Source organism: Panicum hallii, chromosome 8 (genome assembly GCF_002211085.1).
Source record: "Panicum hallii strain FIL2 chromosome 8, PHallii_v3.1, whole genome shotgun sequence".
Classification (NCBI taxonomy): Eukaryota; Viridiplantae; Streptophyta; class Magnoliopsida; order Poales; family Poaceae; genus Panicum; species Panicum hallii.
The window spans coordinates 41,688,744-41,748,712 of NC_038049.1; the positions used below are offsets into that span (position 1 = coordinate 41,688,744).

General features: G+C 47.7%; 2 protein-coding genes, 2 long non-coding RNA genes and 2 pseudogenes across 4 annotated transcripts; 3 read left to right on the forward strand and 3 right to left on the reverse strand.

Annotated features, from left to right (window-relative positions):
* Window positions 1-500: 500 nt before the first annotated feature.
* On the forward strand, window positions 501-1,476 carry LOC112872332 (annotated as a pseudogene).
* Window positions 1,477-2,749: 1,273 nt separating this feature from the next.
* Window positions 2,750-9,143, forward strand: LOC112872333 (annotated as a pseudogene).
* Window positions 9,144-16,135: 6,992 nt separating this feature from the next.
* On the reverse strand, window positions 16,136-16,604 carry LOC112902437. Its single transcript, XR_003230579.1, has 3 exons — window positions 16,501-16,604; window positions 16,302-16,384; window positions 16,136-16,227 (listed from the first exon to the last, which is right to left on the reverse strand). It is a non-coding gene; the product is annotated as an uncharacterized LOC112902437 (long non-coding RNA).
* Window positions 16,605-32,461: 15,857 nt separating this feature from the next.
* Window positions 32,462-39,803, reverse strand: LOC112902434 (disease resistance protein RPP13-like). Its single transcript, XM_025971514.1, has 3 exons — window positions 39,280-39,803; window positions 37,627-38,070; window positions 32,462-34,977 (listed from the first exon to the last, which is right to left on the reverse strand). The coding sequence occupies exons 1-3, from the start codon at window positions 39,690-39,692 to the stop codon at window positions 32,745-32,747; spliced, it is 3,090 nt and encodes a 1,029-aa protein (XP_025827299.1). The 5' UTR covers window positions 39,693-39,803; the 3' UTR covers window positions 32,462-32,744.
* Window positions 39,804-40,808: 1,005 nt separating this feature from the next.
* LOC112872334 lies at window positions 40,809-45,557 on the forward strand. Its single transcript, XM_025935433.1, has 4 exons — window positions 40,809-40,988; window positions 42,791-44,094; window positions 44,191-45,125; window positions 45,212-45,557. The coding sequence occupies exons 1-3, from the start codon at window positions 40,809-40,811 to the stop codon at window positions 45,077-45,079; spliced, it is 2,373 nt and encodes a 790-aa protein (XP_025791218.1). The 3' UTR covers window positions 45,080-45,125; window positions 45,212-45,557.
* Window positions 45,558-45,866: 309 nt separating this feature from the next.
* Window positions 45,867-46,802, reverse strand: LOC112902438. Its single transcript, XR_003230580.1, has 2 exons — window positions 46,735-46,802; window positions 45,867-45,943 (listed from the first exon to the last, which is right to left on the reverse strand). It is a non-coding gene; the product is annotated as an uncharacterized LOC112902438 (long non-coding RNA).
* Window positions 46,803-59,969: the final 13,167 nt, after the last annotated feature.

Sequence of the window (59,969 nt, forward strand, 5' to 3'; positions counted from 1 at the left end):
TTTATTTTTTTTTCTAAGCAATAAAAGTAAAGGTCTTTTATTTTGTTGCGATGACCAGTTTGGCTTATATTACTATCAAGGTCCAATTTGTAAAAGCACAATGTGATTTGTAAAGCAAATAAGCTCGGTGACAACTCACAAGATGAAACCGACAAGATTGAGCTCTGCACCAAAACGGTAAGCATATTTAGAACTTAGCGCCATCAGGGGTGGATGTAGGTTCAAATTAGGGGGTGATCATGCACCCACAAAATTTTGGAAAAATAGTGATTAGGTCAATTTTTTTATCATATATGCATCCCAGCTCAACTCTATGCACCCACAAAGCAGGCGCGCTCCCTTCAATTTAGTCTAGTTTCACCACTGAGCGCCATCGTGTCATTGATTTTCTAAATCAAAATACGATACGTTGAACACAAGGTCATGTGGCCGCATCACTGTGGTAGTCAACTACTCGCAGATTATTGGAGATTGCTAGGAGAAGTTCCTCATTGGCAATCTCTGATGGCGTTCTATCTCCCCATGAAGATCACCGTGCAGTCATCGAAGGCTGTCAAGCCCGGCTACGGCGACGGCGGCGGCGCTCCATCTGTGCCCACCGACATCATCACCCTCACCGTGCTTGACACGGTGAACTTCGACCAGTGTATCTCCAACCTATACTTCATTCGACCACCGGCGGCGGCCCCGCCGTCGTCCAACGCCGTCCTCGAGCAGGGGCTCGCCAAGGCACTGGCCGCGCACCGCCAGTGGGCCGTCCGGTTCGACGTGGACGCCGACGGCGGCCGCGCCATCCTGCTCAACGACGCGGGGTCCAGTTCGTGGAGGCCACGGCCGACGTCGCGCTCAGCAACATGGTGCCGGTGGTGCCGGCGCCTGAGCTGCTGCGCCTACACCCCGACGGCGACGGCGCCGAGGAGCTGATGCTGGTCCAGGTCGCCGGGTTCGCGTGCGGCTCCTTCGTCGTCGGCACCACCACGCACCACCTCGTTGCCGACGCCTACGGCAGGTGCGGCTTCATGACCGCGTGGGGCGAGGCCACGCGCGGCGCCGTCTTCGTGCCACGGAACCCGCCCTGGATCGAGTTCGAGCACTGGGACGTGCAACATGTAGACACCGGCGACGAGGCGGCGGTAGTTCACAGGGTGCACTTCAGCGCCGAAACTATCTCTGAGCTGAGGTCACAGGCGTCGGCCGGCGGCGCTCCCCGGCCATGCAGCACGGTGAAGTGCGTCGCGGCGCACCTGTGGCGGCGCGCCACGACGGCGCGCGGGCTCGCCGGGGGCACGCCCACCGCGCTGAAGCTCGCCGTGAACGGGCGCCGGTGGGGTACGCCGGCAACGTCGTGCTCTGGGCGCACCCAAGCACCACCGCGGGGGAGCTCGTCGCCAGGCCGCTGGGTGCCTGGGTCACGCAGTGGAGCTCGTATCCGAGGGGGTGGCGCGGGTCGACGACGGCTACTTAGTACTAGCTTAGGCGTGCTATCGTCTGTACTAAAATGCTAAAGTTTTCCTCGATTTCAGGATTATATTGATCTGACTTTGTTCAGATATTTTCATTCAGAATCTTGATCCTACTTAGTAGTCGGCGGCCTCGGCCGACTGAAAAGTGAGAACCACCGTTGTTTCAGGCTATAGTTTCCTGCCGCAGGATGCCACGATCTACATCCAACAGAAAGCAGCCGCATCAATGTTCATCTTCTCCCCCATGTCTTCTACAACCAGAACACGCATTCCCCACCTATCGAGCCCGATTCCGTCGACCTCTAGCTTGTCTCTGATGGCGCATTGTTGGACGTGGCCCGTCAGTAGGAGTACCGCGGAGGAACCGGTTCCGCATTGTTAGGTTGCACTTACATTCTAAGAAGATGTAGAATAATAATACTAGTTCCCAAAAATATCGAAACTGCAACAAAGTCCAATGAAGATGTGGAAGGCTGTTTAGGGAACACTAAAAATTAGAAAGATGTTGTTTTTCAGGTACCTGAATTTTTGCCTTTTTTCTATACAACAAACAGCATGGCATCCGTTGGATTATTATCCAACCATCCATGTCAAAATGCTATTTATCTTCTTCCTCTTGTCTCCTCCGTTCTAACTCCTGGATGCACTTAACTCCGATGCCATCCCCCACCCCCTATACCCACCTACCACCATCTCCGCTGAGGCGCGCGCTGATGTTGCCACCGCCGGGTCCGGCGCCGCCATCCTCCATTTTAAATCTTGGAACAGACCACCAACGGCAACCCACCACCACCCCTAACCCTAGCAGCCCCCAAACCCTAATGATCCGAGCTGCAGCAGCTCGTCGCCTAGGTCGTCACCAAACTAAAACCAAGCGAGCTAGTGTAAAATAGGAAATTGTGTAAAAATTATATCCCAGTTCGTTCCTAGCTCATGGTTTCTCGCATGCCAAATTGCTAATCTTCTGGAAATTAAAAGATAAAAGGAAATAACCAGCGAGAATTCTTAAATTTCTAAGAGTTATGAGTTCCATTGCGACATTACCGTAACTAGCTAAGTCACCATTTTGTCTGCAGGCCGAGTTGTATTTGATGTTACTAGTAAATCATAAGAAGTCAAAATCTACTTTCTGAACCTCGAAAAAAAACTTCGTTTTGAGGCTCTCTCTCCTACTAGACGACTGAAAGGCGCAGTCACCATATACCGCGGGGCCCAGCTGAACAAAAGTTATCCTATTTCTCAGTATGGAAGAAAAGTAATAATGGTAAGGTAAAGCGTAATTTGAAGACAAACATGAAACATTATTGGAGGCTAATTACATGCATTGACACATGCAAACACTAGCAGCACTGCACCCACTCCACTTTGAGAGAAGCAAGCAAGCATATACGTACGTATACCCATGAGTTCATGGGTTCAGCACACCTGCTACCGCTTCCCAAAAAACACACTGCGTTTGGCGCGGAATCAGAGAATGAGAGGATAAGGCAGGCATCACCCCACCTCGATTTACTATTCGATGACAGCAATGATCTGCACCTACTCTTCAGCTTCAGTAGCTTCTCAGATGACGTGGTCGAGTTCTTCTGATCAGCTCCGATCCTCACCATGTGACGACCTTAGGCATCGTACGTCTCCACGTTCATCCTCACCATGTGTTTGTAATCCACGTGGCGGCCGAGTCAAAAGGTCTTACCCGAAAAGGAAAGCTCTGTCGTCCACGACCAGCTCGGTGCCACCATCCGATCCATTTCGCCGCGCCTCACCTAACCTAACCTAACCTGTCATGGCATCCAGCATCCAGTAGAAATAGGGCTTCCCGTCGCCACCGCACCGCACGTTTACCGATCGGAGCGAGGATGAAGATCACCGTGCACTCTTCCAAGCCCGTCAAGCCTGCCTACGGCCCTGCCGAAGCTCCGGCGCCCGCCGCCGGCGCCGTCCTTCCGCTCACCGTGTTCGACGAGGTGAACCACGACGAGTACGTCCCGGGCGTGTTCGCGTTCCACCCGCCGGCGCCGCCCGCCGCCGCGCTCGAGGCCGGACTGGCCAGGATGCTGGCCGAGTACCGCGAGTGGGCCGGCCGGCTCGTCACCCTAGACGCCGCCTCCGGCAGGCGCGCGATCGCGCTGAACGACGCCGGCGCGCGGCTCGTGGAGGCGGCGGCGGACGTCCCGCTCGCCGCCGCCGTCATGCCGCTGCGGGTGGGGCCCGAGGCGGTGAGGCTGCACCCGAGCTGCGAGGACGGCGGCGGCGCGGCAGTGGAGGAGCTGATGCTGCTCCAGGTCACGCGGTTCCCCTGCGGCTCCTTCGCCGTGGGGTACACCATGCACCACTCTGTCGCCGACGGCTACGCCACCTGCAGCTGCCTGCTCGCGTGGGGCCAGGCCGTCCGCGGCGCCGCCTTCGACCCCGTCCCGGTGCACGACCGGGCGTCCTTGTTTGTGCCGCGGGACCCGCCGCTGGTCGAGTTCGAGCACCGCGGCGCGGAGTTCAAGCCGCGTGCGGAGAAGAAAGAAGCTTTAGACGTCGATGACGACGAAGTGGTGGTGCAGACCGTGCACTTCAGCCGGGAGTTCATCGCCCGGCTGAAGTCCGAGGCATCGCCGCCGGCGGGGGAGCGGCACCGGCCGTACAGCGCGGCGCAGTGCGTGGTGGCGCACCTGTGGCGGTGCGTCACGGTGGCGCGCGGGCTCGGCCCGCACGAGGTCACCAGGCTGCACATCGCCGTGAACGGGCGCGGCCGGATGCCGGTGCCGGAGGGGTACACCGGCAACGCCGTGCTCTGGGCGCGGCCGGCGGCCACCGCGCGCGAGCTGCTGGGCGCGCCGCTGCGGCGCGCGGCGGGGCTCGTCTCCCGTGCGGTGGCTCGCGTCGACGGCCGCTACTTCCGGTCCTTCGTCGACTTCGCGAGCTCCGGCGCCGTGGAGCGGGAAGGGCTGGTGCGGACGGCCGTCTCGCCGGAGCTGGTGGCGCGGACCAACCTCGAGGTGGACAGCGTGCTGGGCATCCCGTTCTACGACCTGGACTTCGGCACCGGCAGGCCGTTCGTCTTCGCGCCCACGTACAGCACCCCGCAGCCGGTGGAGGGCGCCGCCTTCCTCGTGCCGGCGCCCCCCGGCCGCGGCGGCGTGGTCGCGCACGTGCCGCTCTTCCGCCGCAACGTCGACGCCTTCACCAGCTGTTGCCACTCGCTGGCGCCGCCGGTGCCCGGCGCTCGGCTTTGATCTTTGACGTGCAAATCAATCACAGAAATACATTGCCACTTCGACACCGGTTTATTATAGTGTTTCCTTTCTCATTCTTTTTCATTTTCATTTGTTTTTTTAGTTGACCAACAATGCATGTACATGTACACTAGCTCGACCTGCCGCGTCACCTATCCAATAAACATTGCACTTATCAAGATCATTGCCGGCAAGTGATAGTGTTTGGCAAGGCCAACTTTGACCCGTACGTCTCCGACATTAGTAGTTATTCCAACTTGTGAACAAGATAGCGATACCTCACCAAACCATGGCCAGAACTAGAAACTTCAAAGCTGTGAACCAGGACATCCAGTCCTCCGCTCCTCAAGGTGCAGTTGCACCAATAAGCTACAGTCATGTTTCTGAACATTAGTGGAAAATATAGGTTATAGCACGGCGCTATGACTTTTGGCTCCGTGCTGTTATAGCACGGCGCCGTGACCTTTAGCGCCGTGTTGATGGTCCTCGCCACTTAGGCATCCACATGGAAAGACATGACGCCAAATGGCACGATTCCGTGCTGCTTATACAATGGCGTCATGACCTTTAGCACCGTGCACTGTACGGAGGGTTCATTTCCGTAAATCTCTCCATTGGAGGTTCAAATGTAAAAACTTTCAGAAAAGGATTAAATTGCAAAAAAACGTCCCCCACCCCGACCCCACCCCAGGCTGGAGATCAGCAGGAAGCAGTGACGGTGGCGGGAAACTTCAGAACCTTCTTTGGCCACTCCTCCATGGTGCTGGGCAGGCTGTTGCCGCGCATGGAAGGTCATGCTTCGCTGCAGGGTTGATTGATGGCTGCTGCTACTACTACTACATATTATTCTCTGCATGGCTTTTTTCTAGAAACGAAAAATGATCTCGTCTACAGATATTATCTGTTATAGAAACATACAGATCACAAATTATAGTGTTATTTTCACTTATAGTATCCAATATTTCCCTGTTACCCAAACCTTGCACTCTATTTTCCTTTTAAAACACGAATTTAGCTGTTTAGTAATCTTACTCCGCATGGACTCGTTATATTATTCTAACCCATTAGATCATCACAAAATCTAGTAATATACATTCTTTTCTTCTTCTTTTTTTCAAGTAACATCCGGATCCTGACGAACATGGTAGCCTGTTTTAACACTCACATATATTACGATAATAGATGGATTCAATCAAAAAATCCTTGATCTCGTCGAAACATGGTAGCCTGTTTTCAGTGGTGAAGTTATATAGCACACATATGAGTTGTTGCAAGATATATTCTTTCAAATAAACCAGCAAAAGAGATGCATGTTATATTGATGAAGAAAAAGGTAGACCTGAGCTGGGTAGGACAAATCCAACAAAAGCAAAAGGACGACAAAACTACTTACACGACGACACGACTTACCTACCAACAACAAAGTCTAAAGAAAAGGCGAAGAAGATCCCTCCAAAAAGTCCTAGAAGGAACAATCTTTTTTTTTTTCGAGAATTTGCCCAAGTATTTCATTAAGAAAAAAAAGAGTTTTACATATTTTGATGTGCATGGTTGTCGCTTGCTTGGCGCTATTAATGTCCAAATTTGTCCAGTGTAATTACACAGTTTGACCAGCTCATGATATCATGGCACCAACCATGCATAGTCCACATTTTAACCAACACATCCAAGAACGCGTGCACACACAGTCGTCGCCACATGAAGATCACGGTGCAGTCGTCCAAGGCCATCAAGCCCGCCTATGGTGGCGGCGGCGCTTCGTCCACGGCCGCAGACGCCGCCATCCCGCTCACGGTGTTCGACAAGGTCAACTACGACCTGTACATCTCGGGCATCAACTTCTTCCGCCCGCCGGCGCCGCCGAACGCCACGCTCGCGGCGGGGCTCGCCCGGGCGCTCGCCGAGTACCGGGAGTGGGCGGGGCGGCTCGGTGCCGACGCCGTCGGCAGCCGCGCGATCCTGCTCACCGACGCCGGCGCGCGGTTCGTCGAGGCGACGGCCGACGTCGCGCTCTGCGCCGTCATGCCACTGGAGCCGACACCCGAGGTGCTGCGCCTGCACCCGGACGGGGACGGCGCCGAGGAGCTGCTGCTGGTCCAGCTCACCCGGTTCGCGTGCGGCTCCCTCGCCGTCGGCCACACCATGCACCACGCCGTCGCCGACGGGCGCGCCGCCTGCAACTTCCTCCTCGCGTGGGGCCAGGCCACCCGCGGCGCCGCGCTCGACCCCGTCCCGGCGCACGGCAGGGCGTCCCTCTTCGCGCCCCGGGACCCGCCGCGCGTCGCGTTCGAGCACCGCGGCGTCGAGTTCAAGCAGCCGCCTGCTCGCGGGGAGAAGCCCGGCGGCAGGCGCGACCTCGCCGGCAGCGGCGGCGAGGTGGTGGTGCGGAGGGTGCGCTTCGGCCGGGAGTTCGTCGCGGAGCTGAGGTCGCGCGCGTCGGCGGGGGCGCCGCGGCCGTGCAGCACGCTGCAGTGCGTCGCGGCGCACCTGTGGCGGTGCATCACGGCGGCGCGCGGGCTGGACGCGCACGTGGTGACCAGGCTGTGCGTCGCCGTGGACGGGCGCGCGCGCATGCGCCGCCCGCGGGTGCCGGACGGGTACACCGGCAACGTGGTGCTGTGGGCGCGGCCGGCCGCCACCGCGGGGGACCTCGTGTCGAGGCCGCTCCGGTTCGCCGCGGAGCTCATCTCCCAGGAGGTGGCGCGCGTCGACGACGGCTACTTCAGGTCCTTCATCGACTTCGCGAGGTCCGGCGCGGTGGAGGAGGAGGGGCTGGTGCCCGCGGCCGACGCGGCGGAGACCGCGTACAGCCCTGACGTGGAGGTGGACAGCCTGCTGCACGCGCCGTTCCACGACATGGACTTCGGCGGCGGCCCGCCGTTCCTCTTCATGCCCAGCTACCTGCCCGTGGAGGGCTCCGTCTTCGTCGTGCGGTCCTTCTCCGGCGACAGGAGCGTGGACGCCTACGTGCCCCTCTTCAGCCGCGCCATGGATGCCTTTGACAAGTGCTGCTACTCGCTGGAAATGGCGAACGCACGCCTTTAGGGCAGGAAAATCTGGTGCCATTCTGCTAGCTCTTTGCATTCATAGCCGATCGATCGAATTGATGTTGTAAAAATATGTTGCTATGTTATAGTCTCTAAATCATCAAATTTGCTAAACGTCGTGCAAGTAAGATTATTACCCGGGGTGGGTAGGTTTCAATTTGTCCAATCTGCCCTCTAATAATATTTATCTTTTTTATTTCCTCACTTATAAGTGGAATTTGAACTTTAAATTTTGCAATGTAGATGCCCTATGCTAGAAAAATATATTATAATTTTTTATGAATATTTTTCATGCGGAATTGTATTTTTATGATAAATTTCATGTTAAATATTTTCAAATTATGAAAATAACCATGAAAAATTCTTAATGTATTTTGTAACATATGACATCATATTCTCTATCCACTCACAAAATTTGAAATTAAAATTCAATGCATACACGGAGAAACAAAAAGAAAAATATCATCAGAGGGTAGATTGGATGGAATTGTTGAGAGAGTAAATTAAGCCTAAATTTTATTAGGGGTTAAGCGGATAAAGTGAATTATTGAAGAGAGTAAAATAGACTTTTTATTTTTTTAAAAAAATTTAACCAGCTTTTAATTTGTCATGTAAAAAAGTTGACTCATGCTATGGTGCTAGCACCATAGCCGATCGATCGAATTGATATGATGTTGTAAAAATATGTTGTGTTTTTAATATATAATAAATCGTCGAATTTGATATACATCATGCCAGCAAGACTTTACCCAGGAGGGCTGAGTACAATGTTGGCTCAATAAATCTAAAAAATATTGAATCAACATTTCTTGCGAAAATTGTTGAGACAATAGTTTTTTTTAAAAAAAATGTTTAACCAACTTTTGTATTATAAGAAGGTTGACTTTGTAACGCCTCTAAGCTCTTGGGCTCTTGGCAGAGAACGGAAGTCAAGAAGTACGACAACTTCATAGTCTACGTCGCGGGCCATATGACGGTACGTGCAGCAAGCAAGCAAAATGGAAGCATTGTCACCTACTAGATTTGACTAGATATAAGTCTTAGAATACTGTTACTAGATAACAAAATTTACTCAGTACGGTAGATGTAAGTGTCGTCTTAACATAAACAATTCATAACTCGGAGCAATTAGTAACAGCTACCGATTGTGACCAACGACTACTTCTCAAGGTCGAATATAGAACACACATGGTCGGCTAGAAAACAAGGTTATCTGTTTGCTTTGAACTGGCCTGATGATGCTACCTACCAAAGGCGACTTCGTATCCATAGTTAAACGAACTCCTAGGTCGTAGGTCTGTTTTTTCTCATTTGTGGTTCTGCAATACTTGTTTAACTCTCTTGGTCAGAGGTCGGGTGCGTGTGCGTGTATTGTTATTAATAAACTCTTTCTTAATAAAATGCTTGTCCAGGCAAATTTTTTTTAAAAAACGAACTGTCGAAGTAGTACGTGTGAATCACCCGTATTTTCCTAACAGTTTAAACTTTTCGATAAAACTGGTCAGTCATCGGATATCCGATTAGAAAAACTATTTATTAGTTCTAATAGTTCCAAAACCCGAAGGCCGAAGTCTCATACTCATCAGTTAGCGAGGGAGCCAAGCGTTTGGCGTAGATCGAATCCAACGGCTATGAGAGTCACCGTATAGGGCTATTGTTGGTTTTCCTTCCCATTTGCAAATGCATTAACATTCAACTAGTAAAATAAAACAACAAAATAATGCTGCTATCTACGAGTGCTCATCTTTTTGGAAAAAAAAACATGCAATTGAGAAAGAAAATGTAAAGATGATTAGTTCTTGCGCCTATATGTATGTGTGTGTATATTTATGAAAGGTATAGGGCGTATCTCATGATATAGGGCGTATCTGACCCTTTTTTATGTACGAGATATATCATACTAGACCATCTGTGATGGTATATACGTTAGGTATATGACCATACATAGAGTATGTGGACATACTCAATTTTATATTCTAGTATTAAGGTATTATAATATATATTTAAAAAATAGAGATGCTTTTGAAATTTTTCGTATATATCCCTTTGAAATATCTTAGAATAAGTATATAAATATACTCAAAGTGATAAATGAGTACGTGAACGTACGCACGATGGTATACTGATGGTGAGAGTAGCTACACGCGAGTGTGTATATATATATATGCTCAACTGGACTGTAACAACTTAAGAAACAATGCTTCCCGTTCCTTTTTCTTTAGGGAAAAAAACACTGAAAACTGAAGCGTGAGCATTGATTTATCCCGTTGCAAACAGCGCGATGCATTTAAATAGTTCATAGCTTGAGTTTCCATCAACAAAAATACATAGGATACCTGCTCATAGTGACAGATATAATGAGATAAATTTAGTTTCGAGTCACGTACCATAGTTACCATAGTTATATCCGTTCAGAGCTGAGCTTCCCTATTGCAGCAACCTTCTCACTCCTTCAGAAAGCCTACGGGTCTTCTCCACGGATACTGCAAAAGCTAGCAGAGCTCTCTGGTACCCACGTGTTTACAGGTTCGGATATCGTAGAAACAAATCTGTGCCCATAAATCCAACGGGTAGGACTTTGTGCCGCTGAGTACATGGATCAGAGCGGCCGGTGCAGGAGCTGGATTAACTTGTCTAAACAAGGAATAGCGCAAATGTGGATTGATGCCCGGGAGTGGACGGCCCTGCTCTCGGCTCGCCTCTCCATAGAATTTCCACTAGTAGTAGCCTAGTCATCCAACCATATTCCACTAGTGAAAACAAGCACCAGAAAAATATCCATCATTATCTTTTGAGAACTTTTTATGACTTGAGTTTCTAAGTCTTGGTCATAGTCGATTAATTTATTTTTGCAAACACTGCTCTAGAGATCGACCTCTACCTGACAGTGTGCCGGGACTCTAGAAGGGAAAGACTCCAATTAAAAGAAATTGCAAAATAGTGTTGGTTCCGTGGATCAGATACCCACGTCAACAAGCAACTGGCGAATTCCTAGCAGTACATACTCAGTTTGTAGTGTTCATTAGCAGAATTATTTTCAGACATGTAATTTTTTTTATTGACAAAGAACAGGCATGTAATGTTACAGCAAGCCAAACCAAACCAGTCCGATCCAGTTGGTGATCCTCCTGTCCAAGCGACCCACACACGAACCAGTTGATCCTCCCTTTGGTGGCCATAAATCAGCAGCGCCAACTCCCCTGTCTCTGCAGACACCAACGACAAATCACATGCCACAGAATCCACCACGCATCCAGGGAAGGTTCCAGAAGGAATAGAGAGGGTCGTCCGCATTGCACCTAACCTGGATGGTGGGCGAGGGGCGATGTCCACGAGTTATCCGTGGCCGGCCGCCTGCGGGTCAAGGAGGAAACGGAGGAGGCAAGCGTCGGATCTTTCTGGTGTCTTTCTCAACAACAAAAAAGAGTTTGCCAAGTGCAGAATGGGAAGTATCATAATGTTCAGTAATCCATATATCCACATATCACGGCCACCGTACTCTGCTTCGATCTGAGGACCAGCGCCTGAATCTTCGCCGTCGACCTCGACGTGGCCCTTGGTCCCCGGCTCCCTGCCCTGCACACCCATTCCTGCAGCTCCTCCGTCTCGCAGAACGCCCTGGCCAGGCGCTTTGCTGGCCCATAGCAGAACGCCCCCTTGCTTTCTGTCATAAGCGTCCGTCATCGCTATGGGCCTGCAGAGTCGTGTAGCACCAAGGCTGGCACCAGGAAAGGTAGAATTTGTTTCTATTTGTTACAAAATAGATGATAAAGAACAACGAAGAAGAACCGATTACTCTAGAGGATACGAGGATTTAACGTGGAAAATCCTTCCAAAGTAGAAAGGAAAAACCACGGGCGCCAGCCAGCAGAACTTCACTATCGAGTGCGGTTACAAACGCCGGGGATTTACAATGATCTTTCTCTATCCCGATCAGCGGCTTACAAAAGGTATATATGGAAACCCCGCTCCGGCCCGAGCCTCCAGCGACAGGCCTCCGTTTCACTACGTCCGAAGTCGGCCTTTATACGTGTATAGATGAATTTGGATCACAACCTAACAAACTCCACCTTGAGACAAATTCCTTCTTGTAGCATAAATCAACCTTTCACCCAAAACATAACAAAGAAAATACCTTCGGCGCTAAATAACCTCTTGGGCTAAACAATTATACCAACTAAGTTTGAGCTCAAACTTAGCAACAGGAATTGACTTTCTCATCATATCAGCAGGATTATCATGAGTGCTTATCTTGCATACCTTTAGCTTACCTTGTGCAATCACATCACGAACATAATGGTACTTGATGTCAATGTGCATACCTTTGGTGAGATATATAGCACTTTGACTGTCACAGAACAGGTTAATGCAAGAATTATCTCCACGAAACTCAGCATACAATCCTTTCAACCAAACTGACTCCTTACATGCTTCAGCAATAGCCATGTATTCCGTTTCAGTAGTAGACAAGACGACAACATGCTGCAATGTTGCCTTCCAACTCACGGCACAATTACCAACAGTGAACACATAACTCGTGAGTGATCTTCACTTATCCAAATCAGCAGCATAATCAGAATCCACATAACAAGTAATTCCCTTATCAGTCCTGCCAAATTTCAAACAAGCATCTGATGTGCCTCGGAGGCACCTGAAAATCCACTGAACAGTCTTCCAGTGTTCTTTACCAGGATTAGCCATGTATCTACTAACCAAGCTCATAGCATAAGATAAATCAGGACGTGAGCAAACCATGGCGTACATCAAAGAACCAACAGCACTAGAATATGGAACTGTTGACATGTATTCAACATCCTCATCAGTACTAGCACACTGTGTAGCTGATAATTTAAAATGAGGTGCAATAGGAGAACCGGTAGGCTTCGCATCATGCATGTTGAAACGCTGAATAACCTTCTTAATGTAACTTTGCTGACTAAGAAATAATAAACCAGAATTTCGGTCTCTAGTTATCTCCATACCTAAAATTTTCTTAGCAGCACCAAGATCCTTCATGTTGAACTCACTACTCAACAATTCCTTCAAAGTAGTGGTTTCTTCACTGCTCTTGGCAGCAATCAGCATGTCATCAACATATAACAGTAAGTATATAGGTGATCCATTAACAAGCTTAATGTATGCACAGCTATCATAATCAGATCTCTTAAAGCCATGTGCCAATGTAAATGAATCAAACCTTTTATACCATTGACGAGGAGACTGTTTCAAACCATATAAGGACCTTTTTAATTTGCAAACAAGATCCTCCTTACCAGGTACTATGAACCCTTCTGGCTGGTCCATGTATATCTCCTCCTCAAACTCTCCATGTAAGAATGCAGTCTTCACATCTAACTGCTGAAGCTCAAGATCATGCATAGCAACAATGCTGAAGAATGTACGGATCGAACTATGCTTTACAACTAGAGAGAACACATCATTGTAATCAACACCAGGAATCTGACTGAAACCTTTTGCAACTAACCTTGCCTTATACCTTGGAGGCTCACTAGGAGATAGACCCTCCTTTCTCTTGAAGATCCATTTGCAGCGGACAGTCTTCTTCTGTTTAGGCAAGCTCACAATCTCTCATGTGCCATTCTTCTCGAGAGACTACATCTCCTCCTGCATGGCTGAGATCCACTTCTCGCGATCACCTCAACCAACAACTTCAGAGTATGTAGCCGGCTCATGATTGTTCTCCACCTGTTCTGCATAACTCAAAGCATAATAACCATATTACATTCTTCAATATAACGAGCTGGAGGTCCACAATTCCTCTTTGTTCTGCGATGCGCAATAGGTAAATCTTGTTGCTGCAAAACAGGAGGTGAGTGTTGAGCAATATCAGGAACATCATTATCAATAATTTCAGTTTGCTGATCATCCACGAGCTCCACCTCCCTGCTGATCTGTTGTTGTTCCTCATCAGATTCATCTGAATTAGCATCAGTGAGCAAGCTGTCATCAAACATCATAGATTCATTAAGAATAACACTCCTGCTCATGAAGGTCCTTTCAGTTTCGGGATTCCACAGTTTATATCCTTTTACTCCCGAACCATAACCAAGAAACAGACACTTAATAGATCTAGGCTCCAATTTTCCATTATCAACATGTGCATAAGCAGTGCAGCCAAAAACTCTCAACTGTGAATAATCAGCAGGTGTGCCGGACCGTACCTCAATAGGAGTTTTCTTGTTCAGTGGAATAGAAGGCGACCTGTTGATCAAGTAACATGGAGTGTTGGCGGCCTCTGCCCAGAAATGCTTGTTCATACGTGCGTTGGACAACATACAATGAGCCTTCGAGATGATGGTTCTGTTCATGCGCTCGGCCATACCATTCTGCTGTGGAGTGTACGGGATGGTGTGATGCCTAACAATGCCTTCCTTCCTACAATAATCATCAAAGACATGCGAACAGAATTCTCCACCATTATCAGTACGAAGCAGTTTTACCTTCCTCTCAGTTTGCCTTTCTATCATAACTTTCCACTCTTTAAAAGCAGCAAAAGTATCATCTTTGTTTTTCAGAAAATAAGGCCATACCCTTCTAGAGTAATCATCAATAATGGTAAGCATGTAACGAGCACCACCATAAGAAGGTTTCCGAGAAGGACCCCATAAACCAGCATGTACATAATCAAGTATACCTTTGGTGCGATGAACCACAGTATTAAATTTTACCCTTTTGTGCTTCCCAAAAACACAGTGCTCACAGAACATCATGTTACTCTGAGTGCAGCCATCATGTAGGTTCCTCTTTATTAATTCTGCCATACCAAGTTCACTCATATGTCTAAGACGCATATGCCACAGGTTAGTCATACTAGGTTCATCATTAGTAACAACAGCAGCGGTAACAGAACCATGTATTGTATATCCTCTAAGCACATATAACTTTGCAGAATTTAGATCACCAATCATATAAGCAAAAGAACCTTTTGATACCTTCAGAACTTCACCTGAACCGGAGTATTTGTATCCTTCCGAGTCAAGTGTGCTAAGTGAGATGAGATTACGAGCCATCCCTGGTATGTGTCTCACATCTTTCAGCATACATGTCATGCCATCATGCATCTTGATCTGAATGGAACCGGTGCCCATGATCTCACGCTGGTTATCATCTCCCATACGCACAACATCTCCACTCTGCACAGACTTATAGGAACTGAACCAATCTCTGTTAATGCAGATATGAAACAAACATGCGGAATCAAGTATCCATTCATCATGAGCGATGACACAACCAGCAAAAACGACAAGGCAATCTACTGAATCTGAGTTCCCAACACTAGAGACAACAGAAGCCTTACCATTGGATTTATGTTTCATACCATTCCATTTCTCCTTGTTCTGCAGCTTCCAACATTCTTCAATGAAGTGAGATTTCTTCTTACAGTACTTGCAGAACTTCTTGGGTCTGGACTTTGAACGACCTCTACCATCTAGGCTCTTCTCACGATCGTTGCTATCATTGTAGGTCTTCTGCTCAATTCTGCCTCTGACATGCAACGCTTCGCCCTTGGAAGATGACCCGTCAGACTGTACCATGCCTTTCATCTTCTCCCTGGACTGGAGTGCCTCATAAACTTCCGAGAGGGTTAGTTCATCACAGCTTAAAAGTATGGTGTCACAGAAATTCACATACGAACTAGGCAGTGAACATAATAAGAGAAGACCTAAATCCTCATCATCAAACTGCACCTCCATCGACACTAGGTCGGCAACGATCTCTTTGAAGACCGATATGTGATTCAACACCGAACCACCCTCTTGCAACTTGTGCGAGAATAACTTCATCTTCATGTGCATCTTACTGGTTAGATCTTTGGACATGCAGATCGATTCCAGTTTGAGCCAAAGTTTTGCAGCACTTTTTTCCTGCAGCACTTCTTGCAAGATATCATTAGATAGATGAAGTTGAATTAGCGAGAGAGCCTTACTATCCTTCCGCTTTTCCTCAGCGGTCCACTCATCCTTCTTCCTCTTCCCGAAGCAATCCAGCGCCTCATCAAATCCTGGAATTGCGCCAGAACTGCCCGCATCTTCACTTGACACAGGGAGAACCTCGTCTTGTAGTCCAACATCGGTAGATCATACTTCGTCGATGCCATCGCGGAGCCCTAATCTGAAACCAGCTCTGGTACCACTTGTTACAAAATAGATGACAAAGAACAACGAAGAAGAACCGATCATCCCGAGAACACGAGGATTTAACGTGCAAAACCCTTCCAAAGTAGAAGGGAGAAACCACGGGCGCCAGCCAGCAGAATTTCACTATATCGAGTGCGGTTACAAACGCCGGGGTTTTACAATGATCTTTCTGTATCCCGATCGCTACGTCCGAAGTCGGCCTTTATACGTGTATAGATGAATTTGGATCACAACTTAACAGTATTTTCCTCTCTTTTTTGGTACGGTGATATGCATGATTCCATTATATTGGTGGTATTTTCATATTTCTTTCCCAGACAATATGTCTCAACTGATGACAAAAATAATTAAACAATATCAGGCAACAACTGAAACCATGCACGGGAGCTAGCAAGCATGTCCAACCTGATCCACGGAAGCGCCAGCTAGCCACGGCCTGTTACTTCAATACCTTGCCAGAGGAAGTTAACGAGCTGCAGCAGCTAGCCCTGCATAGATTAGTGACGAGAGTACTAATTTATTAGAAAACACATATCTATATATAATAGTATAGTTATGTGAAAAATAAATCAAATAATCTATATTTGTAGCACAATAAACTAACCTGTCTTCTTATCCATCCAGCATATCCTTATAAACAATATCCTTGGAATTCTAGAAGGAATAGGAGTATATGTTCTTGAACAACCCATAGAAAATAGAGAAAATTTCTTATTTGATATCAGAAGCTGACTCAACTTCTTCCTTGATCCTGAAAATTTTTTGCTAGCTTATATGACTCCGAGTTTCATTTTTATTCCTCCTATGACACCGCCGTCAATTTCATCTCACATTTTCGGTTAGATGCTCCTGCCCCATGTCAGAATCAACAAAAAGGAGAAAATTTCCCTTAGCACACTTCTGCATTGACCTAATCGAAATTACCCGTCCCCGTTCGACTGTTCCCCTCCTGTCTCCCCCGTTCCCAATCCCTCTCTCACTGGTCCCTCCTATCGGGCACAAGCCGGCGGCACGGAGGCTGTGGGGAGCCCTGGCCGGCAGCGCGGAGGCCACTCGAGCCGATGGTGCAGAGGCTACGAGCTCCCAGGGTGGTGGCACGGAGGTCGTGGGTGCCCTGACCGGTGGCATGGAGGTCGCGGGCATCGAGGCCGCTCAAGACAGCGGCGCGGAGGCTGCGGGCACCCAAGCCATCGACGCGGAGGCTGCAGGTGCTCGGGACTACGGCGTGGAGGCCGCGGCCGCCCCAGCTGGCGGACGGGGGGCGCCCGGGCTGGAAGCCGACGGTGCGGAGGACAGAGGGCTCCCCAACCGAAGGCACGTAGGCCACGGCCGCCCCAGCTGGCGGATGGGGGGCGCCCGGACCGGAAGCCGGCGGTGCGGAGGACGGAGGGCTCCCCAGCCGACAGCATGTAGGCCGCGGACCCCATGGCCGAGGGCAAATATATCTATAATAGAATTCAGCAAACAATTTTAAAATTTACCTATACAAGAATAAAATAAAAAACAATAAATTCGATAACTAAGTGACCAATTTCAAACATGATAAGTAAATGTTATGCATAAAAGAAAGTTGCACACCTACAATAGTTCAAACATAATATGCTAGCATGATTGATGATTAATTCATAAAGAATACAAATAAAGAGCACTGACAATTCACGAATCAAGTTGGCATAATGCCCTAATCGATGATTAGATTAGTTTGGGTGTCCCAATGGCAAACTATGATCATATCATTGGGATCTCTCTGGAGCAGTCCTGGCTGGATATATTACAATGGAACTGACTGAGAGTTACGTCTATGGCCGGAGTTTAAAAAAATTTCACGCACCATTCATGCAAGTGGACTGAAAAACTGCTTAGACACTTACATCTTTGGCCGGAGGGTGGATCGCCAGAGCCGTGGAGGCCACAGATGGCCCAGGCCACAGGCGGTGGCACCACGGCAAGGAAGTCAACGACTGACGAGGTGAGGCCACGAACGCAATCCTCGATCTAGCGAAGTCGAAGCGTCAGCCGTTTGAGGTAAAACAACACGTTGTCGGTGGTGGGTTGGTAGGGAGAATCAGAAGGTGAGGTTTTCTTTATGTGTTGGGCTGGGCTGGGCTGGGCTGGACCATAAGGTATGCCATGGCCACCCAGCATACCCCGTGGCTCCACCCCTGGCGGCAAGCGGCAGTAGGCCCGGCGTGCCGGACCTTGTTCGTCGGCGCTTGGCATGTGACGCCTGTCGTCTCCTGTGCGGGATGCGTGATAGCGACGGCGCTCATGGATAGCAATGCTTGTTTCTGCTTGCAGTCTATGGCCTCCTGTTTGGACATGTAAGAGGTAGGTTGTGGAAATGCCGCTGAAAGCCACGACAGCAACGCCCTTCGTCATCGTTCCCCTCCTTGCAAGCGTTGTCACAGCGTTTTCCTGACATCCTCCAGGGGTGAAGCGTCCCCCCCCATCAGGGAAGACTTAAAAGTGATGCTTTATCAGTCCCAGGAGGCTGATAACACTTTTATTACATCAGATGGTACATCACCGTACAGCTCTACGCGGTAATGGGCAGTGAAGCGCCACTATCGCGAGGATTACAACTAAAACCCACACTACTACACTAGCTACAAAAAGAGGGTCATCAGAGTCTTGCGCCATGCGGAGTTCCAGCGGTGGTCTTAACCACAGGCAAGACTGGGTGCAGGACGAAACCCTACTCGATGTCTTCGGGGATGTAGTCTGGATCTTCCACTGTAAAAGTAAGAATGGGGTGAGTACAAACATACTCAGCAAGTCCAATCACACCCACGGAGGGGGTATAACAGAAATCAATGCACAGGACAATCCAAGGATGAGGTTATGGTTCATTTGCGGAAAACTTGGTTGTATGCAAAGGTCTGTTTAAAAACATTTCCAAAACAAGTTTTCTAGTACGAAGGAGCACACGATGTTGATCCACACAGGAGCCAAGTTTTAAACTGCTACCGGACTCCCCGTCCGTCGTAGCACGCGGCACAGCTGCTGGACACTTTCCAAACAACTCACACCAGCCCAACCATTCCCGGAGAGAAACACTAGTTATGTGACCACACCATAACTTGCCCAATACTGTGGGCACGGCTATTCGAATAGATTTTAACTCTGCAGAGGTGTGCAACTTTACCCACAGGTGGGGTACCACAGCACGATCACCTTAGTGTCGGTGCAAATCCCAACAAAGCCATTACCCACCTTAGCTAGACCTGAGTAGCCACCACGGGATCCATCAAGGGGTCATTCGACCTATCTCCGAGGTTTAACCGGGGCATAAGTCACACAGAGCTTATCCCTTCCCCTTGATCACCCGTTGCTCTCAGCTCTCCTGATGGCTATCAGACTAACTAGTGGGATTTATGCTAAGCCGTTGCCCATACAACGGTCAAGTGGTTTGCACGACAGGAAGCTAGGTGAGAAGACACATCAACTCGGTCCTTAGGGGTGACAAGATGGATATCTCCCTTCCTACCTCAACCACACAGGTACGAGCACACCAGCGGCAAATCACATAGAAATGCCATCCATCCCGTCTAATTCGCCTTTCAAAACCACAAGTTATCCATTCCCACACACACACATTTTCTTTATAAAACCAGGTGGTCAAGGTATGGCTATCACAAACAAGGGTGGCTATCCTACCATGTTTTCATCAAGCAAAACCATGCAATTTTATAAAACAGGCCACTGGGTTGTGTTTATAAAAACTAGGACAGAAACATGCATCAAAGGGCGGGATTGAACTTGCCATCATCAAATCCTTGCGGGAGGTCCCGATCGAAGCACTGTCCCTCAGGTTCGGGGTCGCAGAACTGGTCCTCGGTCGCTTGGTCACAGTCGGGAACTCCCTCGTTCACTCCGTGTTCTACGACGCAGACAAACAAACACACCATTAAGCGAAAGAACTAAAAGCTTTTATCGCTGAGCTTTAATCGGAAATAATTTAGTTATGGCGATAGGGATAATATCTTTGGGTGGTTTCTTAATGGCATGGTTAGAACTATACTAGAAAGGGCGTGGTAAAATTTCGGGTCGATCGGAGCTCGTTTGGCGCATAAAATGACGAGTTAAAGAGGGCTCAGGGTTTAAACAGGGGTCCAGGGGCTCATTTGTAATTTCTGAAAAGGACTCGATTTGGAATTTCGGGGAAGGTTTGGGTTGTCCTGGAAAAGATAAGGGTTTGTTTATAAATGTGTTTCCATGGGTGAGGGTTTATTTGCAATTAGAATTGTTGAAGGGGTTTCTTTGGGAAAAGACTAAAGAGAGGTGGGGGTTCTTTTGGAGAAACACAGGAAAAGGGGGGGGGGCTTTGGGCAAAATGCCCCTTCTTCCTCCTCTCCTCCCCTGTGACCGAAATAGAGGAGGGGGACAGGGGCGGCGGCGGCGGCCGTGCCGGCCGGCCAGGGGCCCGGCGGCGGTCGTGGCGGAAGGGAAAAGGGGGAGGGAGGCGAGGGGGTCGTATCCCCCTACTCACCTCGGCTTGGGACGCAGCAAGGAGGCGGGACCGCGGTGGGGGGCGGCGGCCGGTGGTGGCGTGTGTGGCGGCGGTGGTAGGGGCAGGGAGGTGAGGGGCTAATTGGTGCTGCGGTTCGTGGGGGCGCCGGGGGTGCTCCTCGGCCCCTTTTATAGGAGCTCGAGGCGGTGGAGAGGCGGGGCCGTGCGGTGGCTGGTCATCGAGCTGGCGGGCGCCATTAATGGCGTTTGGCCGCTCGCGGTCGTCGCGATGTGGCGTGGCGGCGAGGGCGCCGGGCGCTGCACGTGGGGGAGGGCCGGGCGCTGTGCGGCACAGGGCGGGGAAGCGGCGGCGCGCGCGGCGGGGCGGGACGCGGCAGCGGCGGGCTGCGCGGCATCGCGGGTCCGGGCGCGCGCGTGCGCGCACGGCGCGGCGTGGCGCGGGTCAGGGCGAGGGCGCGAGCGGCGGCCGGCACGGCGCGGCGCGCGGCCACGCGGCGCGCGTGCGCGTGCGGCACGGCCGGGGCAGGGCCGGCGCACGGCAGTGCTCGGGTGCGCGGCAAGGGGAAAGGAAAGAGAGAGAGAAGGGAGGAAGGGGAGAAGAAAGAAAAGAAAGGAAAAAGGGGAGAAAAGAAAAGGGAGGAAAAGGAAAAGAAGGGGAAAAGAAAATAGGAGAAAAATGGAAAAGGGGAGGAGAAAAGGGAAAAGAAGAAATGGTAGGAGGAAAAGAGAAAGGGAGAAGGAAAAGCGACGCGCATCGCGGCGGCGCCCGCGGCTGGTCGGCCACGCGTGCGAGACATTCGCGCGCTGTGCGAGGAGAAAAAGAATTGCGTCGGCGCTGATCGCGGAAAGGCGGTCGCGCGTGGTCGTCGGTCCGCCGAGCGGTGTGGGATGAGACAGCGGTCGAGTTTGTGTCGGTTGTCAGGATGGCGGGCAAAACGGAGATGGTTAGGGTTTGGCCGGGCTTTGATGACGATTAGGTTTTTGATCGAAACTCCCTAGCGCGTAGTTTAATTTGATAAATTTTCAGGGCGTCACAAACCTACCCCACTTAAATGAATCTCGTCCTCGAGATTTGGCTGGCTTTTAAACAGATGGGGAAATTCCCTCTTTAGGGCCTCTTCACGTTCCCATGTCGCTTCTTCTTTTCCGTGTCTGCTCCACTGAACCCTGCATATTCGTACTTCAGTGTTTCTTGTCCTCCTAGTGACAGTGTCCAGAATTTTTACCAGTACTTCCTGGTATCGCAGATCCGGCTGCAGGTCTTATTGTTTCCACTGGTACGTGTTCTCCCTCGGGTACTCTCAAACACCTCCTTAATTGCGAGACATGAAACACTGGGTGTATATCCGACATTTCTTCTGGTAACTCCAGTCGGTATGCTACTGCTCCGACTCTCTTTAGAACTCGATACGGTCCAATGTATTGAGGGGCCAGTTTTCCTTGTACCTGAAACCTTCGCGTTCCTCGAATGGGTGAGACTTTGAGATAAACCAAAATCTCCCGGGTTGAAACTTATTTCTCGCCTTTTTTTGTCTGCGTAGTTCTTTTGTCGGGATTGTGCCGCTTTTAATTTCTCGCGGATCTCCGCTACTTTTTCTTCTGCTTCTTTTATAAGTGCGGGTCCTACTAGGGCACGTTCCCCAACTTCTGACCACATTAGGGGAGTTTTGCACTTCCTTCCATAGAGAGCTTCGAATGGCGACATGCCCAAGCTGGCTTGGTAACTATTGTTGTACGAGAATTCTGCATAAGGCAGACTCTGCTCCCAATCCTTTCCATAAGTCAGGACGCATGCTCTCAGCATATCTTCCACAATCTGATTTACCCTTTCGGTTTGACCATCCGTCTGTGGGTGATATGCGGAGCTGAAATCTAACTTGGTGCCCATGGCTTGATGCAAGCTTTTCCAAAACCTAGAGGTGAATTGGGTTCCTCTATCTGAGACAATTCTGCTAGGCACTCCATGTAACTTTACTATATTTTTCACATAAAGCTTTGCCAGCTTTTCTCCACCGTAATTAGTTCGTACGGTATGAAATGAGCCGATTTAGTGAGTCGGTCCACTATTACCCATATGGAATCGTGTCCCTTCTGTGTTCTAGGTAGACCCACTACAAAGTCCATTCCTATCTCATCCCATTTCCAAACCGGAATGGGCAAGGGTTGCAATAATCCTGCTGGCTTTTGATGTTCGGCCTTGATCCTTTGACAAGTATCACAATGAGCCACAAATCATGCAATATCCGCCTTCATTCCATTCCACCAATATTTTTGCCTTATGTCCATATACATTTTGGTGGATCCTGGGTGGATGGAGTAGGCCGAGTTATGGGCTTCATCCATGATCATCCACCGAAGGTCTCCATTCTGGGGTACACAAATCCTATTCTAGTACCATAGCGTTCCCTTATCGTCCACTCTGAAACCTGGTGCTTTGTTTTCTCCAGTTTGTTTGCAGATCTTTATTAACTCTTGATCCGAGCTTTGGGCCTCTCTAATTCTATCCTCTAGTGTTGATTGGACGTTCAGCACATGGCTGGAACTTCTAGGCATAATGTGCACATTTAATCGTACCATTTCCTCACGCAGATTGTCATCTTTGGGTCCATAGGATTTCCGGCTTAAGGCGTCGGCTACCACATTTGCCTTTCCGGGGTGGTAATGGATCTCTAAATTGTAGTCCTTAACCAACTCCAACCATCTTCTTTGCCTTAAGTTCAAATCCGGCTGGGTGAAGATATATTTCAGACTCTCATGGTCGGTGTAAATCTCGCACTTATTTCCAATCAAGTAATGTCTCCAAATCTTAAGGGCATGCACTACGGCTGCAAATTCCAAATCATGGGTCGGATAGTTCTGCTCATGAGTCCTGAGTTGGCGGGAGGCATATGCAACGACTTTCTCGTCTTGCATTAGCACACACCCTAATCCTTGTCGGGATGCGTCACAATAAATGACAAAATCCCGATGAATGTCCGGTAGGGTCAGCACTGGGGCGGTTGTCAACCTTTGCTTCAATTCTTGAAAACTTCTTTCACAAGATTCCGTCCAGGCGAACTTCTTCTCCTTCTTAAGAAGTTCCGTCATGGGTCGGGCTATCTTAGAGAATCCCTCAATAAATCTCCGATAGTATCTAGCTAATCCAAGAAAACTCCTGATTTCACTAACATTAGTCGGTCGCTGCCAGTTGGAAACTGCTTCGACCTTCTCTGGGTCCACTGCTACGCCTTCTGCGGTCAGGATGTGGCCAAGGAAAGCCACTCTCTCCAGCCAGAATTCACATTTGTTAAACTTGGCATATAGCCTATGCATCCTCAGCTTTTCCAATACTACCCGCAGATGTTGCTCGTGTTCCTGAATACTCTTGGAGTAGATAAGTATGTCGTCAATAAAGACTACGACAAACTTATCTAGCTCGTCCATGAATACTTTATTCATGAGGTTCATAAAATAGGCAGGGGCATTGGTTAGTCCGCAGGACATTACAGTGAACTCAAACTGCCCGTAACGGGTGACAAAAGCTGTCTTAGAGATGTTACTTTCTCTGATCTTGAGCTGAAAATATCCTGACCTTAAATCGATCTTGGAAAAGTACTTGGCTCCTTTTAGCTGATCGAAAAGGTCATCAATACCGGGGAGGGGGTACTTATTCTTAATGGTAACCTCGTTCAGTGCTCGGTAATCTACACACAACCTCATGGTCCCATCTTTCTTCTTGACAAATAGAACTGGGGCTCCCCAAGGCGACGAGCTTGGTCTGATGAAGCCAATCCGTTGTAATTCTTCTAGTTGCTTCTTTAATTCCGTCAACTCAGAGGCCGCCATCCTATAGGGTCTCTTGACTATAGGGGAGGTTCCAGGGATGAGGTCAATGACAAACTCTATATCCCTGTCTGGTGGCATACCGGGAAGTTCTTCGGGGAAGACATCTGGATATTCGTTTACTACCGGGACTTCTTCTAAGGACTTGGCTTCCATGCTAAACACTATTGGGCTGAGCCCACTTTCCTGGGTATGGCAGGTTACTCGTACTCCTTCGGGGTTTGTTAAGTGTACCACTTTGTCCGCACATCCTATGAGGCCATTGTGTCGGCTTAACCAGTCCATTCCAAGGATCACATCTATCCCCTTAGACTTAAGTACTACCAAATCTGCTAGAAATTCTACCCCACTTAAATTGACCCTTACCCATAGACAACCTAGTTGACATTTGATGTCGCCTCCAGGCGTCCGGGTTAACAGGGCGTTTTCAGTAGTACTGTAGGTATTCGGTGTTGTTCCACAAAACTTAAGGATATGAACGAGTGCGATGCTCCAGAATCAAATAATACTGTTGCCAGAGCTGAGTTGACTAGGTACTCACCGAGTACTATGCCCTGAGCTCCTTGAGCTTCCTGCGCGTCGATGTGATTGACGCGGGCTCGTCCAAATGATTGCTGGGGCTGCTTCGTGTGCTGACTATTGTCGTTGCTGCGGATGGGTACTTGGTTGGCACCGGTCAGGGCTGGTCTAGGTCCATTCACCGTGTTAGAGAAGGCTGATGTAGCCGGCTTATTCTTGGCATAAGGGCAATTGGCAATGAAATGTCCTGTCTCACGGCAGTTGAAACAAGCCCTAACATTGGTGTTGTCGGAGGCGATCAGGCTTGCATTGCTCTGCGGGGCCTTCATGGTACTCTGGCTCCTAGGCTGTGTGTCAGGGGCCCGTGGTCCTGTCACTTGAGACTGAGTCCTATACTGCATTGGGGCCTGAGATCTTGGTGCAGTATAGCTGAAGTTTCTCGGCTTTTGGAAACGGTCCTGTTGGCGGGCCTTACTTTCCAGGAATTTGCGTTTATTGTCCTTCCTCTCTTCGGCTTTGGCCCTTTCCGTAAGGATGGCCTTGTTCATCAGGGTATTGAAGTCAGGGTAGATCTGAGAGGTAAGCAGGGTCCGGAGTTCTGGATTTAGCCCCTTCTTGAACATGTCTTGTTTCTTGTCATCGTCGTTCACTTCCTCCGGTGCATATCGGGCCAACTCAATGAACCAGTGGGTGTACTCTTCCACCGTCATGCTTCCCTGCTGCAGTGCGCGGAATTCATCCGCCTTGCGCTTCATGGTGGCCGAAGGGATGTGATAACAGCGGAACTCCTTCACGAATTCCTCCCAAGTGATAGTAGAGGCATCCTCGGCTGCGGCACAATAATTTTCCCACCAGGATAATGCTGTTCCGGTGAGTTGGTGGGCTGCCAGAAGGACTTTGTCTCGGTCCTGGCATTCGAACGGTTCGAGTTTCCTCTGGATTACTCGTAACCAGTCGTCTGCATCCAAAGGGTTGCAGGATCCGGCAAAGGTGGGCGGCTTGGTTCTCAGGAAAGCTGTCAGCTTGTCATTCATGCTCTGCCCTCGTGGTTGCCGGTTAACCAGGGCGTTGGCCAGTGTTCCAGTATGAGGGTCTGGTTGTGGATTATTTGTGCCAGGTCTCCGAGGGGTGGGGGTGGTGGTAGTTGCTCTCCTCCTTGATTTTCTCCTCGGTTCTAGCTTACTTCCTGTTCTCCCTAAAGATTTTGTCCAACAGGCTACGGTTCGGCACCAGTGGCTGCAGGGTTCCGGCTACGGGAGGCCCTTGCGACGCTTCGGGGAGCCATCTGTTGATTGGGTAGAGTGGGGTTATGATTATGTGATGTTTAAGTTGTTTAATTCGTATATAAGGCAGAATCTACCTCCTGCCAGTAGTCATATAAACAAGCAGCACACAACAAACCAGCACACAACATCATAAACAACAAGCACAAACAACTTCATTACTGCAAGGGGGGGTACAGCTTGGGGGTAGGACTAGGTCTCGTACTACTCGTCTGGGGTCAGGTACGACTTAAACAAAAGCGGCTGGGGGGTACATCACTGGGGTGGCGTCGGTTATTTTACTCGCGGGGCGTGCCTTCTTCTGGGGCGGGGAGTGTGAGTAATCCTTGCTCGCCGTTCTCTGAATTTCCATTTGTCAAGGGTTGCACTGCAGCATCCCTTTCGACGGCGGTACCAGAACTTTCAGGGTTCTCAGGTGGGTCTTGTGTGTTTCCAAAGAGTGGTCCCCATCCTATGACGGGCGTCCCGAGTAAAACATGGTCTTCACCGATTGCCGGGACTGGTGTTCCACTTTGGGTCCACTCTAGCATACGCCGGTCTCGGGCCTGCCTGAGGCTCTCTTGGGCGACTGCTTCGCTGCTGACCGCGGCTGCGGCCCTTGCCTCGGCTTGGGCAGCTCGGATCTGCTGCAGTCTCACTGCGAGCTCTGCTTGTTCGGCTCGATGGATCTGCTCTCTCAGAAGGCTGGCTTGCTCATCGAAGAGTTGATCCAGGGCGGCTAGATAAGTAGCCACTTGGTACAGAGGGCCTTCTTCCTGGCGACGACGTTCCAGGCTTCTCATGCGTGCTTCCCAAACTGGGGTTCTGATGGCCGGCGGGAAGAACCTTACTGGGGTGGCGGCGAGGTGTCCTTCAAAAATCCGGCATAAATAACGGAGTGCTTTTCTGACGCTCAAGGGGTAGGTGTCCTGGTGCCTAAACCCTGTGGCAGTCACTCGCCATGGCTGGATGTCGGGGTAGCGGTTGCTCCTGGCGATGACCAGGATCACCCTGCAGCGGAGGGTAGCATGGTGTTCGTACTCTCTGCTGTAGTACCTTGGGCGTTCCGTAACGCCAAGGCTTTCCAGGGCGTTGATCAAAAGGCTGGGAAAGCCAGGTGCGGCTTGGCAATCGCCCTGGGTCCATCCTTCCTCAGCCATCTGGAACAAGGACAGGGTAAACAATCTAGCACAGGTACAAAAGGGAGTAGATAATATTTATTATTGCAACATGGGGGTACAGTTTCCATGGATACGTGGTTATTAGGGTAGGGTTCTAGCTTGGAGTGCTACTCCTATTATGGGGATTCTTCCTCGATTCTGATAGGGCACTTCTTTATTGGGAGGCACTGATCCATCACCTCATCTTCGGTCTGAGTACCTTTATCCCAATGGGTTTCCTCGGGTTCCTCTTCTTCCTCTATCCATCCACCTATTCCTCTGCGGTTTTCGTATTCCTGCATCTGGGCTTGGAGGGCGGCTAAGGAATACTCGGCGCGTGCGGCTCTTATCTGTTGTTCTTCCAGTTCCTAGGTTGCCTTTTCTGCCCCATGGATTAGATGCTTCAGTTGTGCCGCCTGTTCGCGGTAGAGCGCATCCAGGCCGGTAAGGTAGATGGATAGGTGGGAGACCGTATCTTCTAGGTCCTCTTCTTCTCTTCCGAGTCCTCTCATCCGGGCAATCTAAGTGCGTCCTCTTCCTTCAGTAGGTGGGAAAAATCCCATAGGGGTCCGCTGAAGGTCGTGCTTGTAGATCACACGCAGTCATCGCAGGGCTTTATGGGCGGCCTTTCGGTAGGTGTCAGGGAAGTGAAAGCCAGAGGTGGAGATGAACCAGGGATCCACATCAGGGTAGCGAGTGTTTTTTCCCACAAAGACCATCATGTCGCACCGAAGGATGCCCTTGGAGATGTATTCTCGATAGGCATACTCCGGTGGTTCCTTAACTCCGATGCGTTCCAGGCTGAGTATTAATAACTTAGGAAGGCCGGGTTCTGCGTGGCAGATTCCGTCAACCCATCCATTGTCAGCCATCTGGAACAGGGCAAAGACCAGTGGTGAGTGTTTGTGCAGGAAACGAGCTAAGTCAAAACAAGTCCTGGGGCCTAAAAAAGGGTCTCGTTCCTAGGGTCACGTCCTACGGCCAGCCTACGGCTCTGATACCACCTGAAGCGTCCCCCCCATCAGGGAAGACTTAAAAGTGATGCTTTATCAGTCCCAGGAGGCTGATAACACTTTTATTACATCAGATGGTACATCACCGTACAGCTCTACGCGGTAATGGGCAGTGAAGCGCCACTATCGCGAGGATTACAACTAAAACCCACACTACTACACTAGCTACGAAAAGAGGGTCATCAGAGTCTTGCGCCATGCGGAGTTCCAGCGGTGGCCTACTCGATGTCTTCGGGGATGTAGTCTGGATCTTCCACTGTAAAAGTAAGAATGGGGTGAGTACAAACATACTCAGCAAGTCCAATCACACCCACGGAGGGGGTATAACAGAAATCAATGCACAGGAGAATCCAAGGATGAGGTTATGGTTCATTTGCGGAAAACTTGGTTGTATGCAAAGGTCTGTTTAAAAACATTTCCAAAACAAGTTTTCTAGTACGAAGGAGCACACGATGTTGATCCACACAGGAGCCAAGTTTTAAACTGCTACCGGACTCCCCGTCCGCCGTAGCACGTGGCACAGCTGCCGGACACTTTCCAAACAACTCACACCAGCCCAACCATTCCCGGAGAGAAACACTAGTTATGTGACCAGCACAGGAAGCTAGGTGAGAAGACACATCAACTCGGTCCTTAGGGGTGACAAGATGGATATCTCCCTTCCTACCTCAACCACACAAGTACGAGCACACCAGCGGCAAGTCACATAGAAATGCCATCCATCCCGTCTAATTCGCCTTTCAAAACCACAAGTTATCCCTTCCCACACACATACATTTTCTTTATAAAACCAGGTGGTCAAGGTATGGCTATCACAAACAAGGGTGGCTATCCTACCATGTTTTCATCAAGCAAAACCATGCAATTTTATAAAACAGGCCACTGGGTTGTGTTTATAAAAACTAGGATAGAAACATGCATCAAAGGGCGGGATTGAACTTGCCATCATCAAATCCTTGCGGGAGGTCCCGATCGAAGCACTGTCCCTCGGGTTCGGGGTCGCAGAACTGGTCCTCGGTCGCTTGGTCACAGTCGGGAACTCCCTCGTTCACTCCGTGTTCTACGACGCAGACAAACAAACACAGCATTAAGCGAAAGAACTAAAAGCTTTTATCGCTAAGCTTTAATCGGAAATAATTTAGTTACGGCGATAGGGATAATATCTTTGGGTGGTTTCTTAATGGCATGGTTAGAACTATACTAGAAAGGGCGTGGTAAAATTTCGGGTCGATCGGAGCTCGTTTGGCGCATAAAATGACGAGTTAAAGAGGGCTCAGGGTTTAAACAGGGGTCCAGGGGCTCGTTTGTAATTTCTGAAAAGGACTCGATTTGGAATTTCGGGGAAGGTTTGGGTTGTCCTGGAAAAGATAAGGGTTTTTTTATAAATGTGTTTCCATGGGTGAGGGTTTATTTGCAATTAGAATTGTTGAAGGGGTTTCTTTGGGAAAAGACTAAAGAGAGGTGGGGGTTCTTTTGGGGAAACACAGGAAAAGGGGGGGCTTTGGGCAAAATGCCCCTTCTTCCTCCTCTCCTCCCCTGTGACCGAAACAGAGGAGGGGGACAGGGGCGGCGGCGGCGGCCGTGCCGGCCGGCCAGGGGCCCGGCGGCGGTCGTGGCGGAAGGGAAAAGGGGGAGGGAGGCGAGGGGGTCGTATCCCCCTACTCACCTCAGCTTGGGACGCAGCAAGGAGGCGGGACCGCGGTGGGGGGCGGCGGCCGGTGGTGGCGTGCGTGGCGGCGGTGGTAGGGGCAGGGAGGTGAGGGGCTAATTGGTGCTGCGGTTCGTGGGGGCGCCGGGGGTGCTCCTCGGCCCCTTTTATAGGCGCTCGAGGCGGTGGAGAGGTGGGGCCGTGCGGTGGCCGGTCACCGAGCTGGCGGGCGCCATTAATGGCGTTTGGCCGCTCGCGGCCGTCGCGATGTGGCGTGGCGGCGAGGGCGCCGGGCGTTGCACGTGGGGGAGGGCCGGGCGCTGTGCGGCACAGGGCGGGGAAGCGACAGCGCGCGCGGCGGGGCGGGACGCGGCAGCGGCGGGCGGCGCGGCGTCGCGGGTCCGGGCGCGCGCGGCGCGGCGTGGCGCGGGTCAGGGCGAGGGAGCGAGCGGCGGCCGGCATGGCGCGGCGCGCAGCCACGCGGCGCGCGTGCGCGTGCGGCATGGCCGGGGCAGGGCCGGCGCACGGCAGGGCTCGGGTGCGCGGCAAGGGGAAAGGAAAGAGAGAGAGAAGGGAGGAAGGGGAGAAGAAAGAAAAGAAAGGAAAAAGGGGAGAAAAGAAAAGGGAGGAAAAGGAAAAGAAGGGGAAAAGAAAATAGGAGAAAAATGGAAAAGGGGAGGAGAAAAGGGAAAAGAAGAAATGGTAGGAGGAAAAGAGAAAGGGAGAAGGAAAAGTGACGTGCGCCGGCGATATTCGCGGCGGCACCCGCGGCTGGTCGGCCACGCGTGCGCAACATTTGCGCGCTGCGCGAGGAGAAAAAGAATTGCGTCGGCGCTGATCGTGGAAAGGCGGTCGCGCGTGGTCGTCGGTCCGCCGAGCGGTGTGGGATGAGACAGCGGTCGAGTTCGTGTCGGTTGTCAGGATGGCGGGGAAAACGGAGAGGGTTAGGGTTTGGCCGGGCTTTGATGACGATTAGGTTTTTGATCAAAACTCCCTAGCGCGTAGTTAAATTTGATAAATTTTCAAGGCGTCACAAGAGGGTCGGCTGATGGGGGCTGCCAGCAGATGCAGCAGTGGGCACCGGCAGCCGTACACAGAGGAGCACCGGCAACACTGTGGTGGCACGGCGGATGGTGGTGTGCTGGGGTGCGCTAGTGATATCATGGTGGCGTCAGGCTGCCTATTTCTCGAAGGTCTGCACCGGTGGAGCTTGGTCGTGGTCTTAGGGGTCCCTTAGCCTTGTCAAATGCTCCCTGGAGCATGGGCATCTGTGGATGCTGGAGGAGGAGGCTTGGCACATTGGACATGGTCGTTCTGGGTAACTGTGAGCAGCAATAATGGTGGTCCTAATGGCAGCGCTGCTACGTTGTGGCAAAGGTCGGCAGTGCGTGGCACTGGCCGGTTAGTTGGGGTGGTGGTGAGGTGGGAAGTATGTTGAGGTATGTGGGGACCAAGTCAGGATGAGGGATGAGGGTGTCCACGGTGGTGGCGGATGGGGACTAGATGAGGGTGTTGGGCATGGCTTCTGTTTGGCGGTTGTACGCCAGTGGTGATCACAAAGTTGACTAGGGGGCAGCGTGGTAGGAGATGGCAAGATGAAGGTATTATTTTTGTTACAATTCAAGTAGGGATGAAAACGGAGGGGAACGGGTGGGAAAACCCCTCAACCATTTCCGTTTCCATATTTTATTACAGGAAACGGGAGTGGGAGCGGAAAAGCCAGGAACGGGAGCGGAAACGGGACATGCGGGTTACGAAAATGGGCGGGAACCAGAACATTAACCGGAATGCATTATTATTTAATCACCGTTCACCTCGTATGAATATAACACTACACACACTTCTACTCAAGCTATTTTTAAAAAATATAATTAAGGTTACATATTTCCTATGATGAAATCGTGAAGTGCACCTATTGACGTTGAGGAGCAAAAGAGGATATATGGTGTGCCTATTGAATCTTTTCTGAATTTTATAAATATGGGACTAATACAGGATCATACCGGATGAAAATGGGGTCCCGCAAATACAGGCGGGATACACCCCTTCCCGCTTCTATTTCCGTATTTTTCCTTAAATACGGAAACGGGCGGGACGGGATGGGTTTTTCCCCGTCCATTTTCATTCTTAAATTCAAGGGTGTAAACTGAATTTTTCACTTCTTTTTAATATAATCGGGTGTCTCTTGCTTAGTTTTTTTAAGAAAAAAGGCATAGGAATGATTTCAGGTCGAATTAATTGCGTTTGACAGCGGGGAGGTCACAAACTGTAGTCGTGAAAATACACGAAGATATGTACCTGTCCTACCAACGGCAAACACAAGATCCGTTTTTTCTTTTGCATTGGAGTATACTTCTATGAATTTTGTCCACAACTTTTCAAATGGCTTGCGTATCTCAAATTTCTCCCAAATCAAATGGAGACAAAAAAAAAATTCTAAAACAAAACTCTCAAAAGAAAAATACTAGCTATGGTCTGTTAGAATTTTTAAGTTAAGGTTCTAGAATTATTTAACATCTTCTATATTGTTCCCAGAAATTCTTGGATACGCAGTTGATTATAAAATGCCTATATATCCCAAACCTCAAAAGTTGCTAGCTGGGCTTAAATACTTACAGGACATACGTGAAATTCATCGACATCTATGTAAAACGTACTGTTGGGACTGTAATTCAGAAATTTATAAACATACTGGAGTAAGTTCATTACAGATTAAACACATTTTTCATGAACATCAGAACATGCAACATATATATTTTACTGGAATAAGTAAACTTGATACAACAATTTCACACTTGGGAATGATAAAGAATGAACAGGTTACAATGAACACATGATATTGCATCCAACAAAAAGCTTATGAAATGAGAGATGCATCGCCTCGGGAAGATGCGCCGAAGTGGACAATGCAGCTATGACGTGCTCACATCACCTTGAAAATGTGTCTAATTCTCTTATAAGTCGTTGTACTCGTTGACGACCACGCTGGGTTGCTTCGGATTCATGCTTGCTAATGCCTTGATCTGAGACACCTTCACCTTTGCAACTTCAGACGCTTGATTGCTGACCGTCAGGAGCACCTGTCCGAGACTTGCAAGGTTTTCCAGGCCGAAGATGCCCTCCGCCATTATGAACTTCAGCTCAAGACTCTCAAGCTTTGGCATTGCTTCTTCCAGAAAGCTCAGAGGTGGCAGCACAGGTGTCACAAAGCGCAGTAGTTTAAGCCTCTTAAATCCTCCAGGTTGCACAAAGATCATTCCTTCCGACTCCATAGCATTTTTACTCAATATTTGCAGAACATTTGAATACTTCTTTGCAGAATTATCCAGTGTAAAAATGACAGCGAATAGCTCAGGCAGCCCCCCAAGGACCGGCAAGGTACTTTCCTTGAGTGAGGTTAAGGACAGAATTAGCTTCTCAAGGTTGTGCAGATGGCTGATCCAGTCGGGCACTCGGGACAACTTACCGGAGAGCCCGAGGGTCTTCAAGTGTTCCGGGGGCGCTTGTGAAGTACTGAGCGAGCTGTCAAGAAATTCAGTGAAATCATCATTGATAGCAAGAAACTTGAGGGAGCAGCTGCTCAGGTGCTCAATGGCAGACAATAGTAGAATGTTATCCTTCTTGGTAAAGTCTATAAGTCCATAAATAGTGAGCTTCTTCAGGTTCGTGAGGTTCTCCAAGGCACGCAGTCCCTTAGCCGAGCCTGTACTAGCCGCCTTGTATCGGGGATATTTCTTAGCTTCTTCATTAGTGGATCCAACCCTAGCTGCATTAACAGAGCTTCCACGGATCTCAACCCCAGATAGTGTTTGTAGAGCCATCATCTTTGTGATCCCTTCAGTTAATGTCAACCCCATCCTCTTGCTCTTGCTGCCAGCAAGTAGATGCACCATATGCTGTAGCTTCTCAACTGAGGGAGGCAACTGCGAGATTTTTGTATCCCTTATGTCAAGTACCTGAAGATATTCCAGCCTACCTATCTCTTTTGGGACTCTCTTAATGTCTGTCTTTCGCAGGCTTAGGTACTTCAGCTGATGCATATCACATATTTTCTCAAGCTGATTCATCAGTGATAAATCCTTACAACTTTCAAGATCTAGCACCTGCAGTATCTGGAACTTGGACAGAGTAGAATGAATAGCTTTGAAACTCCCCAATGCTGTTAAAGACCGGACATGTGACAACTTCATCCTCTCTATTGTTTCCTTCTCCTGCCTATCACTCTTTTGGACAGATAGTCGACGCACCTTGTAGGTTGGAAATGGTGTATGCCAATGGCCACCAACCACTGTGATGAAATTCTCATCGCTTGACTTGACGACAATGTACTCAAGGACCATGTCGTGGACCTGGCAGCTCTTCACCTTGCCATTGCTGCTGCTGTTGACTGCCCGGGTTAGGTTCCTGCTAATGAGTTCATTGAAGCAATCCTCAGCAATCTCCTCAATCATCTTCCCATGCTTTTCAGCGATGAACCCTTCAGCAATCCATCTTCTGATCAAACGCTTCCTGCTGATCAAACAACCCTTGGGAAACATGCTCAGATACAACATGCAAGTCTTAAGTTCAGCAGGCAATTGGTAATAGCAGTGGTGCACTATGTGTGAGACTCCTTCTGTTGAGAGATTTTTCTTCAACTCTTCACCTAAATCATTGCTCACTTGGTCCAAGAAGTTCTCCAACTTCTTACTGATATCATTGCCCTCTTGGGGGCTATTCTTCTCCAACTCTTCAACTACTAAAGCCTTGTCCAAACGCTCACTGAAATCCTTGCCTTCTTGATCCTTACTCTTCTTCAACTTACCACCTACATCCTTGTCCTCTTGACTCAAATGGTGGTCTTCTACACGGATTTTGTTTGACTCTAATCTCAATTTACTAGCCACGAGCCCAGCTACTAAAATTATGGCCAAAGGCAAACCTCCACATTTCTTCAGAAGAGCTCTTGTACCATTAGTGGGATCAGTAGGAGCGCTTGAGATGATTTGGCGGAACAGCTTGTAGGAGTTATCATCATGGAGTGGCTTGAGCTCATAGACATCGCCTTGTTGACGGCGGCAGGCTTCGGCTACAGATTTGAACCTAGTAGTCACCATTATGCTACTACCCTTCTTGCTTTTTCGAAAAGAATCTCTAATGCTTTCCCATGCTGATACAGACCATATGTCATCTATCAAGATGAGATACCTGTTACAAAACATTATGTAAAACTTAGTCAGTATTCCAATAGGGATAATATACAGCAAGATCCTTTACAAACATTACATATTTATAATAATGCAATATGTACTCCAATGGATGATGTCCTTTGTTTTGCAGTGGCTTTTTAAATGCACTTGTTTATTTCTCATTTTTTTCATGTGGTTGTTAGTTGGAAGTATCTTTATTAACAGTAATAGCAAAACCGCATTAAATTAAATTTTGTAGGAGACTAGAACTTCATTAATGTGGTCGAAGTATTATTTAAGACCCATGGGCTGTTCATATAGATAGTGTACATTCTTGAGAAAATAGAAAAATATCCGGCCTCTGCGACTACACATAGCCAAATTCTTATAATGATTTCAGCTCAACAGCTGATCACAAATAAATAGGAAAAAGAGAACATAGATAAAAGAAAGTAAATCACTGTCTATTATTGCTTCTTCATCTATTCTGATGAAAATGTCCAAAGTCAACACCAATGCTTTGCTCCCAAAATAGATAGCCTTCCTTGTGTCCTCACGCTGCAACAATGCAATATCACAGCAAATATCTTCATCTAAGGTAGCACCTAAATTAACTTCAGTGATGTCTGCAAGTAGAAATGCAATGATAAGGACTCCGCCACCACCGTCTGATAGAACTGAGACCGAGTTTTCGCTCCAAGTTACCAAATGTTCTAAGGAATGTTAGCATCACAATGATGCCTCCAAGAAGTTTATGGCGACAAAAATATCACCACCATCAGCACCAACATGAAGTCGGTGCCTAGCACTCTCCGCACCTACCATACAACCACACCTCATCATTATCACATTGAAGGACAATGAATGCGGCTGGCTTCATTGGAATTCAAACAGTGCATTTGGCTACAACAAGCACCTCCTAGCATGCATGTGGCCTTCACAAAGGAACTTGTTTGCTGCATGATGCTAACCAACCCTGTAGTGAGCACCACACACCACCGCGCCGAACCAGAACCCACCATAGAGCCACACAAGTTGCATGGATTTGGTGGAGATGGCCATGCCCAGTGACAATCCCACGATAGTGCTGCCACCGGGACTGTCTGGATCTTGCTAAGGGACGCACAAATTCACCCCCTACCACACCAATCTCAATGAGACAAGCCATTGAACCTGTTAAAATCTTGTTAGCCCATCATTTGGCTATAGGCAGTAGTCAGCATATGTCCGCCGTCCTAGGAGGACAGCCCGTCGTCATGTAGGCCCTACCTTTGGTGTGGTACCGTGACCCTCAATAATGGTCACCACGCTTAGCCTGGCATCCAGGAGACAGATTGACTGTGGCTAGAGGATGGGGCCACCGGTAGCATCGAACCATGCAAATCTGGCCACCAAGGACAGTAAGGGAAAGCCACCATGGACATGAGTGAATAGATCTGATTGTGGGTATAGAAGATCCAGCCACCACCACAACGGATGCAAGGGCACCACTGCCGTAGGTAACTAAGGCGCACAGACTGCAATCTCGAACATCATGTGAAGCAAGAGGATGGGAAAGGGGAAGGGGAAAGGGACGCCCTTCCGTATGCTTCTGGCAGCAGGCTCCAGTGAGATGTGAGGAGTAGGCTGGGGATCGGTGGCACCGGGCAGCTCGAGTCCGCCCGAGGCGCCCAAGACTGGCTTGGATGGCAAGCCAACTAACCTCTAGTACAGATAAAGAAAGGTTACCAGAAGACTACAATCAACTAATAAACTAGTAATTAGTTCCACAACAAGATGTTGTGTCTAGAGAGGAAAAAATTAGTTTGCTCAAGCATATGGTAGCTCCTTTGTGCTACGATCATCTTGACTAGGTGCAAGGTCAATTATCCATGTAACCATGATGGTGATGCGTTGAGGCAGTCATTGAGGGAGAATGTTGATGCAGAGGACACAATTGTGACTACCATGATAGACGAGATGTGGCTATGACCAGCACTGCTCCAAGTGGAGATCCTCCGAGGTGATGTTCTCGTGGACATATGCTGAAGGTTGATGGATTGTGCAGGAGAGGGTTGCAGCAGGCAGCGGAAGATTAGAGTTCGCGGCCTAGGATCATGACCTAAAACTCATGGATGCCATATGGGAGAATATGATTGGTTGAATTGTTGATGTATTGCTTGAGCCCAATGAGCTGTTTATATAAGTGTACATGTCTTGGAAGGAAAGTAGTCTCTCCTAGAGATAAGCAAGGTTATCATGAGATTACAATCAATCCCAAACTTACCATATCAGTGGATGCCTAATAATATACCCCAACAAATTTTGACAAATATTCTTTAGCCAACTACTACCTCCCTCCCAAAAAGAGTACAATTTTGTGGTTAGCACATACGCATTAATTTGTCTTAATTTGATGGCATGCATGTTTTATTGGTCTGAGTTCACAAAATTATTTTTGTGATTCATTTTGCTCATGTGCATTAAGTTGTTTTTAGCCAAATCACTAGTGTTTTCGAAGGTTGGTTAAACTAAACAAAATAGATTAAGGTTCTATATGAAAAAAAATGCTAGCATTGCATTCTTTATGGAACAGAGGTAGTAGATAGTGAAAAGCATCTTAGCACAACAGTGCACCACAACCATGCTCTAACTGGAATGATACAATGCTCGGAGTCCAGTACAGTACCTCTTCTCTTCTAGCTGACGGGTGAGCTGGTTTTTGAGCGCTTCGAGTCCCATTTCCTCGATTCCTTCGATGTCATTCTTGGAAGCACCAGCCTGCTGGCTGTGAAACTGCTTAATAAGGCTTCTCAGAACCATCTGGAGATGGAACTTCTGCGATGCTAGAACGGATGCCCTGCAATCAAACTCGTCTCCAAATGCGCGGTACAAGGCCATGGCAAGGGTAGTCTTGCCGAGGCCACCAAACCCGACAATGGCGAGGAATTTAGGCTGATCATTGGTACTCTGTTCCTTCACCTCCAAGAACCATGGCTTGAGCTCCACCTTGGCGCCCTCGATGCCCACAGGCGCCACAGTGCCGATGAGCTGAGGATGAGGCACTGGGCGGTCAATGGGGCTATTTTCTCTCTCTGAAGCGCTATCTCGCGCCAGGTTCTCAACTCCATACCTTTTAGGGTAAAATATTTTGGACAATAAAATTAATTGGACCGCAAAATAAATCCAAATTTTCAAAATGACCACTTGAATTTTAGAAATTCTTTTTCGAAAGGCATAATTTTACTGGAAACTGCATCTGCTCCATCATGCATCACAATTATGTATACTAGTCCATCAACCCATGTTCAGATGTTCCCACATGAGCTAATAATTTTGGGACATATTAATAGAAAATAATAACATAGATAGTACTTATAGCTAATAGTCAAAATTGTTTATCTTGTGCCCTCATTGTTAAATGTTAACGCAATACACATATAGACACATACTTAATTATATACGATTACGATAGCTTTAATTAGTCATTAGTCTATGCACTTTTTATATACATCCTTAGTATTTTCAAGTCTCATCGCATCTCCATACCTGTTTGATATGTGTTTAGTTGAACAATTAGTTTGAGCTATGAGTTCAATATGGATATTGATATGCTCATCGCTTCCGCCATACATATATACATGATCTGCAAGGTGACACCCATCATGCAGATATAGATTAACTTAGTATTTTCTATATGAACAATAATAGAAATAAGTAATTTAGATTCACATATTGGTATACTTTGAGATACCTTTTTAACCATGACACCTTAACTTATTATTTTCTATATGATAACTATAAAAATAGGTAATTTAGAATCATGTTTTTTGTGCAGTTTTTTTGTAGTTTTTTATAATGATACGTGTAGGAAATTTTGATTTGGATTATGAGTTCTTTAGGCTATGTTCAATAATGAAAAGTATGGGCAATTAGATGTAAATTTAGAGGGATATTTAAGTTACTTTTATAATTGACGATGTGGGTAATTAAGATGAAACTAGGGGATTATTTTAGGTTATTCTTTAAATGACAGATCTGGGCAGTTTAGATATATATTTAGGGGATTCCATTAAAATACTTTTGTAACAGTAGATGTGAGTGATTTTTCTAAAAACATAATAGAAAGTGGCTATGATGATTAGAACTACCAGATTGATGGTCAGAGGTTTCTTATTTTTATGAGAATTTATCTTTTTTCTAGCGCGTCTTGTAAGGATTAACATGTAGGCTCCAATTAGTAATACTAAAATAACAATAAAAATAATATATCAAAAAATTAACACATTAAATAGTGTCCTATTACACGAAATTTTAGAAGCTGAATTTTTTTCCTTGGTACCTAGTGCGCCGCTCGCTGACGTGCTGCGCTCGAGCCTTGAGGTTGCCGATCTCGGTGGCGATGCAGTGTCGTGCGTACAGCGTAGTGAGGAGATACCAAGCCCGCCTGAGGGAGGCCAGCTTGCCGGTCCCCCGGGGCTCGCGGCTGAGGCGGTAGCCGGCGTTGTCCACGCAGTCCTCGATGTCGTAGGCGACCTCCCGCACCTGCTTCATCCAGTCCTGACGCTGCTCGTCGTGCTTGGCCTCCTGCTTGAGCCTGTTGAGGAAGGCCTGCATGCTGGCCAGCTCGTCGTTGATGTACTGGATGTCGTCGCTGACGCCTCCGATCAGGGTGTACTCCTGAGCCAGGAGGCTCCCGAGCTTGCTCACCAGCGATTTCACGGCATCGTTGGAGGCGCCAACGACGAGGTCCATCGTCGCCTCGACCCAGTGGTGTTGGTCGTGGAGATGAGATACAAGCCGGTGGGTTAGGTTTTTGATTGCTACATGGACGCAAAGCTAATGTGCTTCAGTTCTGCTGATCTCTTCCCCTGGTACTAGTAGTTTTGCCGGCCTGTTTGTGGAAGCTTGGATATCAAGATACGGATACAATTGAGGATGGCGTGGCTTTCTTGCAGAGAAAGAGAAGAATGAAATCCGATGCAGGAATGGAATAAAGACCTGCCTTGTGGTTGTACTCCAGTTTAGTTTCCTCGCAACTATTTGGTGATGTACTCTGGCATGATGGTATTGGAATAAAGTGCCTTGTTGATGTACGTCTTAATTTCCTCGCAACTCTTTGGTGATGCACTTTCTTATGGCAGTGGAATTCCTTGCTTTGGGAAAGGACTTACACTTGTGAGCGGGTTTTGGACTTTTGGCATTGGCTCTGGCACATCGAATATCTCCATGCAGATAGCTAGCTAGCTAGCTTTACCGACCGTTTGAACTTTTTACATGTGACGCTTTGGAGACAAGGATCGAACCGATGGATGAGCTAGCACAACAAATCATCAGGCACACCCAAGTGCCAAAGCAGCATCAGCAGCATACAGAAGAAAGCAAGAGAAACGTCTTGGATATTTGTCCAGTGGGAAGATCAAGGGTACATTATGTTTTCCACTCTCTAAAAATGCTGGTCTTATCATGCATGTGTCGTCATACAATACGATAAATTTCTTGGTTTAGTTGGAGGGGAGAGCATCATTCAACTAGCTATCTAGTGATGATGGCCTCGCCTTTGCCGGTCGTCGCATTTGCGCTACCTTTGCATGCATGCTGCCATGGAGACAAAGCTCATGTGTTCATGTAACAATACTCATACTGTTGTTTCCGATCCTCTCTATCTCCCAATCGATCATCAGCACGGACAAGTAAGTCAGCTTCACACGACCAGCACGGACATGTGTTCTGGAGGCATTAATCCATTCTCTATCATCATACGTTCTTCTTGCATGAGACTAATAAATGCCGATCAATGTACTAGTTATCCTGTTTGATCCATGTTTTGATGATTCCGCGCAGGTAGAGGGGGCATGCATGGCTCCCACTATGGACGAGAGTAAGACGAAGGAGATCGAGATAGCTGTAAGTTTGCTGGGGTCCTACCGCGCTAGGTGCTCTGAGATGCTGGAAGCTGCTCGTCGGCGCCGCGTCACGGCGGGCGACATTGAGCTGCGCTACTTGGACTTCCTCGAGAAGGAGCTCAGCTTCATCGTCGCCGGTTTGACGGCACTGAGCACGCAGCATGCCGACGATGACACGATGCGATGGCTTCATCGGTTGTCTAGAACCGCGTCTCCTCTCCACTTTATCATCCACGATGCTGGGCCCCAACGTACCCTGCTGCGAAGAGCCGCGCGGTTCTTCCGCTGCAGTAGCCATCGATATCCATATGAGCTGCTGGGTGCAGCGAGATCTTTTTATCGTCTGGCTGAAGATCCCTGCAGGTATAGGCATCTTCTTCAAGCTACCTCTCGCCATGGGCTGCCACCGCAAGCGGCCGAGGAGTTGTGCGTAATCATGTTTCCTTATGGGTACATGTGTGAGAAGGATCAACTTGTCAAGAAATGGTTGTGTGAAAGCATTTTCAGTCCGAAAGACACTTTCCCACACATTTCTGGAGAAAAACAAGCAGACGACTACTTTACCTATCTGGTCCATCAGAATGTCATCACCCATGCAGTAGCAAATTCCAGACGCAATGAACCCAGCGAGGCCTGGCAGTGGAATGCCAATCACCTTCAGCACCAGTTCCTTGCCTCCAAATCAGCAGAGATGGGTTTTGTCTTCACAAGCGCCACGCTCAACTTATTAGCGGCAGGATCATCAACAGGCCATGCCAACGAAGCTAGTCGGATACCATGGAGGCTTGCCCTCCATTTGTAGAAGCAACTTATCTTTTGCGCCGCCTCTAAAAAAAAGGACGTCCCTGCAAGTTGTTTTAGTTGTAGTGTACTAAGAGCGGGTTATGTATCCGCCAAGAAGCAACTAAAATCCTTACTGAGAAGGTGTGGAGCTATCTAATAGCAAAAACCTCTTTCTAACAAGTTTGCGCACTTAACTCACATTTTACATTTCCACACTTCTTTCTTGAGGCTTGTGTGGGACCGGCACTAGATTGCAAAACTCTTAGTTAAGGCTAAAAATACTAGATAAATCTTAGTTGCATAACTAGATAGTATGGTAGATTTAGAACCCTTTGATGGTATACTAGGCTACACTAGTGTTACGAAAGGGCTAGTATAAAAATATATAAGGGTTAAAATTAATTGTATAATATCCAGAAAAACTTCACTTGTAGTATGGTGGGTAATATGTGGGTAATATAGGTAGCATAAGGGTATTACGGGGAAAGGACACAAATGACCTCGAAGTAATATATTTTTGACACTAAGAATCGATGCATTTAAGCAAGTAAATTAATAACTAGGTAATGGTTACTAAATTGCCCTTAACAATCGATGATTAAGTAGTAGTATAAAAGGCCTCCCCTTGTGACCAATGGTACGGGAGAACTTTGCTTGGGTTTCCTGCAGTGCAGATAAAGGAAGATGGCGCGGCTTTGTGGCAAAGGAAAAGAAGGGATGCATGCAGCAGGGGCGAGAGAGGGAATAAAGTGCTACCTTGTGATGCCGATGCAGCCGGCCCCCTAGTTGCGTGCGTGAGGGTTTTGGCATCCCATCAACCTGCTAGCTAGCAGCGAGTTCGTGTCGCGAGACTTTTTGCCTGTCGTCGCATTTGCGCTACCTTTGCATGCATGCTGCCCCAGAAAGATTGGACCCCAGCTGCGCAAGTAACAATACTCATACTGTTGTTTCCGATCCTCTCTATCTCCCAATCCTTATCAGCACAGACAAGTAAGCAAGCTTCACAAAACCACTGCTCCATTCATGCATATACATGTGTTCTGGAGGCATTAATCCATTCTCTATCATCATACGTTCTTCTTGCATGAGACTGATGAATGCCGATCAATATATTAGTTAGTTACCCGGTTTGATCGATCTTTATTTGATTATTATTCCGTGCAGGTAGGGGGGCATGCATGCATGGATTCCGAGGAGGAGCTGTGCATGGATTCCGAGGAGGAGCTGGGAATGGGAGAGGCAGACACGGTCGCGCCTGCTGCTCCCGAGCGACAGATCGAGGAAGCTATAGGTTCTCTAGAGTCCGGCTGCGCGAGGTGCTCTGAGATGATGGAAGCTGCTCGTCCGGGCCGCGGCACGGGCGACTTTAAGCTTCGCTGCTTGGACTTCCTAGAGAAGGAGCTCAGATACATCGTCGCGTGTTTGACTGCACTGAGCCCGCAGCATGTCGACGAGGAGATGACGGGATGGCTGCAAGATTTAACTGCCACTGCGAAATATCTCCCCGACCAAGCTGATCTCCAACGTGACAACACCCTGCTGCGGAGAGCCTCGCGGTTCTTCCGCTGCAGTAGCAATCGATATCCATATTGGCTGATGGGTGAAGCGAGATCTTTTTCTCGTCTGGCTGAAGATTCCTTTAGGTATAGGCATCTTCTTCAAGCTACCTCTCGCCATGGTACAAGTTATGACCTACCAGAGTTGTACATGATCATGTTTCCTGATGGGTACATGTTTGAGAAGGATCAACTTGTCATGAGATGTTCGTATGAAGGCGGTTTCCGTCTACCTGATGACCCCTTTAGCCGTCTAGTCAGTCGGAATGTGATCACCCATGCAGCACCAAATTCCAGACGACGCACTAATCGGCCGGATGAAGCCGAGACCTGGCAGTGGAATGTCAATAATCCCATTCAGTACCAGTTCCTTGCCTCCAAATCAGCAGAGATGGGTTTTGTCTTCACCAGCGCCACGCTCAACTTATTGTTAGCGGCAGGATCATCAACAGGCCACGGCAACGAAGCTAGTCGGATACCACGGAGGCTTGCCCTCCACCAGGATGATCCAAACATCCCATCTCTGCTTCAAGAAATTGATCTGTCCCAGACACGTTCGCTAGCAGTGTCTGGTGCAGTCAGCATTGAGGTCCCCTTGGACAAGTTTGTCAATCTATTGGTGTTGGATGTCGAAGGTTGGGAGAATTTTGGAGACGAGGATCTGCTGCGGATATGCAGAAGCAAAATGTTTTTTCTGGAGTATCTGAGCATTAGGAACACTCGAGTCAGCAAGCTCCCGCCAGAGATCAACGAGCTGTGTAGACTGCAGGTATTGGACGCAAGTAAAACACAGGTAACTGAGATCCCGTTTGGGGTGTTCGTGGCAACAAGATTGTACAGACTGGACCTAAGAGGCACACCGATAAGGCAGCTGACACTGCCCAAGCAAATTCTGGGGCTGCAGAACAGTTTGTATGAGCTTCTCCTTGGGGGTGAAGGAATGATTTATTCCGCTGAAACATCAACAAGACTGCCATATGACATACAACGTTTCTCGTGGCTACACAGACTAGCCACTATTGATTTAAGCGAACAACCTGCTAGCTTCGTCAAGGCTCTCGGTGATCTACGCTGGCTGGAGGTGCTTGCAATAAAGTGGTCCTTTCACCAGTCCTCCGACAGAGATTACTGTGAAGCATTACTATCATCCATCAAAAGGTGGAGATGGCTCAAGTCTCTGACCATTCACTGTGGACTCGGCTGCTCCATGGAGTTCCTGGGCTCCCTTTCTGATCCGCCTGTGTTCTTTGACAAATTCAAGGTGACACTGGGAAGATTCGTAGGTGTTCCCCAATGGTTCAGTGGGCTCAAGTATCTATCTTTCGTGCAAATTATTGTCTGCAAACAAGGGGCTCGTGATCTGGAGATACTCAGAGACTTACGTAAACTGAAATGCCTAATACTAGGCTTGGACTTCATTCCCAGAGAAGCTATAGTGATTAAAAATGGAGGGTTCCATGAGCTCCAGAGGTTCTCCATCGACTGCCCAGTGCCATGGCTGACCTTTGAATCAGAAGCGATGCCTGAGCTCACATATCTTCAACTGGAGTTCCATGCTTGCCCAACGAGCCCAAGTAGTGTTCCTTCAGGTATCAGCAACTTAAGTAGCCTTGAAGAGGTTGCCCTGTACTACAATGTGAGGTATGCTAACAGCTCCAGTGTCAAGATGACCGTGGAGGCAGTGAGAAAAGAAGTTGCTAAGCGCCGCAACAGGACCCAGATGATCAGCCTTTTCATCAATGACGGCATTGAACAAGATGATGCTCAGGCAGTTGATAAGGAGACAGAGAGTACAACCGGAGCTCCAAGCGGACCCGATGCTGGAGCTGAAGGTGAAGCAGTTGTCGAGAAGACTACAGCAGTGGTTGATACTGAGATTACTGAAGCAGAAAGTTGAGCCAAAGCGACTGCACCACTGGTTGATATTGAGATCACAAGACAAGGTAATATATAACCACTACTCTGCTTGAAACTCGCCTACAGTTAACAGCAGTTTCTTGACAGTATTCATACATCCTCATTGCTCCAGGAATGATCATCTCCTCTCTAGAGCAGCCTCCTGTGTGTTGCAGTTGGTTGCTATATTACAACTCTGATCCTCCCATTCTTCTATGACTGTCACCTAGTTATCTTTTGGTTCCTCCGTGTAACTATAGCATTTGCACTGTTGTTTGCAGTTTCATTTACATTGGTGTTTGTTAAAAGTTCCAGTGTGGGAATAAAGAATGTCTTCCAATTCCTATGGAAGTCGTGCTGTTCCACGCAGGAAAAATGCAAATGCAGTATTGCTTGTGTTTAGGTGTTCTTTCACTGTATCTTGTGGATTTGCATGTAAGACTTCATCATGATGCGATAATGCAAGAATTTGAGTTATATTTTTAGTGCATCTTGAGCACCTACAACATGTAAGCATTTGGGCTTATCATGCCAAATCAGTTGTTATTCTTAGACACAATAGCACATCATATTATGTGATTCTTGTATGTTCAAATAAACAAAAAACACAGGTTTTTATGATCAATGCGTACACTAAACCTACAAATAGAAAACACATCTTTTGTGATGAGTGTATAAATTTACCGAGCATTCAACATATTATAACATAACTGTGGAAAGAAACAGAGGATATAGATCATCAAATTAGAAAGGAATACAACACCGAACAAGAAAGATAACAAAATGAATTTATGATTGCAATCTAAGGATATTTCCTTTGCCATGGGTATAAAGTTCTCAAGCATCTACAAAGATTCCTGTACAACTGAACTATCAAACAGTTACACAAAGATCCCAAGAAACTTCAATAACTATAGATTCAGAAGCAAGTTCGTCACAAAGTACACCACCATGATATGGAGCCATATATAGGTCATTTCATCTCAATCATTACACAGACAGTTTTCTAGGGAAATATACGTAGACATTTTTTTGGGGAATACACATAGGCATTTTGCACATTTAGCAGGAACATGAGCAGGTAATCTAAGAAATAGACATGTGTTAAGAAAATATTGTGTACAAATAAGAATGCCTGTGAAGTCATAGAAAAATGCACCATGCCATGAGGCCAAGTTAGTTCTAGCTCAATGCACAGGATCTTTTCTATAGAATTCAATATAAGTTAAGATAACCCATGTTGAAGAGAAAGAAAATGCGTAAAAATAGGAAAATCTGTAACTAGGAGTAAGAACATATGTTGCCATGAGCAGGAGAGATGTCAATGGCATTAACTTGCCCCTATGTAACATAGTCTTGATCAGGGTTAGCTTCTTTGTATACCATAGCTAGGCAGGTGACATTGAATATCAGGGAAATGCATAAAAGGCAGTATAAAACACTAACATATTTATGATAGTCACTTAGATCAATTATCACCTTAGCAGATTTATTCAAGCAAGCCTGTAATGAAATGGGACCAATCTGAGGATTTTGACAGTGACTTAATCGCCTTGTCATCTCCAGATTCCTTATCCGGCTCTTTCAGCAGGCATGCAACGTTTTCTTTTTATTGGCAAAGAACACGCATGTAATGTTACAGCGAGCTAAACCAACCTCCGAGTGTCAGATGCCAATGGTGGCGTCCTCGCCGGCAGTGATGATGATCCTGTCCAGCGGCCCCCCCCCCCCCCACTTACAGCGCGAACTCCCCTGTCTCTGCGGACACCAACAAATCACCACATGCCGCAAAATCCACCACGCATCCAGGAAAAATTCCCCAAGGAATCGAGCAGGGGAACACGGGACTCACGGTCGTCGCCTCGTCGGGGACGCCGGCATCGCGCCTGACCTGGGTGTGGGCGCGAGGTCCATGAAGTTACCCGTGGTCACCACCTTGAGCGGTGTCCCCCGTGGCGGACTCGAGGGACCTCGCCAGCGCGTCGAAGCGGAAGAGCTCACCGCCGGCCCGCGCCTCCAGGAGCGTGAAGGCCTGGTCCTAGCCCGCGATGAGGCGCGCCCAGCAGCAGGACCAGCCGACGCAGTTGTGTTCATGCGTCCCGAGGCGATGGCCCTTGTCGGCGTACCAGACGGTGGGGGTGTGGTCGCCGCCGCCGTGGGTTGTTGCGTAGGAACGCTAGCGGGCGCCGTGGTACTTCATCAGGACGCACCTCGTGGCGGCGGCCGGCAGCGGATGGTGCGGGGTGGTGGGCGGCGGCGGCGGCGGAGGTGGGGGGAGTGGAGGGGAAGGATCTGAAAGTTTCTGGGCTGTGTGCGGCTGTTGGAAGCGAGATTGTTTGGCCTGGCCCCGGCCGTTCTTGGGCTTGCATTAAGATTTCGTAGCCCGTTAGTAGCCAGTTTTTGCGAGTTCCAAGTTGGGCCTAACCTGTTGTAGGAGCCTTGTGGAGGGCGGATAATAGCAGACCAGTTGGCTCTCATGGGCCGAAATGAGCCGAAAGGGCCCATTTATACAATCATCTACTTTGCCGTTTATTTTTATAAATATTTTAAATACCATATTATTATAAAAAATATAGTCAAACATATGATCATGCCTAAGTCTAGAAACTCATCTCACGGGTTTTATGCTTCACTAGCATCGTGCCATTGCTACTAAAAGCTATATAAATATATTAATTAGTATATAAAAATGCATATATTATACACCATCAATATTTTTATAATAACATATTACGTATCGTACGCGTCGGTCGAGAACTTCATTTTTTTCTATTATACTCGACATGCATTAATTCTAAATGGTTTTGGTCCCTTAACTCAATGTAGGACTACAATTGGCAGATCAAGGAACTATTACTTGCTTTAATAATATTCACTAGGCAAATATGCTCGTACGTTGCTACAGACAAATTTCATATAAGTATCGGATATGTATAGTTTCATTGCGTTAATTTGTAGGGATCTACGTGAACGAGTCGTAGACGGAGGACTGGTCCGATTTGCATATGGGAGGGACTAAGGCACACCTATCAATGACACAATATGGATCAAATTAAAAATTTAGATGAAAACGATGTGCTTTAGAAATAGGTATAGATTTGTGAGTTTTTCTACTGACAAAACTGGGATTACTCTATAGTTGGTATTAACAATGATATTTAGGAAGTCTTCATAAGCCAAAGCTTGTGTGCAGTTAAGCTTTTGCTACCCGTGTGCAAATTTATTTAAAACTTTTTTTTAGATTTTAGTCACATAGAATAAAACGTACATAAGTGCTCAAAATTGTTCACATTTCGATTAGGCTTCATACATGATATGCTTTGAGGAAGAACAGCCTAAATGTTGTATGTTTCTCAAAATGAAACTCCGGAAATCACACAACAGACATTACAAACAAGTTCTCGCGGACTTTGCGCCTCTTAGCTTCACCCTTCATATTCCGCAACAACCCATCAAGCTCTTAGCTTCACCCTTCATTACGTTTGTAGGCATATATAGAAGAAACCAAACACAATGCTTGAATTTGTGGTTTGGATTTTCCTGATCAACCTCAATAAAAAAAAAGAAAATCGTGGATGCACAACCTAACAACATATGGCCCCGTATCCCATGGATGCTACATGCTAGGTATGCAGTTTATCCTGTTAGCAAAAATGAAACTCCAGAAAGCACAACCTGCAAAGTATTTAGAGTGATACTCATGTAAGTACAACCTGCAAAGTAAACAAGTACCTTGGAATAGGGGCGGGCCCACCTTGAATCAAGGGTTTTCAGTTGAATACCCATTATTTTTAACAAACAATTTTATATATGTAGTATTTCTGAAGAAAAAACAAGAAATATGATAACGCGCTCGAAAATAGCCCAATTTTCTTTCCCCACCGAACGGCCCAAGTTCCCCTCCCCTCCCCCTCGCGGCCCACGAGCCCCCACCGGCCACCCCACTCGCAATCCACTGCCCCATCCCGTTCCCCCACCCCCGGCCCACCGCCCACACACGGGTGACACTGCACACGCACATCTCCCCAAGGCCGGTAAGGGCAAGGGCAACTGAGTCCTTATTCTTGATTGGTTTGTGAAAATTCATCCATATTTTATGAAAATTATCATTGCAATTTACGAAATTAATGATAAATTTGCAACAATGTAGTCTATGATGCTAGTTAAAACAAATAAGATAGTTCAGTATAATATTATGTATAAACTTCTCAAGTTGGTGCTAGTTCTTCCTGTTGCAACTACTGGTGTTGAGAGAATCTTTTCTGCATTAAACACTATCAAAAACAAGCTAAGAAGCAAGATGGGGTAGAAATTTTTGAATAATTGTTTGGTCACATTCATCAAAAGGAAATTCTTCTTGCAAGCGAAGGATGAGGATATCATCAAATATTTTTAAGCCACGAAAGATCGTAAAGTTATCTTATAATTTGTAAGTATTCTTATCAATGTCATTTGCTGTTTTAGAATTTATCCTCTATTTATTTTAGATGTTTCCACTATGATATGTTGATCATTTAGTGTTCTGTTATCTACATGTTAGCGTTCTATTATCTATATGTTGAACAAATTCAAGTTATGAACAACGCTGGTAGCTTCTTGCCCACCTTGAGCTTGTGAACATCGAGGGCCTCCTGAGAAATCGATGATAATGCTCAGGGACTGAGAGTGACAATAGTTTTTTTTCAATTAATAGGATTGACAATAGAATTTTCAGCATTCCTACTGAGTAAGGGAACCAACCAATGAGCCTTACGTTAAGGAGATATTTCGAAAAAAAAATAGCAACCTTTTATGTCACAAATTGACAGCATTATTTAAACTTGTTGCGTGTATGTGTTCCCAAACAACAGCATTTCCTAAGAGTTGGTTTAAATCTATCGGTGCACACTTAAAATAGCATTTGTTTTTCAGTGAACTTAACTATGCTGGCGTTGCTATCTCAGAATTAATAACACCGTTTCTTAAAGAATTTTTTTTGGAAATGTATGACTTTTGTGGAACGGATAGAGAAACGAGAAGCCACTTTGTTACGCCCAGCATTGGGCCTGGCCCAACTTGACTGCAACCGTACACGGCCTGCACGGCGCGGCGGACTCCAAGATGGAGTCGACGGAAGCCTCCGTTCCCGACTCCAACTCGCTCCCCCAATCCAACTCCGACTCCGATTCGCTCCCCCAATCCGCCGCCGCCCTTAGGTCCAGGCCACCCCACCACCGCTTAGCCGAGCCATCGAGAGGCAGGTTTGCGAGATCCTGCCTGAGTCCGCGTCAAGCTTCACAATTTTCCGGCAGGTAGGTAAACCGCCAATGGCAGGCGGGGACGGCTCGCAAAAGCGGTGCACCGCCGAAGGTGTGGCGGCGACCACTGGACCGCAGGTTTCGCTGGCGAGGTGCTCCATCAAGAGGAAGGCGAGGAAGGAGGCGGCAAGGAGCAAAGTCAACAGTATTTGATAATAGCAAGGAGCAATGATGGGACACCAAGCTTGAACCACCATGGACACAATTGCTCATAACTTTGATTTAAATAGTGAAAGCTATTCTACTTGAATGCAGATGGTGTGTACTAGTATTTTTTTATACTTTTGTTAGGGCAGCTATAGCGTGATTGATTATTACATATATACAGCAAAGAACTGAAGTTTAGATGTGAGCATAACATCTATGACTACATGCAGTCAAAAAACTTTAAAAAAATCTTAGGAATGCTCACAATTTTCAAAAGCGCATAGAGACTGTATGCTCCTATATGTTTATGATTGTTAGGTATTTATTGATAGTTAATAAATCTTTATTGTTCTTTATTTTCATTGGATATAAATATTATGCATAGCCTTTTGTAAATGTTGCGTCTGCCATTAGCTGAGAGTGTGCTCGTTATATATATTCTGTTTTGTACAAAGTGCTCTGATTGAAGAAGTACAATGGGATGACCTTGTTATGCTCGTAGACAGCTAATGCGGCTGGTAGCTCGGACTAGAAAATGGAAGCAAAAGAAGCAAAAGAATAGGAGATTAGCAGGCGCAAAAGACCAAATCGAAGTCCAAACTATCAATAGAACACCAAACAAACTCCGAATCAATTTCCCATACAAGATCCTCGTCGAGGCGTGGCGGAATCATCCAACTTCCGAACGCTGCCACCGCCGCCTCCTCTTTCTCCATGGGAAGCCTTCATATCGAATAGCTTCTCGAGGGGGATGCACGGATCAACTTTCGGGTTTCCAGGCAACTTGTTCCGGAATTTGCGGGGGTAGTCGGTGGCGGCGGCGGAGGATTGGGCTTTATATATACCTCTGTCCCAGATCCCAGCTGTCCGATCCGGCTCGCCCTAGATCGGTCGGACGATGGTGGTGTGGGACTAGGGCCCGTCCGTGGCCGCTGCTTCGGGTCCCCATGTCAGCTATAGCGAACCCATCGGCGCAAGCAGACCGGCAGATCAGCGGCCATAGACAGGAGAGGTCGGAGGCCACCTCGCCAGGGGTGCAAGTTATAGACCCTCGGCTTAGGCGGGTATGCCGCCGCCCGGTGCATCAGCCAGATGGATCTGCGGAAGGGGACCCGTAGGTCAGCGGCCATCAGCAGAAGGGATCGCCGGGGCCGCATGTCAGCAACCCGTGGTTGGGGCGGTAGGCCGCCGCCTGATGCATCCACCAGATGGATCTGCAGGCTGAAGGGGACCCGCAGGTCAGTGGCCATCGGCAAGAGGGGTTGGAGACCAACTAGCCAGTGCTGCATGTCAGTGACCTATGGCTGAGGCGAGAAGGCTAACCCCTGGTGCATCCACCGAATAGATCTGAGAGCGGAAGGGGACCCGCAGGTCAGCGGCCATCGGCAAGAGGGATCGCTGGGGCCGCATGTCAGCGACCCATGGTTGGGGCGGGTAGGCCGCCGCCTGGTGCATCCACCAGATGGATCTGCGGGCTGAAGGGGACCTGCAGGTCAGTGGCCATCGACAAGAGGGGTTGGAGACCAACTCGCCGGTGCCGCATGTCAGTGACCTATGGCTAAGTCAAGTAGGCTGACCCCTGGTGCATCCGCCGAATAGATCTGAGAGTGGAAGGGGCCCGCAAGTCAGCGACCATCAGCAGGAGGGATCGTCGGGGCCGCATGTCAGCGACCCGTGGTTGGGGCGGTAGGCCGCCGCCTGGTGCATCCACCAGATGGATCTGTGGGCTGAAGGGAAGTAGGTCAGTGGCCATCGGCAAGAGGGGTTGGAGACCAACTCGCCGGTGCCGCATGTCAGTGACCTATGGCTGAGGTGAGTAGGCTGACCCCTGGTGCATCCGCCGAATAGATCTGAGAGTGGAAGGGGACCCGCATGTCAGCGGCCATCAGTAGGAGAGATCGCCGGGGCCTCATGTCAGCGACCCATGGTTGGGGTGGGTAGGCCGCCGCTTGGTGCATCCACCAGATGGATCTGCAGGCTGAAGAGGACCCGCAGGTCAGTGGCCATCGGCAAGAGGGGTTGGAGACCAACTCACCGGTGCCGCATGTCAGTGATCTATGGATGAGGCAAGTAGGCTGACCCCTGGTGCATCCGCCGAACAGATCTAAGAGCGGAAGGGAACCTGTAGGTCAGCGGCCATTGGCAGGAGGTGTTGGAGGCCAACTCGCCGGTGCCACATGTCAGCGACCCACGGCTGAGGTGGCTAGGCCGCCGCCTGGTGCATCCGTTGTATGGATCAGCAGACATCGGTAGGAGCGGTCAAAGGCCACCTCTCCGAGGCGGCACTGAAAGTACGCCTAGAGGGGGGGTGAATAGGCGATCGTCGCTTAAAACCTGCACACAAAAAACTCAGCCCGAGGCTGCCTGGCGGACTGTCCGCTGGGAGTGTCCGCTGGGCACTTCCAACGTCTGCTGGGAGGTCTCGGGAATGGAATGCAATCTTTCGAAGAATAAAACTTGTATACCAAAATCTACTTGAATAGAAAGACTCTAATACAAGTGAGGAACACTAAATGCGGAAGCAATCTAGCTCAAAGTAAGTACACAAGTAGATCGGGTAAGAATACTAGACATTGGTAAGAATAACAAAAATACTAGAATAAAGTAAGATAAACAAGCACAAGAGACACAAGATTTTCACCCGAGGTTCAAATCCACTCAAGGATTCTACGTCCGCGTTGAGGAGTCCACAAAGGACCGGGTTCCTCTCAACCCTTTCCTCTCTCAAGCAACCACAAAGGTCAAACTTGAGTTTTTCACTAGCAATAAGGGTAATACAAACTTCTCAATCCAACCACACCACGAGTTGGTTGTTCTTGAGCACCTCTAACCATCTAGGAGTCAAGCTCCAAGAGTAATAGATGTGGAAAGCAATGGAGAGAGCCAAGAGATGCCCAAGAGAGGTGAATCTCTTGGAGAGAACTTGAATCTTGTTTGGATCTTGCTCAAACCCAACCCTAGACCAAAGATTTGGAGTGGAGAAGCTAGGGTTTCACTTTGGGGAGCTTTGGAGTGCTTAGAATGTGCTTGAGACTCGGTTTCACTGGTTGTGCAAGAGAGTTTTAATGTTTGGGTGCGGGGGGAGTATAAATAGTGCCTCACAAAAACTAGCCGTTGGGCTGTTTTTAATGACCTGGCGGACTGTCCGCCAGGCCTGGCAGACAGTCCGCCAGGAGCTCTCGGATGAAGGCTATTTTTAGAGCCCTGGCGGACTGTCCGCCAGGCTTGGCGGACTGTCCGCCAGGAGCTCTTGGATTTGGATAATTTGCTACAAGGATTACACTCCGGATTTGATTTATTGGTGATCTTCCACACACTTTCCACATCCCCCTTGATAGTACGGTATACCTAAACTCAAAAAAACATAAAACAAATAAATTTCTCCGCTTGCAACTCTTTTCTTGATCCGGTACCGTTCTCCAATTTTGAATAGTCGTCAAGATTCACTCCTTTTCTTTTCTCCTTTTTAGTTTCTTTGACCCCTGCTCATTATACTCAATTGAAATATTAGATGCTCAATTAGGTTGTTATTAATCACCAAAATAGGTCATTAGGCCTAGATGCACTTCCAGGCATGTCAGTGACCATCGGGTAGGCCACCGCCTGGTGCATCTGCTAGACGGCCAGCCTGCATGGCATGGAGCCATGGAGATTTAAAAACTTGAAGAAATATTAGCTTAAAAATTAACTCCAGGCTCCGGCCATGGAACAGAACTTGTAATTCTGAAACTGGTATTCTTTTTCTAGGCAACCTGTCTACTATACGAACAATTGCACAAGCGAAGCCTTGAGTTAAAATTATGCATGATAATAGCGGACATCATAACATATTTTTAAAAAATATGTCAAGAATTTATTATTATTATTTTGATAGGGTATTATATTTAATAATAAATTAACTCTTGTGATACAAAATTATAGAAAAAACGGTGATGAAAAAGAGAAAAGACAAAAGGAAGCTAGGAGCAGCAATCACTCATCATCCTCATCATCATCATCATCATCATCACCTACATCATAATGCTCCCATTCAGCTGGAAAGTCCCTAGGAGGAGAAGGTGGAAATGCGGGCCAATCCGTCTCCTCAATGCCAAGGTGGCGCTCAATCCTGTTGATGCTCTGCTGATTTGCCCGAGTGTGAGCGCGAACTACATCATTGGTATTGCGGCATACCTTGAAGAGAGCTTTCAAGCCAGAAATAAAGGCATTGCCTTTCTTGCGAGAACGAGTCCTAGAAGAGGAAGGCATCGCCGAAGTGGAGGGCATATCCATAGTGGGCTGGGGTGGAGAATGAGCTGATGGAGGAGACTCGCCTTCTGGTGGAAACTCTTGCTCCTTGGGAGGTTGTGGACTATATGGAGCATGAACAGTGTCGTATCCAAACTCCATTCCCGTCACGGCATTTATCATTCTTTGGATATATGGAGCATAGATAACGGGATTACTGCCATGATGGAGCATGTGTCTCAACTCCATCCAGAAAAAGTGAAAGACACTAAAAGGCGGGTGATCGAAGTCCATAGCTAAAAGAAGCAATTTGACCGTACCATGAATCTTGGTGCGATCACCCCTCCTGGGAGTCAAGGTCTCCCGGAATATCCTGTTCATGATCTCCATATATGGACGTAGTCCATGAGTCGTCGCTAAATTCGGATCCTCATCCCGATAGAGAGTCATAAGAGCTTCATCCGTTGGATTGATTTCATCGTGAATCTCCATCTCATCTAGAGTGTCATCAAGCTTGAGGATAGTGGCAAATTGCTTGTATGAAACCCAGAAAGCACGCCCTTGAACATTGAAGTGAATAAAGGAATTCTTGCCCTCACCTTCAAACCAAGCAGTGGAGCAAAATTGAGCAACTAGCTCATTGTTCCAATTTTGATTGAGGGCCAAGAATTCATAGAGGCGTTTCTTCTCACATTCTCTTATGACCAAGTCAAAGGTTGGATTATTTTTCTCACCCATTTCAACCCGATTGATGTACTTGGAGACGGTGATAGCATTCTTCTTCTCAATAAAGACGGATATGTACCAATCAGCTTGAAATTTGCTCCAAAATCTCCTATCCGCGATGTACTTCTCATAATCATAAGGATTTTCTCTTCTTTCTTTGAAGATAGCACCTCCTTGCTTTGTGGTGTAATCAATTCTCTTCACTCCAACTTCACCAAAGTTGATCCTAGTATACTCCGGTCTGTGCATGATGTACTTACGGTAGGGTTGGAGTGGAGGATAGTCATCAAAGAGAGGAACCGATTCTTGAGGTCCAGCTTCATGTGGAGGAGCAGCCCTTTGACCTCTACAGCTCGATGCCCCATGGCTAGAACCACCCATTTGGCTAGCACGACTAAGCGGAATTTTGCGAGTTGGCTTCTTGGGGCGCTTGGGTGGAGGAACGACTTCCACTTCTTCAATTTCATCCGAATTTGAGTCGGAAGCGGGATCATGCATGAATTTGGTCCGCCTCTCATGCACCATCTGGACATGTATAGGAAGTATAGTGCATGATTAGAAGAAATGAAAGAATGAATGTTAACAAACATGGGAGTAGGCGGGAAAATACAGAACAGACCCTTCCTGGCGGACTGTCCGCTAGGAGGGTTCGGTTTTGAACCTTCCCGCGAAATCATGCGATGTTAAGCACTAGTTTGTTGAGGCTCAAACTTTGTAGGCATGTTCTAGATGATAATGGAAGGCTGGAAATAATTTTGGGATGAATAGATTTGGAGATCGGGTTGAATCAAAGTTTTAGGCATGAAATGAGCATGAACAAGTGAACTTTAAACCTAGCCATCCATTCTTCAAGATTTTTAAGGAATAGCATGCTCTACCTAGCAGGAATCCATAGCTAAAAGCATTCCTCAAGATATGCATTGAGTAGAGAGATCGATGGAAGATTGCATATACCTTGTTCTTGCCCTAGGTTGAACGAGAGAGAGATTCCAATGGATGAAAATCCAAAGGGGGAAAGGTCCTTGCAGCACGAAGAGGAGCTTCCCTTGCTGTGGAGGGGTTGAGGCCTTGATTCCACGGACAATGGAGGTGGTGTCCGTGGGGAGGAAGGAAGAGTGAGTGAGAGGAGTTGATGTTGTGTTGTGTGTTTGAGAGAGAATGGGGAGAGAAGGAGCAGCCACAAAGAAGGAGAAGGGCCTTTTGGACTCACACCCACGGACATGAGGCAGTGGGGCCACAAGAAGATGCGTTAGAGATAAGAAGATGGCCTGCTCTGCTAGCTGACCCCGAGACCTCCTGGCGGACTGTCCGCCAGGCCTGGCGGAGTGTCCGCCAGGAGCTCTCAGCCAGCAGACTCTCTCCGCTCTCACTCAATCTATCCAATTATTCAAATAACCTAGAGATAATATTGGATGTATATGATATAGGATATTTGGGATATAATACATGGTTTTTCAAGAGAACATCATATAAAAATGACCATGTTAACCAATTCGATCCAAACGATCAAGAGAATCCAAGATTTTCACATGCAAGGCATACATTATTTTGAAAAACATTTTGTTGTTAAAAACTTTACCATTAGACAAGCAAGTGTGCAACACTTCATTCCAAATTTCTAGAATCAATGATGTTTAGCTCATTCCTTAATGCACAAAATCTTTTCTCATCTAAGGGTTTGGTGAAGATATCGACAACTTGGTCGTTTGTTCTCACATGAGAGATCTCTATGTCTCCTTTAAGATTATGATCTCTCAAGAAATGATGCCGGATATCTTTGTGTTTGGTTCTAGAGTGCTCACATGGATTTTCGGCTATTTTAATGGCGCTCTCATTGTCACATAGGAGAGGAACACGGTTAAAAGTATAACCGTAATCCTTTAGAGTTTGTCGCATCCACAAGAGTTGAGCACAACAATGTGCGGCTGCAACATACTCCGCTTCGGCCGTGGAAAGAGCTACGGAATTTTATTTCTTGGATGCCCATGATACAAGGGACTTACCCAAAAATTGGCAAGTCCTGGATGTGCTTTTCCTATCAATTTTACATCCGGCATAATCCGCATCGGAATAGCCAACTAGTTTGAAATTTGAACCTTTTGGATACCAAAGACCTAGATGGGATGTATGAACTAAATATCTCATGATTCTTTTAACAGCTCTTAAGTGGCATTCCTTAGGATTTGATTGAAATCTTGCACATAAACAAACGCTAAGCATAATATCGGGCCTAGATGCACAAAGGTAAAGTAGTGAGCCAATCATGGATCGATATACCTTTTGATCCACGGATTTACCTCCAATGTCAAGATCAAGGTGTCCATTTGTGCCCATGGGGGTCTTGATTGGCTTTGCATGCTCCATGTTAAACTTCTTGAGTATGTCATGTGTGTACTTGGTTTGGCATAGGAATGTCCCTTCCTTGAGTTGCTTGACTTGAAATCCTAGGAAGAAGTTCAACTCTCCCATCATAGACATCTCAAATCGCTTGATCATTGTTTGACTAAACTCATCACAACAAGCTTTGTTAGTAGAACCAAATATAATATCATCGATATATATTTGGCAAACAAATAAATCATCACCGGCACTTCTAGTGAATAAAGTGGAGTCGGCTTTTCCAATTTTAAAACCATTTTCAATGAGAAAATCCCTAAGGCATTCATACCATGCTCTAAGAGCTTGCTTAAGCCCATAGAGCGCCTTATGGAGTTTGTAAACATGGTTAGGATATGCTTCTTCCTCAAACCCCGGTGGTTGCTCTACATATACCTCTTCCTTGATTGGGCAATTCAAAAATGCACTTTTGACATCCATTTGATAGAGCTTAAAGTTATGGTGAGTAGCGTGAGCAACAAGAATGCGAATTGACTCAAGCCTAGCTACGGGTGCAAAAGTTTGATCAAAATCCAAACCTTCAACTTGTGAATAACCTTTTGCCACAAGCCGTGCTTTGTTTCTTATCACCATACCATGTTCATCTTATTTGTTGCGGAACACCCACTTGGTTCCAACAACATTTTGCTTGGGTCGCTCCACCAATGACCACACTTCATTTCTTTTGAAGTTGTTGAGTTCCTCTTGCATGGCCATTACCCAATCCGCATCTTGTAGAGCATCTTCCACCTTAAGAGGTTCAAGAAAAGAAATAAAGGAGTAATGTTCACAAAAAGTAGCAACACGAGAACGAGTAGTTACTCCCTTTGCAATGTCACCAAGGATGTTGTCCACGGGGTGATCCCGTTGAACACTTTGGTGCACCCTTGGATGTGGCACTTGATTTCTTGACTCCTCTTAGTCGTCATCCTTTTCTTCTTCATCTTGTTCAACACCTCCCCCTTGATCATTGCCATCTTCTTGATGATCGCTATCTTGAGTTGGAGGAGATGCCTTGTTTGAAGATTGTTGACCTTGATCATTGCTTGATTCTTGAGGACGTACATCCCCAATTGACATGTTCCTTAAGGCTGCACTTGAAGCTTCTTCATCATCTAATTCATCAAGATCAACTTGCTCTCCTTGAGAGCCATTAGTCTCATCAAACACCACATCACATGAGATTTCAACACATCCGGAGATTTTGTTGAACACTCGATATGCACGTGAGTTTGAATCATAACCAAGTAAAAAATCTTCCATAGCTTTAGGAGAGGTGAATCTCTTGGAGAGAACTTGAATCTTGCTTGGATCTTGCTCAAACCCAACCCTAGACCAAAGATTTGGAGTGGAGAAGGTAGGGTTTCACTTTGGGGAGCTTTGGAGTGCTTAGAATGTGCTTGAGACTCGGTTTTACTGGTTGTGCAAGAGAGTTTTAACGTTTGGGTGCGGGGGGAGTATAAATAGTGCCTCACAAAAACTAGCCGTTGGGCTATTTTTAATGACCTGGCGGACTGTCCGTCAGGAGCTCTCGGATGAAGGCTGTTTTTAGAGCCCTGGCGGACTGTCCGCCAGGCTTGGCGGACTGTCCGCCAGGAGCTCTCGGATTTGGATAATTTGCTACAAGGCTTACACTCCGGATTTGATTTATTGGTGATCTTCCACACACTTTCCACATCCCCCTTGATAGTACGGTATACCTAAACTCAAGAAAACATAAAACAAATAAATTTCTCCGCTTGCAACTCTTTTCTTGATCTGGTACCGTTCTCCAATTTTGAATAGTCGTCAAAATTCACTCCTTTTCTTTTCTCCTTTTTGGTTTCTTTGACCCCTGCTCATTATACTCAATTGAAACATTAGATACTCATTTAGGTTGTTATTAATCACCAAAATAGGTCATTAGGCCTAGATGCACTTTCAGGCATGTCAGTGACCATCGGGTAGGCCACCGCCTGGTGCATCTGCTAGACGGCCAGCCTGCATGGCATGAAGCCATGGAGATTTAAAAACTTGAAGAAATATTAGCTTAAAAATTAACTCCAGGTTTCGGCCATGGAACAGAACTTGTAATTCTGAAACTGGTATTCTTTTTCTAGGCAACCTGTCTACTATACG

Coding starts and splice junctions, on each gene's coding strand:
- LOC112902434 (XM_025971514.1), bottom strand. CDS start 39,692: ATGGACCTCGTCGTTGGCGCCTCCAACGATGCCGTGAAATCGCTGGTG. Junction 38,071..39,279: donor GTCAGCGAGCGGCGCACTAG/GTACCAAGGAAA, acceptor TTACCCTAAAAG/GTATGGAGTTGAGAACCTGG. Junction 34,978..37,626: donor CGTCAGCTAGAAGAGAAGAG/GTACTGTACTGG, acceptor GTTTTGTAACAG/GTATCTCATCTTGATAGATG.
- LOC112872334 (XM_025935433.1), top strand. CDS start 40,809: ATGGACGAGAGTAAGACGAAGGAGATCGAGATAGCTGTAAGTTTGCTG. Junction 40,989..42,790: donor TCATCGTCGCCGGTTTGACG/GCACTGAGCACG, acceptor TATTCCGTGCAG/GTAGGGGGGCATGCATGCAT. Junction 44,095..44,190: donor CTGGGGCTGCAGAACAGTTT/GTATGAGCTTCT, acceptor GTGGCTACACAG/ACTAGCCACTATTGATTTAA.